We start from the raw sequence: 60948 nt of genomic DNA, 5'->3' as shown, positions 1-60948 counted from the left end.
GGCTAACTTTCGTTAAGCTGGCGAGAATCGTCGCGATTTGGGTTTCTTGAAAACTGGCCTAGCACGTTTGCTGAAATTTGACATGTATATGGACAAGAATGCGATCTACCTGTTGGCGTAGGCGTTATACCTGGGAAAAATATAGTTTTTGATTAAATCACGAAAAAGTTTCGCAAGTTTTACATAACCGGATTTACAAAATGCGGTATATGGATATACCGAAGTCCTACCGAAATCCCCGAAATCAAACTTTGATAAAACAATGTTTCATTAGTGATTTCAGTGTATTTCGCAACGATCTATATTAAAATACGCAGTTTTTCAATACACAATCAATATTAATGGGGATTTCGTGGGATCTCGTGGATTTCTGGGGATTTTGGTAATTACGGGAAATTCGGTATTTCTTCACACCCGTCAAAATGGTCGACTTCGTCAGAATGAACGCTTAGAAAGTATTTACAAAAAACATCATCTCAAACGATGTAAAGTGAACGCTACTTATCTGTTTTGTAGATAAGTATACGATCCATTGGAAAACACTAACATTTGACATAAAAAAACGCCAGTGGATATGGAAATCTTCATCGTTTGAAATAGCAGACGGCGTCGACCAAAGGCGAAAAGACCGCGAGAAAGTATTCACAAAATAACATAATTAAAAATGATGTCAAGTGAACGCTAATTCGCTGTTTTGTAGATAAGTATACGATCTATTGAAAAACCATAACATTTGACATAAAACACCCGTGGATATGCAAATCTTCTGCGTACCAAATAGCAGACATCATGCGGCGTCTAATCTGAGTCTACGCTGTTTGCCAAGGCCGATAGTATAATGAATGGAAATGCACAAACTCAGCAACTGGCAAGCATATATGCATTAGTAGATTGTTTCGTGATTATTTAGAAACGACTACATAATTCTTTTGGTTCAGCCAGTGCAACTTAACAGAAATAAGTATAATAGTTTCTACACCTGACAACAATGTGCCAACTTTATACAAGGTAAGTTGTTTACATTATTTAAAATATTTCAAGCTTACAGTATACAACAATAAACAGCTGGTACAATGTAATGTCATCGTTTTAATTTTAATAAGCCCGTGGTTAATTACCCTTTTTAATCTTATGGTTCAATGCATCTCTAACACCTTCAATTGACATTCTCGGCTCGGGTACTACTTACCGGTACATGTACCCCGGGTACTCTTAACTTTACTTACATGTAGCCCGGGTACGGTAAAGAAACTTAAACATACCCGCAAATATTAGATTGTATCCGAGTTGTATATCTGCCAAAAATCCGATGTCGTTAAACATGCTAGCGATTAAAGTAAAACAATATTGTTTACCTTAAAGAAACTTCTCTTTAAAAAAAATCTGCATCAACATCCTTTTTAGTATGAGTGTTGAGAGGACGCCGTAGGAATAATCAAGTAATCAAGAATACGTCTCTGTTTCTGCTTTTATTTCCTTCATGTATAATGACGATAAGGATTGACGACTAACATTGACGGCAATGATAACAAGCATTGAAAACTAACACTAACGACAAGGATTGGCGACTAGATGTAACATTGACGATTCTCTACAATAAATGAAATTAACAATAAAGAATGAATAATACGATTATAGTACAACAGATCTGCTATTCGAAGTATAATATGATAGCATACACTCATTAGAATAAAAGGTTTCATAAATAACAATTTGAAACATTTTCAATAAATATCGAAATATCTTATACAATATTTATTACACAGCATGAATTATTTGTTAAAACATAATATAAATACCAAATATGGTGTTCCCCATTTAACGGACCTCGCAAACCAAAAAATGTTTCTTTAACAAAATCTATGATGGTAAAAAGTGAACGTGCGACATCGCGGAAAATATACTTGACAACGTCATACAATGATGCGACTTTAAACAATTTAAGATTTTAAATTGAATCACATTAATGATTGTAAAAATGAGTTTTGATAATACATTGTATAAATGCCATTTAACAGAAAATTGACATAAATGTAAACATAATTAATTTTTACAAAATAGCCGACAACAACCGATTTAGTGTTTAAATTCCCGGGTATGTTTTAGTATATTTACCGTTCCCAGGGTACGAGCCTTACTAACTGTATTATTATTATATCTCACCGACTACCTTTACCTTGTTGTGTTTCAACCTGAAATTTATGTAAAATCCGGCTTTCTTCACTTTTATTTTTCATTCATTTGATTACGCAATTGTTGACATATCTCGTGGAAAATTATTTGAATCTTTGGATTTTAGTGACGACAAGCTGGAAGTGTCAATTTATTTTTTACAATGAATCTAAGATGTATTTAATTTTTTTGTGTTTGTCATGCATAGTTCAGTGTTTTCCAGAAAAATTTGAGTAGCCAGTTATATGGCCGGCAACTATGCAGTAAAACCAAAGCATTTGTGACATTTACTTGATATATTTGGGAAAAGTAGCCGGCATCAAGAGTTAATGTAACCGGCAAGATCGCTAGCAGCCGGTATTTAAAGAGAACACTGATAATAGTAAACTAAATCTCTACGACGGGATTACAGCTTTGTAAAATTGTTTTTTGGGTGATAATGGTTAGTAATTCATACTAATGTTATTAAAAAATATCGGCTTTAAGTTTAATTTTGAGAATGCGATGGAAGAACAGAAAATGAAGAGCATACAGGGATGGAAATAATTGGTTTACCGTGAACCCGGGGCAAGTAGATTTTGGCCTGGGCAACTCAATTTCAAAAGTTGGTAAACTTCTTTTTTTTAAAGCTTAAAACAATTCACTGCAATAAAAATTGAAAAACAATTGATCACCATGGATCAATACTAGTTAAATAACATTCATTATTTAGGAATAGGACATGATTCAATTCAGGCTCATAATAAAACATCATGCATTGAACATGTGTTGTCAGCAAATGTTTTTAATTATCTATTATTTTATTAAAAGAATGTATAATATTCACATGTTCATATTTCTGGGCTCGTTATTCTTTATCTGGGCAACCAAAATACTAAAGATGGTTGCCCACAATAGTAAACAGTTAGTTTCAATCCCTGGCATATCATTGTATCTCTATTGTTATAAGCATTGCATTAAAGTTGTGATTGAGGTTAGCCTGTTGTTTATGGTATATTTACATTTTAGCTTGACTGTTATATATGAAATATATATAGTCGAGCTATCCTACTCAACCCGGCGTCGGCTTGCGCATTGGAATGTTTGCGTACCACCTCAAATATATTTCCTATGTCCATTGACATATTGCTTTTATATTTTGCATACTTCATTACCGACATAAACCCAATCTATAAACAAGAGCAGACAACTCATTTACTGTATCAAGCATTTTAACAGAATTAGGCCCTTTTTCACTTAGAATAATATGCATATTATTGATAAATCTATGTTAAAGTTTGCATATGACCTCAAATATTTTTTATGTCCCTTGACATATTGCGTTCATACACCATGTATTTTGCTTATTAACCAACATGACCCCAATGTATAAACAAGAGCAGATAACTGTATCAAGCATTTTGTAACAATTATGGCCTTTTTAACCAGGTTTTCCGAAGGAAAAAACTGGTTATTAGATTGGCGAATGCGGGCGGGCTGGCTGGCGGGCTGGCGGAATAAGCATGTCCGGGCCATAACTATGTCGTTCATTGTCAGATTTTAAAATCATTTGGCACATTTGTTCACCATCATTGGACGGTGTGTCGCGCGAAATAATTACGTCGATATCTCCAAGGTCAAGGTCACACTTTGAGTTCAAAGGTCAAAAATGGCCATAAATGAGCTTGTCCGAGCCATAACTATGTCGTTCATCGTCAGATTTTAAAATCATTTGGCACATTTGTTCACCATCATTGGAGGGTGTGTCGCGCGAAATAATTACGTCGATATCTCCAAGGTCAAGGTCACACTTTGAGTTCAAAGTTCAAAAATGGCCATAAATGAGCTTGTCCTGGCCATAACTATGTCATTCATTGTGAGATTTTAAAATCATTTGGCACATTTGTTCACCATCATGGGACGGTGTGTCCCACGAAAGAATCACGTCAATATCTCCAATGTCAAGGCCGCCACGACTAAAAATAGATTTAAAAAGAAAAAAAACTTTCAAAGGGGGTTAATTTTTTTTGGTCATTTCAAAAGTTCAGTTTGAGTTTTCTCCCTTTATCAGATTTTTTTTTCACAATGAAAACCTGGTTTTGTGACAATTTTGTCCCTTGTTTTCACTTACAATAAGCATATAATTGATAAATCTATTATTAAGTTTGCGTACCACCTTTAAATTGCCATAACTTGTTTATTATGCTCCCCCCCAAATTTTTTAGGGGGAGCATATAGTCGCCGCTTCGTCTGTCCGTCGGTGCACAAATTTGTTTTGTACCCTAATTTTTTCGTTCCCTATAGGTTTTCATAACCAAATTTTTTTTCGTACCCAATTTTTTTTTTACACAAATTTGTTCGAACCCAAATTTCTTTGAACCCATTTGTTCGTACTCAAATTTTTTTCGTACCCAAATTCGTTTTGTTCCCAATTTTTTTTGTACCCAAATTTTTATTTGAACCTTTTTTTCGTACCCAAATAGTTTTTCGTACCCTAATTTTTTTTCATAACCAATTTTTTTTTCGTACCCACATTTTTTTGTACCCAATTTTTTCGTACACAAATTTGTTCGTACCCAAATTTCTTCGTACCCATTTGTTCGTACTCATTTTTTTTTCGTACACAAATTTTTTCGTACCTTATTTTTTATTTGTACCCATTTTTTTCGTACCAAAATAGTTTTTTCGTTCCCTTATTTTGTTTGTACCCATTTTATCGTACTCAAATTTGTTTTCGTACCCAAATTTGTTTTTTTTTCCTACCCGCATATTTTTTCGTACCATTTTTTTTTTGAAATAATCGATTTTCAATTTGATTTCATCTCTCCACTCATTCCATCCCGCGAAACCCTTAAGGTGTCGCAAGTCTAGTATAAAGTCATTTTCAATAGTGGGGCCGAATCCAATTCGCCACAAAAAGTTGTATTTTGTGTTAAAGTCTATATGGAATGAGTGATGTATTGGACGTCATCATTGATGACGTTCAATCGAACGAATGATAAAGGGGGCTAAGTTTCGTTAAGTTGGTGCAAATCACTGCGATTTGAGCGCCTTGAAAACTGGCTTAGCACGTTTGCTGAAATTTGACATGTATATGGACAAGAATGCGATCTACCTGTTGGCGTAGGCGTTATACCTGGGAAAAATCTAGTTTTTGATGAAATCACGAAAAAATTTCGCAAGTTTTACATAACCGGAATTACAAAATGCGTTATGTGGATATACCGATACCCTACCGAAATATCCGAAATCAAACTTTCATAAAAACAATGTTTCATTAGTTATTTCAGTGTATTTCGCAACAATCTATATTAAAATACGCAGTTTTTCGATAAATAATCAATATTAATGGGGATTTCGTGGGATCTCGGGGATTCCTGGGGATTTTGGTAATTGCAGGAACGTCGGTATTTCTTCACACACGTCAAAATGGCCGACTTCGACAGAAAGAACGCTTAAAAGTATTTACAAAATAACATCATCACAAACGATGTAAAGTGAACGCTACTTATCCGTTTTGTATACAAGTATACGATCCATTGGAAAACACTAACATTTGACATACAAAAACGCCAGTGGATATGGAAATCTTCATCGTTGGAAATAGCAGACGGCGTCGACCAATGGCGAAAACAACGCGAGAAAGTATTAACAAAATAACATAATTAAAAATGATGTTAAGTGAACGCTAATTCGCTGTTTTGTAGATAAGTATACGATCTATTGAAAACCATAACATTTGACATAAAACACCCGTGGATATGCAAATCTTCTGCGTACCAAATAGCAGACATCATGCGGCGTCTAATCTGAGTCTACGCTGTTTGCCAAGGCCGATAGTATAATGAATGGAAATGCACAAACTCAGCAACTGGCAAGCATATATGCATTAGTAGATTGTTTCGTGATTATTTAGAAACGACTACATAATTCTTTTGGTTCAGCCAGTGCAACTTAACAGAAATAAGTATAATAGTTTCTACACCTGACAACAATGTGCCAACTTTATACAAGGTAAGTTGTTTACATTATTTAAAATATTTCAAGCTTACAGTATACAACAATAAACAGCTGGTACAATGTAATGTCATCGTTTTAATTTTAATAAGCCCGTGGTTTATTACCCTTTTTAATCTTATGGTTCAATGCATCTCTAACACCTTCAATTGACATTCTCGGCTCGGGTACTACTTACCGGTACATGTACCCCGGGTACTCTTAACTTTACTTACATGTAGCCCGGGTACGGTAAAGAAACTTAAACATACCCGCAAATAGTAGATTGTATCCGAGTTGTATATCTGCCAAAAATCCGATGTCGTTAAACATGCTAGCGATTAAAGTAAAACAATATTGTTTACCTTAAAGAAACTTCTCTTTAAAAAAAATCTGCATCAACATGCTTTTTAGTATGAGTGTTGAGAGGACGCCGTAGGAATAATCAAGTAATCAAGAATACGTCTCTGTTTCTGCTTTTATTTCCTTCATGTATAATGACGATAAGGATTGACGACTAACATTGACGGCAATGATAACAAGCATTGAAAACTAACACTAACGACAAGGATTGGCGTCTAGATGTAACATTGACGATTCTCTACAATAAATGAAATTAACAATAAAGAATGAATAATACGATTATAGTACAACAGATCTGCTATTCGAAGTATAATATGATAGCATACACTCATTAGAATAAAAGGTTTCATAAATAACAATTTGAAACATTTTCAATAAATATCGAAATATCTTATACAATATTTATTACACAGCATGAATTATTTGTTAAAACATAATATAAATACCAAATATGGTGTTCCCCATTTAACGGACCTCGCAAACCAAAAAATGTTTCTTTAAAAAAATCTATGACGGTAAAAAGTGAACGTGCGACATCGCGGAAAATATACTTGACAACGTCATACAATGACGCGACTTTAAACAATTTAAGATTTTAAATTGAATCACATTAATGATTGTAAAAATGAGTTTTGATAATACATTGTATAAATGCCATTTAACAGAAAATTGACATAAATGTAAACATAATTAATTTTTACAAAATAGCCGACAACAACCGATTTAGTGTTAAAATTCCCGGGTATGTTTTAGTATATTTACCGTACCCAGGGTACGAGCCTTACTAACTGTATTATTATTATATCTCACCGACTACCTTTACCTTGTTGTGTTTCAACCTGAAATTTATGTAAAATCCGGCTTTCTTTACTTTTATTTTTCATTCATTTGATTACGCAATTGTTGACGTATCTCGTGGAAAATTATTTGAATCTTTGGATTTTAGTGACGACAAGCTGGAAGTGTCAATTTATTTTTTACAATGAATCTAAGATGTATTTAATTTTTGTGTGTTTGTCATGCATAGTTCAGTGTTTTCCAGAAAAATTTGAGTAGCCAGTTATATGGCCGGCAACTATGCAGTAAAACCAAAGCATTTGTGACATTTACTTGATATATTTGGGAAAAGTAGCCGGCATCAAGAGTTAATGTAACCGGCAAGATCGCTAGCAGCCGGTATTTAAAGAGAACACTGATAATAGTAAACTAAATCTCTACGACGGGATTACAGCTTTGTAAAATTGTTTTTTGGGTGATAATGGTTAGTAATTCATACTAATGTTATTAAAAAATATCGGCTTTAAATTTAATTTGGAGAATGGGATGGAAGAACAGGAAATGAAGAGCATACAGGGATGGAAATAAGTGGTTTACCGTGAACCCGGGGCAAGTAGATTTTGGCCTGGGCAACTCAATTTCAAAAGTTGGTAAACTTCTTTTTTTTAAAGCTTAAAACAATTCACTGCAATAAAAATTGAAAAACAATTGATCACCATGGATCAATACTAGTTAAATAACATTCATTATTTAGGAATAGGACATGATTCAATTCAGGCTCATAATAAAACATCATGCATTGAACATGTGTTGTCACCAAATGTATTTAATTATCTATTATTTTATTAAAAGAATGTATAATATTCACATGTTCATATTTCTGGGCTCGTTATTCTTTATCTGGGCAACCAAAATACTAAAGATGGTTGCCCACAATAGTAAACAGTTAGTTTCAATCCCTGGCATATCATTGTATCTCTATTGTTATAAGCATTGCATTAAAGTTGTGATTGAGGTTAGCCTGTTGTTTATGGTATATTTACATTTTAGCTTGACTGTTATATATGAAATATATATAGTCGAGCTATCCTACTCAACCCGGCGTCGGCGTGCGCATTGGAATGTTTGCGTACCACCTCAAATATATTTCCTATGTCCATTGACATATTGCTTTTATATTTTGCATACTTCATTACCGACATAACCCCAATCTATAAACAAGAGCAGACAACTCATTTACTGTATCAAGCATTTTAACAGAATTAGGCCCTTTTTCACTAAGAATAATATGCATATTATTGATAAATCTATGTTAAAGTTTGCATATGACCTCAAATATTTTTTATGTCACTTGACATATTGCGTTCATACACCATGTATTTTGCTTATTAACCAACATGACCCCAATGTATAAACAAGAGCAGATAACTGTATCAAGCATTTTGTAACAATTATGGCCTTTTTTTCACTTAGAATAAGCATATAATTGATAAATGTATTATTAAGTTTGCGTACCACCTTTAAATTGCCATAACTTGTTTATTATGCTCCCCCCCCAAATTTTTTAGGGGGAGCATATAGTCGCCGCTTCGTCTGTCCGTCGGTGCAAAAATTTGTTTCGTACCCAATTTTTTTTGTACCCAAATTTATATATGTACCCTTTTTTTTTCGTACCCAAATAGTTTTTTGTACCCTAATTTTTTCGTTCCCTATAGGTTTTCATAACCAAATTTTTTTTCGTACCCAATTTTTTTTTACACAAATTTGTTAGAACCCAAATTTCTTTGAACCCATTTGTTCGTACTCAAATTTTTTTCGTACCCAAATTCGTTTTGTTCCCAATTTTTTTTGTACCCAAATTTTTATTTGAACCTTTTTTTTCGTACCCAAATAGTTTTTAGTACCCTAATTTTTTTTATAACCAATTTTTTTTCGTACCCACATTTTTTTGTACCCAATTTTTTCGTACACAAATTTGTTCGTACCCAAATTTCTTCGTACCCATTTGTTCGTACTCATTTTTTTTTCGTACACAAATTTTTTCGTACCTTATTTTTTATTTGTACCCATTTTTTTCGTACCAAAATAGTTTTTTCGTTCCCTTATTTTGTTTGTACCCTTTTTATCGTACTCAAATTTGTTTTCGTACCCAAATTTGTTTTTTTTTCCTACCCACATATTTTTTCGTACCATTTTTTTATAGAAATAATCGATTTTCAATTTGATTTCATCTCTCCACTCATTCCATCACGCGAAACCCTTAAGGTGTCGCAACTCTAGTAAAATTGGTGGAGATTGTTACTTTTGTGGTGATTGTTTTCTTTTGTTGATTCTTTAACTTTTGTGGAGACGATGACTCTAGAGTTTAGGTGTTATTTCTTGTTAGTTCTTGTTATTATTGTTATTTCTTGTTATTCTTGTTATTTCTTATTATTTCTTGTTAGTTCTTGTTAGTTCTTGTTATTTCTTGTTATTCTTGTTATTCTTGTTATTTCTTGTTATTTTTGTTATTCTTGTTATTTCTTGTTATTTCTTGTTATTCTGGTTATACTTGTTATTTCTTGTTATTCTTGTTAGTTCTTGTTATAATTTCTTGTTATTCTTTTTATTCTTGTTATTCTTATTAGTTCTTGTTATTCTTGTTATTTCTTGTTATTCTTGTTATTTCTTGTTATTTCTTGTTATTCTTGTAAGTTCTTGTTATTCTTGTTATTTCTTGTTATTTCTTGTTATTTCTTGTTGTTTCTTGCTATAATTTCTTGTTATTTCTTGTTATTCTTGTTATTTCTGTGTATTTCTTGTTATTTCTTGTTATTTTTGTAAGTTCTTGTTATTCTTGTTATTTCTTGTTATTTCTTATTATTCGTGTTTGTTCTTGTTATTCTTGTTATTTCTTGTTATTCTTGTTAGTTCTTGTTATTCTTGTTATTCTTGTTATTTTTTGTTATTCTTGTTATTTTTGTTATTTCTTGTTATTCTTGTTATTTCTTGTTATTTCTTGTTATTTCTTGTTAGTTCTTGTTTTTCTTGTTATTTCTTGTTATTTCTTGTTATTCTTGTTATTCTTGTTAGTTCGTGTTATTTCTTGTTATTCTTGTTAGTTCTTGTTAGTTCTTGTTATTTCTTGTTATTCTTGTAAGCTCTTGTTATTCTTGTTATTCTTGTTATTCTTGTAAGTTCTTGTTATTTCTTGTTATTCTTGTTAGTTCTTGTTATTCTTGTTATACGTGTTAGTTCTTGTTATTTCTTGTTATTGCTTGTTATTCTTGTTAGTTCTTGTTATTCTTGTTAGTTCTTGTTAGTTCTTGTTATTTCTTGTTATTCTTGTTAGTTCTTGTTATTCTTGTTAGTTCTTGTTATTTCTTGTTATTCTTGTTAGTTCTTGTTATTCTTGTTAGTTCTTGTTATTCTTGTTATTTCTTGTTATTTCTTGTTATTTTTTGTTTTTCTTGTTATTCTTGTTAGTTCTTGTTATTCTTGTTATACTTGTTAGTTCTTGTTATTTCTTGTTATTGCTTGTTATTCTTGTTAGTTCTTGTTATTCTTGTTAGTTCTTGTTAGTTCTTGTTATTTCTTGTTATTCTTGTTAGTTCTTGTTATTCTTGTTAGTTCTTGTTATTTCTTGTTATTCTTGTTAGTTCTTGTTATTCTTGTTAGTTCTTGTTATTCTTGTTATTTCTTGTTATTTTTTGTTTTTCTTGTTATTCTTGTTAGTTCTTGTTAGTTCTTTTAATTCTTGTTAGTTCTTGTAATTTCTTGTTATTTCTTGTTTTTCTTGTTATACTTGTTATTTCTTGTTATTCTTGTTATTTATTGTTATTTCTTGTTACTCTTGTTATTTTTTTTATTTACTGTTATTTCGTGTTATTCTTGTTATTTCTTGTTATTCTTGTAATTCTTATTATTTCTTGTTATTCTTGTTATTCTTGTTATTTCTTGTTATTCTTGTAATTCTTATTATTTCTTGTTATTCTTGTTATTTCTTGTTATTTCTAGAAAAGAAATGGCTAATAAGAAATACTTTGCGTTCAAATATAGTGGGCTCAAGTTACATGTGTGTTCCCTTTAAATAAACTTGTGTTTAGTTTGTGTTTAGAATTTTTGATAACAAAAAGTTCAAATACATTTTGTTTAAAAAACAAGTTCAATATATAACTCGCACGATATACAATTACATGTAGATTGTCCAATTGACGGATGTTTGCCATGGATTGAAAGACGAAACGTGAGATATTTATACAATTTCTATATACATGGGAATGTCATAAGGGTATTAAATGCATTAAAATCTAGTTATCCTTTATCATGAATACCGGTTTATAAGAGTAAAGCAAATCCATATTAAGCTTTTAATTCATTATTCGATTTACAGTGAATAATCTTTTCAACTTTTTTTTCGTTCAGTGTGTTTAAGCGCTTACGGAAAGTAAGAATTCCTAAAGTTGAAAGATAAGTGTTTCAGTGTGAACTGTTTCGGACTAGGCTTGGCATGAATGCACGAACGGTCCGCATGGTTGATGCAAATATGAAGTGGACAAGTTTTCTTTGCGCTCTCTTAGTACATATTAGGACAGGTATGTACATGTGCACGCATACTTATTTATTATGTTTAAAGCATTACCTCGGTTAAACCCGAATAAGTGGAATGAACTTGTTAATAATAAATAGTTATTGAGCTGCGATTTAACTTTTGAAATGGTGCTTAGACAGAATAATGCCTACAGAAAAGGCAACTCAACTCGAAATTCTCTACCAGAACCATACAGCAATTCGTTTCTTTGATGTAATAGTTATATAAATAATATATATATATTTGTTTCTTTGACATAATATTATGTATATTACTAAAACTAATCAAGTTTCTATGGCTGATGCTGAAAATGTTATACTTTTAATGGCTGCCTCCGGAACTAACAACACGTTACTAAAGCAGAAGTAGTTTGGTAAAACAATTGTTTTAATATCTCTTTCGCGTTCACGTCAGGCGTAAAAATGTATTTGTCAGAAAATCCGTCGTTCATATTCAAATCAATGTAAAATGTTGTTATCGACATACATTTTTTCATTGTTTGTTTTAAATGGCAAAATTTGCATTTGTAATAAACATATACAAATCCCTGAATATCTACCCTGCTTTTTATCTTTGATATGGAATAAATTTTTATTTGCACACACGTTTCACCCCCATTCTCTCCATAGGTCTTGCATCTACAGACCCGTCCAATTTAAAATGCACGGCGCTTAACTCAACGTCACTTCGCGTCACATGGACGATGGCCAGTGACATAAGCGTCCTTGGTTACCACGTGGACGGCGTCAGGACGGACGGCATACGGATCGAGCCGCTAATACCGGTATGCATACAGAGTGAAGTCATCGAAATTTGTGTAAAACACACGGTGGTATGTCGTGATTATGAATTCATTTTTATGGAAAATATAAATCGATTGTACAAATCCATTCACAATCGCAGTAATGACCTTCTCTGTGTGTTTATTTGTTTATATTAGGACGAATTAAAGGTTCTTGAGATAAGTTTTGCATTTTCGTGTATGTAAAATGAATCATGCTTTTACGTAACAACTTATTATTAGTAAGCTATACTACAATACCTATCACGAAATATATATTTATTTGTGTCAGATGAGTAATAGTCGCCATTTAACTGTAATCCACACACAAATCTTTCGCGTATATTCACGTAAGCATTTTTAAAAATAAAAAGTTAGTCGTTAGAGAACCCCCCGAGTATGTTTGAGCAAATAGAACGGGTGAGAAAATCGAATGTGTGTTGTTGTTTTCGTGTGTGTGTGTGTGTGTGTGTGTGTGTGTGTGTGTGTGTGTGTGTGTGTGTGCGTGCGTGCGTGCGTGCGTGCGTGCGTGCATGCGTGTGTGTGTGTGTGTGTGTGAGGGTGTGTGTGTGTGTGTGTGTTTGTGTGTGTGTGTGAGCGCGCGCGCGTGTGTGTGTGTGTGTGTGTGCGTGCGTGCGTGCGTGCGTGCGTGCGTGCGTGTGTGTGTGTGTGTGTGTGTGTGTGTGTGTGTGTGTGTGTGTGTGTGTGTGTGTTGGTATAATTATGTTGACTGATGTGTGTGGTGTTTTTTAGGCTCTTTTGGAGATCTTTTCTAGTGTTGGCTGATGTTTGTAGTGTGGCTATGTTTCAAGTGCATGTGTCCTTATATTTCCTATGCCGCTAAGTGAAGTATTGCACTTTGTACCCGGTAATTACCTGATAAGGCCAGTGTTAAGATCCGATTTAATTTTAATCCTTTTAAAGTAAGATTAAAGATTAAAAATTAATCATTAAATCTCACGCCATAAAATGTACTTGTTTTCGGATGCATTGCCAAAACATTGGGGGTAAGTAGGGATTTATTTAGTAAGTGCCAATTGAAGTACACTCTTAAATCAAATATTAAACGAATAGCTATTTCCGTCGTATATATCTGTCTGATATATAGAGAATAACAGGTTACTGTCTGATCTTTTTGTAATATATCAGGCAAGGCTTAGAATAATATAACGGCGAGGCTTTTCAAAAAGATCAGGCAGTAACCTGGTTTTCTGTTTATCATACCTCTACGTCCCCGATTTTAAAGAAATAATGAACAAAAAATCGCAAAAAGCTGCATTTTTAGCGGGAAAGTTTATAGTTTATTCCGAGTAATATGACCATCCTCCACACATGACTTCCTATTGACCATGATATTAAAAAAAATCAGGCAACGTTATATCAGGCAGATATCAATGCGGTGTATGATAAAACGTTGCCTGATTTTGTTTAATTTATTTTATAACTGCAGCTTTTTAACGATTTTTTTCATTATTTCTTTAAAATTGGGGACGTAGAGGTATGGTGAACAGAAAAACAGGTTTGTGCCTGATCTTTTTGAAATATATCAGGCTCGGCACGAATAAAATAACGGCTCGGCAAACCTCGCTGATATATTATTCTAAGCCTTGCCTGATATATTACAAAAAGATCAGGCAGTAACCTGTTCTTCTCTATGTAGCAGGTGCCCGTAATACAAAACATTTTTTTAAATATCGACAATGCATCCGACGTATTTATTTATTTTATACCAAGATGGTCACGTATTTGAGAAATTTTCATTCATTTTCTCTTACAAACTCAAAACTATTTGCCATACACAATTTAATTTTATTTTTCTATACGCCGTACACGTCAGGTTTTATTCGCCGTACGCAACGGAGTTTATATTTTAGCCAAATATTTGCATACTAACTTGATTTTTGGGCTGAAGCTTGCAAAAACCGATAGTTTCTATAATTCTATTTGCACACCATTGACAAATTCGGCAAAATTATTATATTTTCCTCGGACAAAAGGAAAAAAAATGTCCCAATTAACTTAATTTTCGATACCAGGTAGCTGATGATTGATCTATTTCAACACTCGAATGTACTAATAAAGAACTCCAACCACTTACGATATGAGTTTGATATGTCCACTATTAGTTTGTCACACATTTTTTTGAAAACGTTCCTGATAATAATGGTAAAACTTATTCTTTTCACGAGCACTACCTCTTCCGTGATGCTTACTTTCGCTTCGCTGGTAATCTATTTCCGGTGGTGATGATTGACAGTGATAAAGATGGTTATTGATAGATCTTTCCTTCAACTAACTTTAACTGCTTGCTGCAACTTTAGTAATGGTATCGAGAGTGCGCATGCGTCTATCGGCTGGTTAAGTACACTTCATTAATAAAGATTTCAATACAACAACTGATTTTTTCCGCCTTTAAAAGTGTTCCGAGGACACCTTTTTACACGCCTATTTACGGGACATATTAAGGGACCACCCTCGGATGATGGATGGACGGGCGGGCAGCCGGCATATTCATGGTTGCCGCTCTTAAAGGAACCTTTTAACAGATTTTGGCATGTTTTAAAGTTGACGTTAAATGCTTTAAATTTATAAATTTAAACGTCGGAACTAAAGAAATCAAGTATAAAACAAAAAATAAATAAAGAAAAACGTAATCCGCACCTGGTCTCGAACCACTGACATTAAGAATAAAAGTACAGCACTTAAACAACTGGTACTAACACATGGTTATAATGGTTTTTAATACTTTATGTAAGCAGGTCCCTGATGGGAGCAATCCTCGTAATGTCACAAAATATAACTATTAACAACATACAGTTCCAATTTATTCAATCGATCGATCAAACGTTCTGGAAATTTGTATTCACATAAAATGGAAACCAAGTTCGATTATGAGGCACACCAGACACTTCAGAGTTATAAATCTTTATTTAGACTGAAAAAAAAAGAAATTCGCTGTTTCCGCTCTGCAAGTCGCATTGTAGTTCTCTTATCTTCGCCAGACTGTCTTTAAATGAGTCGCTGTCTGAGAAAACTGGGCATAATTCATGTGCGTAAAATGTCATTCCAGATTAGCCTGTGCAGACTGCACATGCTAATCAGGTACGACACTTTCTGCCTCAACTTGATGTTCGTTGAGGAGGGACATCCTTGAAACTAAAAATACCATAAAAGGGGAAAATGTCGTTCCTGATTAGCCTGTGAGGACGGCACAGTCTAATCTGTGATGACACTACGCACATGCATTAAGCTTAGTTTTCTCAGAACGCGGCTCAAATATTTGTTGACATAAAAAACATACAGTGTTCGCTAGCGAGCCGATTCGCACGACGGACTTAAGAATTACCGTATTGCACTTTATTTGAAAATAATGCAATATTGGCTGTTCCCGCTTTTGAATTCGTACGGTGTTCATCAAATCTTCATAAAAAATCTGGGAATGTTTGTTAACATCAATTGGCGACCTCGTTTGATAACCAGCGAAATTCGCACCTGCCACTTCAGAGTTATTGCCCATGGTTTATACAAAACGACTAAATTCGCCACGTCTGCTCTCTCGCTCATTTAGTTTTCATCGAATTTTCACAAAAACATTCCAGATATGTTGTTTTACCTTGAAATGAAAGTCAAGGTCGATAACCAAGAAAAAATATTGCATTACGGACATACCTACTTTGCCAGTTGTATCAATACCAAGGTAACTGTTACGGGAAATAGAAAAAAAACATGTTCGGTTTATAATTTAAATTTGGATGAAGGCGTTGGTTTCGTATATGTACAACTATATTTTATAGCTTTGGATTGCATTTCGGACCAGTTGGATAAATTTTAAGGTCACTTGAAGGTAGCTTACCAGTACACTCAGATTGGGATAGCACAGTTATAAAAGTATTTTTTACGTTAACGTTGACAACTGGATCTGGATCTGGATGAGTATGTCGAAGATGCCACTCGACGTTGGTGGAGTGCGCGACTACATTGATGTTTTAAAGTTTATTCCAAACAAGCACAGTTTAAACAAAGAATTTTTTAAAGATGACAGTTTGTGCTGAAATTGTTTCGAAGCACTTGGATTTTTTCACTAGGTTACACACTATGTTTTGATAGATATATACCTCGTATTGCTTTGCCCTATTGATACGTTTAAGCCTTAGTGGCTTAATGTAACGTTCAATGGAAATGGTCGGTACGTGCCCTTACACCGCCTTGTTCGAGAGCGTCAACCTGTGGGCATGTCTTGGAGTGGTGGGAGTTCCAACTTGTGTAGCATTTCTATGACTTAACCAGGCTGTCTGGAGCGGTAGTCTCTGGTGATGACCCTTGCGGCTGATCGCTGGACATCCTCTCGGCGGTCAGTATCTGTTTGGTGGAATGGGTTCCATACATCACGGGCATATAGAAAGGCATTTATGCGGCAGTCTAACGGGCAGTAACTGAGGTTTCTTCTTAGAAATCCAAAAGTAGAGTTAGCTCGCTTTGTTATATACTAGTAGGTGATGCAGGTTTTCCGTTCCATGTCTTCTAATAAAGTAACAGGTTTGGGGTTTCTTGTTCTTTTCTTACGATTTTTTCGTTGCGTTGTCGTGTGTATCGTAAATTGTTAGTGGAACACAGATTTTCCAAAAAGGTGTTATCCGGATCTCCCAACTTTAAAATAGAAATGTACTAACTACTTGCTGCGCTTAGCTATTTTAATAATAAACGATTGCTTCATCAAGTAATAAAGGTTGATCCGATAAGTGCAATGACTATAATATGTCAGTTTGGTTTCTACCCACAGATGGGTGTTTTTTTTTTCTAAATCCGGTGAAAGTCTTTTGTCGATTAAAGCAAATTTTCAACTCTACCTCGAACCAAGGACCTATATTAATAATGTTTTTATAGGTCCCTGCTCGAACTTATTGCAAAATAATTATTATTGGCCTGCAACGATTACTTAACTTTGTATTTAGTATTGTAAAAAATCGTTGCAACTTTAGAAAGTTGGGTTAAAGGAAAAATAAGCGATTATATTTACTGAAAATCTTTAAAAAAAACAACAACAATGTATGACCTTATAAGTATTTCACCATAGCCTAGGAACAATCTCTTACACGACGGTTACATTACAATTGTGTATGTGAGAGCAAGGAACGACAACTCGGCAAGGAGATTGCGTAGGAAGACTCTTCAATCTCCAATACAGTTTTCACGCGCCACATATTAGGTTATTTATCACATATTAGGTTATTTATAGGTCTATCGCAACCGTTGTTTATTTTTGGTGTTTTCACTTCATATACACTTATAAATATAAAATTAATGCAGAATCAACATACTAAAACAATATCCCGAGAAGAGAAAAATAATGCATTTTAATATCAACCGTACTTTCGTTTGACGACTGATCATGCATGTACGATGTGAACCTAAATTTAGTTTTAGTGCAGATTCGTTCATACGACATAAAGACACAGTTTTGCTTTACGAATCATTTCGGCATACAGGACTGGGTGAGGCACGTAAGATATCGAATATAAAATATATTTTTATAAACAACTGGTAGCAAGATGAGTTGCAGCTAAAAGGTCAGGAACCACATTTTAACTTACTCCTTTGATCTGTTAATTCTTTTCAGCTCAATTTAACACTACAACAGTGAAAATTGCTCAACGGTTGCGATAAACACCTATAAACCATTAGACGCCCATAATATCACTTTAACCTAAACTTAATTCTTAATTTACATGTTGCAATGGACATACAATTGAATCCTTATGATTACAATTTATTTTGACCATTTAAACAATAAATATGAACTACACTCTATAGTTCATGTATGTAAAGGCAAAATATAAACATTATTATATATAACAACAGCATTTAATCTGTTTATCTACTTTTGCATAGGACCTCTCATTTTAAATAGAATCACTCTCTTCAAATATGATCTCTTTTCACGCTAAATATTCCCCTTCACATTAAATCTTCCTTCCAATGAGTCTTTCTATTGAAAAGGAATCTCTTTCACAAAGAGTTATCTTCTTTGACATATAATCTCTTTAATTACATATGATATCTCCTTTCTCTATGAATATATTTTCACATAGAATTGCTACTTTCACACAGATTCTTTATGATCAATGATGATCTCTCCTTTAAAATACACTTTGTTTGGTACTTTATTTGATGCATATAACAATGTTTAATATTTGGCCTAATGCTAATTTCAAAAGTCCTATTGGCAGATGTGTGTAGTATCATGGTGTTTCCACTGTATTATGATGTCTGTGGTGTATCCTGATGTTTGTGTTGTGTTATGATGTTTGCAGTGTGCCTTGATGTTTGCTGATGTTTGTGTTGTGGTCTGATGTTTATTCTGTGTTCTAATGTTTTGGTGTGACCTGAATTTGACCGATGTCTGTAGCGTTCCATGATATTGGCTAATGTGAGTCCTTGGGTTGAATTGCTGTTTGTTTTGAGTCCATGTTTCTAATTTCTCCTGATGTTTTGCTATGTGTGTAGTGTGTCCTGGTGTGTTGGCTGATTTTTGCAGTTTGCCATATGTTGACTGGTGTTTGTGGTGTGTTCTGTCTGGTGTTAACTTATGTTTTTGGTGTGCCCTGATGTTGACGTATGTTAATAACGTTTCCTGATGTTGACTGATGTTTTTGGTGTGTCATGATGTTGACTAATGTTTATGACGTTTCCTGATGTTGACTGGTGTTATTTGTGTTCTGGTGTTGACTAATGTTTATGGTTTGTCCTGATGTTGACTTCTGTAAATGACGTTTCCTGATGTTGACTGAGTTTTTGTGTGTGTGTTCTGGTGTTGACTGATGTTTATGACGGTTCCTGGTGTTGACTGATGTTTATGGTGTGTCCTGATGTTGACTGATGTTTATGACATTTCCTGGTGTTGACTGATGTTTATGAAGTTTCCTGATGTTGACTGATATTTATGACGTTTCCTGATATGACTGGTGCTTGGTGTGTGTCGATAATCGTGATGTGTCCTGCCGTTTGTATTGAATTTGATCCCTAATGCATTGACTGGTGTGTGTGCGTGTGTGTGTGTTTGTGTGTGTGTGTGCGGGTGTGTTTGCGTGCATGTGTGTGTGTGTTTGTGGGAGTGGGATATATGGGTATAGTATCCCGTAAAGATTGTGTGATATATTAAACATATTATTCAAAATGTAGGCTTTTCAAGTTCATCTTTAATCCCTACTCAACAACGCTCAGGGCCCTCAATCTATCAAATCTGCCGCCGAATTTTAAAATCTGCCGCCGAAATTCGGCGGCAGTACCCCGCCTGAAAAGCATACTTTATTTCCCTTTTTTGGGGAAAAAATTCCCCCTAAAAAAAAAAGAAAAAAAAAACTTTTTTTTTAATAGAAAGACGTGTCTCATGATTATTATATCCCAATTCTATTTCAATTTAATCTTTGCAAACATACTAAATTATGAAAAATGCAATGAATAAAGTGCAAACATGTACAAATGTTATAATGAGAGAGTAAGTAAAAAATTCCCCCAAAAGGGAAACGCCGCGAAAATTCCCCCTCCTAAGGGCTGCGGACCCCTTCCCCCAAAGTAGTGTGAGGGCGCTGACGCTATGCAACGTTGGACGATACCCATAAGGTAGCCTCATATAAAATTTTATACATTCAGACCATTACACTGGAAGACACGACGTTTGATCATTATGACATCTTCGGTCTGGGCATGTACGCTTCGTATGACATCACGATCCACTCATATACGTCATCAGGAAATCTCACCGAATATAACGTGTCCTGTATGACGTCAGAAGACGGTAATTTTTATTTACAAGTATTATTTATACCATATATAATAGCAATGATGATGATATAGAAGAAAATAGTTTTTTCGGGGTTCTTAGGGAAAACAGGGAAGACATTTCGTTTATATAGGGAGACAAAACAATACTTAAACAATAATTATTGCTTTCTTACTCGATCGAGCGTCAATGCAATGGATAACGTCATGCATCAGTTGACATTAGCTGAAATAATTCGCGTTCAGAAAAATCTGAAGAGTCTGCCAAAGCAAAAATCATCAAAAGACTCTATGGCGGCAATTTATATTGACTACTGTTGACATGTACTATAAAAACAAAACATTTAGTGTATTATCTATTTATACGGTTATTTAATATGAATACATTAAGATTTATTATTATGCTAAGCTGGCATATGCGATTCAGCAAATGCTTATTAGGTGTTATAGTTACTTAATTCTTAATTTTAGAGAAATAAACACGAAGACGATGCCGGGTTTGTGGTGACCCGGGAGTTATTGAACCATTAAATAGGGAAATAAAACATACGACTTAAACATGAAACAAAAAGGATTTTTAATTTTATATCATTCGCTGTAAAGATAATACTTGTATTAACAAGAAATTGTTTGTGATTAAAAAGTTCTTTCATTTTAGTGCCCAATGGTTCGCCTGATGGATTGGTGTGTAAGGGAAAGACAATCAAGGCCGTCACGTGTTCATGGAACAACCTTACCCAGGTGTACTGGAACGGGGTGCCACTGGGTGAGCAATAAGAGTTTTATTGTTCATAACAATCGTGGGGGTTTGTATTACTCATATAAGGCGTTAGTTTCAACGGCCAACCTACATAAAATATCAGTACAATAGCAATAGCTTTCCCTTGTATGGCTCATGTCCCAGTCTGCTCCCCAGGTTTCCGCCTGCAGTATGCGGTGATGTCTGACCGTTCCGAGCTCAAGGAAGTGACATTGGGTGCGGACGCCCTCTCAGCCGACGTGTTATCGCTCACATTTGCCACCAAGTACGTATTTCTCCTGAACGCCTTCACAGCCAAGGGGCAAGGGACGGTGTATTCCACGGCATTGGGGAGCACACTTGGTAAGCCTCTTTTTTACACAGAGCAAGTTTTATTTGTGATAAACTTATTTTGCCAGATTTATATCTTCACATCACGTTTGTACTATGCAATACTGCAAAACATATTAATAAACAAGTGGTTGCAAGATGGTTTGAAGATAATTGGTCAGTTACCACATTTTAACTAACTGTTTTGACCTGTTAATTCTTTTCAGCTCAATTCAACAGTAAAAATATGCCCATAATTTCACTTTAATATTCACGTAACACGTATTTTTTGTGGTTATCGTAAATGGAACAAAACCACACGTCCTCTAGTACCTAATCATGAGTTATATCAGAAAATCTTTTGTGCTACACGACACTGATCTAATATCATATAGTTGCCAAGAGGACATGTCTAAAGTGCTTGAAATGTACACAAACTAACGTCCCGTAATGCATCTTTAATGTGATTGTATAACGTTTATATTTTAAAATCTTATTATGTGAAAAATGATTGAACATAATCGTATCAATAACATTGTGAAAATAAAAATAAATCATATCCGCAATTTTTTTTTCAACCTTTATATGTATTGTACATTAATAAGCAAGACTATTTATTGTAATGTGCGTTCATACTTGTATTTCAGGTATTGAGAATGACACGACTGCAGGTAGATATGATAGCTACAAGCGATATGATGAAGTTGGTTCCTAGTTCTTATTCGAATAAGGAATAAGGAACAGTTCCTAATTCATTATTTAAGCTTAACATATTTGATTTATGGTTTTAAAGAAAACTTATGCATGTAATTCTTAGGTAAATCAAAAAAAAATTAACTCGAATACATTTACGTTATGTATTACGTTACATTTGTTTTATTTTCGCGCTTGCATAAAATGTCTCGTTTAAACCGAATTGGGATTTTCTACTTCAAATACTTACTTCAGATCAACAAAACCTATAGCATATACCATTACTTTACATTTATAAAGTCGAATAAGGAAGTGGAATGCTTTTTCTATTCGAATACGGAATAAGGAACAAAAGAAAGGAACCACCAACTTACTCTCCATTACATTAAGAGGCACTTAGTGCGCCAGGCTAATATGCGAGTTAGTTGCTGGGTATGACAGTTATTACCGTTATTTTACTCCATCATGGTTCAATTAATCGTATGTATTTTTAGGGTTAGGGTGTTTGTTCTTTGATATATGCATTTGTATTGCAATTTTATTGATCGAACAACTAATGATGATGTCAATGAATTAAGGATTAGTTAGGGATGTAGGGAATATATTGTTGTCTTGGCAAGTGACCAATCGCAAAAAATACGTGGTATTAATTTAAATTGTTGAATAAAGCACTACTCAGTTGGAATTAATAATTATTCCGTAATTTGTAAACACGATCGTTTTTTGACATATTAAGACATGTTAATATGTCACCGTTCACAAATATCCATTTTATATAAAAATGCTTAAGCTCATGTGATAGAGCTAACTTTTCAAACATTTCACATTAAAATAAAAGCGGTAATGAGATCAGTGTGTCATATGGTTGAGGGCATCAAGTACTTTGTAGTGTTGTGTGTAAATGAATAGTTGAATGTAACCTGTGGTGTTTTGTACGACTAAGGAGTTGGGTAATGAACGCTTTCTGAGTAGCATGGTCTTGTTGTCTTTAAACCCGTAATTGGCCATTTATAACGTGCTTGTACGAGCTACAACACTAAACTGGCGACGAGGATGGCCAACCTTCCTCCATTTCCTTCGTTCAACATCCATGACAGCGGCGACACGTCAAATTCTTCGTCAAATTCAGCCGGCGTACGGTGGCGTAAGTGGACGGAAAAATTAGACAATTTAATCTGTGCACTGGACATTGATATTGACAAGCGCAAAAAGGCTCTCCTTCTGCATTACTGTGGCGAAGAGTGTTTCGACATATATGACTCGTTCACTGATGAACAAAAAGGGGTAGGTTCTACTAAAACTGTACAGAATGAAAACGGTGATAACATAGAAACCCCTGACGAATATGGAAAATTGTGTTCCTCATTCAAAAACTATTTCACTCCGAAACAGAATCTTACCTACGAAATCTATAAGTTTAGGCAGTCGAAACAAGAATCTGGTGAGTCGATCGACACCTTTTACACAAGGCTAAGAACCCTTGCAGCGACATGTGAATTTCACAACAAGGACACTGAGATCCTTAACCAAGTTATACAAGGATGCACGTCTACACGCATCAGACGTCGAGCTCTGCGAGATAACTTTACTCTTGACAGACTTATTGAAGAGGCTCGCGCATTGGAGGTTTCCGAGGTTAGAGCGTCTGACATGGAGGGACGGCAAACAGCTAACGCTAACGCTATCCACACTATCCCTGGTGGTTCGCGTGGTCGTGGTGTATCTTCGCGTGGTCGTGGTGTATCTTCGCGTGGTCGTGGTGTGTCTTCGAGTGGTCGTAGTATATCTTCACGAGGTCGTGGTTCCTACAACAACCCATCCCAGGCATCAAGAACTGGCACTGACTGTCGTAACTGTGGTGGCAAACATGTAGACCGGAAGTGTCCGGCATTTGGGAAGAAGTGTCATCATTGCGGCAAATTAAATCATTTTCAAACAGTTTGCAGATCAAGATTACAACATGTGAACTATACAGAAGCCAGTACTTCAGAAGCTACACAAAATAGTTCTAGTGATGAATCTGTATCTAACCTTTGTTGTACAAATTCTAGCATACCCTCTGTTTGTGTTAATATTCTTAACAGTGATGTTAAATTTTTGATTGATACTGGTTCTAGTGTAAATATAATGAATGAAAATATTTACAATAACATGGGCAGCAAACCTTCTCTTCAACAGCCTGTACCATTGATTTTTGCATACGGTGCATCTCAACCTTTAGATGTTAAGGGTTATTTTAGAACAACCATCAATTATAAGGGTAAAACAGTTACTGCTGACATGTATGTTGTAGGTAACACTGACTCTAGGCAGTCCAGCTGTCTCCTTGGGGCCAAAACTGCTCAAGCTCTGGATATTGTTCAGTTTGCATTTTCTTCGTTTGCAGCTTCAAGTTCTATTCCAGATCAGTACCCTTCTCTGTTTGATGGCAAGATGGGCAAGATAGAGGGCATCTCTGTGAAACTGCACATTGATCATGATGTTCCCCCAGTGACACAGCGTCATAGGCGAATTCCATTCCATGTACGCAAAGATGTTGAGGCTGAACTCAAGCGTCTTGAAGACCTTGATGTTATTGAGCCTATTTCAGGTCCCACACCCTGGGTAAGCCCCGTTGTAGTTGTCCCCAAAAAGTCAAAAGGTGTTCGTGTTTGCATTGACATGCGTGAGGCTAACAAGGCTATCTCTAGGGAGAAACACCCTATGCCAACTGTGGAAGAACTTATGTCAGATTTGAATAGTTCTACAGTATTCAGCAAACTTGATCTGTCCAACGCATATCACCAACTTGAACTTGATGAGTCCAGCAGGTACATCACTACTTTTGTCACTCATGTTGGTTTACGGCGCTACAAACGTCTATTGTTTGGTGTGAATGCTGCATCTGAAATTTTCCAGAAGACGGTTGCAGACCTCCTTGCTGACATCCCTGGTGCAAAGAACTTGGCAGACGACATCATTATTCATGGTAAATCTCAGTCAGATCATGATCGAGCACTTAGCCTTACATTGGAGCGACTGAACAGATGTGGTGCCAAACTCAACAGAGATAAATGTGTCTTTTCTGTAAACAAAATCTCTTTCTTTGGCCATGTTTTCAGCGATACAGGTGTTTCGGCTGATCCAGAAAAAATTAAGGCTATTGTAGGTCACTCAGCTCCTCAAAACCCAGCTGAAGTAAGATCTTTCCTTGGCATGACGCAGTATGTTTCTCGATACATACCTCACTATGCAACCATGACTGAGCCACTCAGACGTCTCACTAGGCAAGATGTTCCTTGGGATTGGTCAAGTGATGCCCAAAATGCTTTTGATAGTTTGCGATCTGCTCTGTCTAGTACTAAGGTGATGGCTTACTTTGACCAGAACAAGTCAACTGAGGTTCTTGTTGATGCATCCCCTGTTGGAGTCGGAGCGATTCTCACTCAGGAAGGTAGAGTTATATGTTACGGAAGCCGTGCACTCACAGACGTGGAACAGCGATATTCACAAACAGATCGTGAGATGTTAGCTGTTGTTTATGGTGTTGAGCACTTCCATCTGTATCTCTTTGCTTCTGAATTCAAGGTGATCACAGATCACAAACCCCTTCTAGGTCTTGTGAACAGTCGTAAACCTGCTTCTGCGCGCATTGAGAGATGGCGTCTTCGGTTGATGCCGTATCAGTTCACACTCGAGTATCGTCCAGGTAAAGATGACCTGAATCCTGCTGACTATATGAGCAGGCACCCATTCACGAAGCCAAAACGTGATAATGCAGCTGAGGCTCATGTTGCTTTCATTGTCCAGAAGGCAGTACCGAAAGCTATGTCCTTACAGGAGATTCAAACCGCAACCAGAGAGGATGCTACACTGCAGAAAGATATGACAGCCATTCAGTCCGGCAACTGGTCTCACTCCGATTGTACGTCCTTTGTCAGGTTTCGAGATGAGTTTTCGATAGTAGATGGTGTTATTTTGCGTGACCACCGCATTGTTGTTCCCACTTCCTTGCAGCAGCATGTTGTCGAAATTGCTCACCATACCCACCAAGGCATGGTTAAGACAAAGCAACTAGTTAGGGAGAAGGTGTGGTTCCCCGGCATTGATAAGATGGTTGAGGATGCGGTTAGATCTTGTATCCCATGTCAGGCTTCATATCCCGGTCCAAACAAACGAGAACCTATCTGTCCTACAAAGCTTCCTTCTAAGCCATGGGAAGAAGTTGCTGTTGACTTTGCAGGTCCTTTCCCATCTGGCCAATACTTGCTTGTTGTAATGGATGAACACAGCCGGTTCCCAGAAGTGGAGATTGTTTATTCGACAGCTGCCAGAGTTGTTATACCTAGATTGAAGTCTATCTTTGCTCGACAAGGATTTCCCTCTGTCCTGAAGTCAGACAATGGTCCTCCATTTCAGGGACAGGAATTTGCAGAGTTTGCTTCTACCTGTGGGTTCAAACACCGAAGAATTACTCCTCTTTGGCCTGAGGCCAACGGAACTGTAGAAAGGTTTATGGCCACACTTAACAAGTTTGTTAGGGCTGCAGTTGCTGCGAACCGTGATTGGAGAGATGAACTTCATGATTTTCTCATGCACTATAGAGCAACTCCCCATGCATCCACTCAGATATCCCCCTTTGAAGCCCTTGTTGGGAGAAAGATGAGTATGGGACTACCTGAAATCTCAAAGCCTGTCTATCCTGTTTCTGTCTCTACTCGTTTGGCGATAAATGATGCAAACAGTAAGCAAAAGATGAAACAGTATGCAGACAGCAGACGTCACACAAGTCCGTGTACATTGATAGCAGGTGACCAGGTGCTGGTCAAACAGCGTAAGGTTGACAAACTTACACCTCCATATAACCCTGACCCTTACACAGTCAAAGAGAGACGTGGAAGCATGGTTATCGCTGATAGGAATGGTCATACCATTACTCGCAATTCCTCACATTTCAGACCTGTTAATGCTAGTATTCCTGATCCTGATCCTGATCCTGAGGGTGAACCTGAAAGCATTGTTGAATGTCCAGTCCCTCAGTTACCTGACCTTGGTTCGAGTCAATCTGATTTGTCTCCTACAATGACTCCTGTTCCCTTGCGCAGAAATCCACCTAGAGCAGCGGGAATGCCTAAGAGACTCTGTGATTTTGAACTGACATAGGTTAGCAGTGTCTGTTTTATTCAAGATCATGGTATTTGAAAAACCATTGGAAGTTTTGATATAAGTTTAATTTTTGTTTAAATTGTTAACATTGTTAAATGATTGTTTTATCAATGTAAAATAATAATCATTTTACGCCATGATCATTTATAGGCAATGACAAGCTATTAAACTTAAGACATTAGGATTAAGTTAATAACATTATATTGTTGTATAATAATTAAACAAAGTATCAAAAGGATTTCCCATTAAGCATATGGCTGCTAATGTTTATTGTCTAGTCAAGTAATCTTTGATTATATGCCTGAACCATGAGTGTATGTTGAATGTGAGTTGTTTATTATTACCATTATGACTTACCTCCCACATAAATACTTATGCTTTGAACAATTGTGTGAAACTTTAGCTTTCCTTGATATGTTTAAGTAAAGAAACTTTTATCAGAGTTATTATGAGAGTGGAGATTTGATTAATCTATAAGGACTGTGAAGTTTTGTGTTTTATTTACATGGACATTGAAACAAATTACTTTGATTACTTATTCCTTTAAAATGTTGCTCAGTAATTTGTTTAATTTAACTTAATGCAAGTTTTCTTTAAAGGTGGGGAGGAATGTAGTGTTGTGTGTAAATGAATAGTTGAATGTAACCTGTGGTGTTTTGTACGACTAAGGAGTTGGGTAATGAACGCTTTCTGAGTAGCATGGTCTTGTTGTCTTTAAACCCGTAATTGGCCATTTATAACGTGCTTGTACGAGCTACAACACTAAATACTTGTTCTACCAGGAAAGCGGACTCGAGCTTGTCTTAATAATGAGATCAGTGTGTCATGTGGTTAAGGGCATCAAGTACTTGTTCTACCAGGAAAGCGGACTCGAGTATTGTCTTAGTAAGCCTAACGCATTTAATTCAGTAGAGCTTCAATAAATGAAATTTAACTGAATAAATGTTGGCTACATACAAAGATAGGTTGTCTACATACACATCATCTCACAAAGTACATGTTCTGCATGTCAGGCGGGTCGTAACGAAACAAATGTGTGAAACTAAACTTCACCAACATCATTTTTAAACTCAACAACCGCTGTCCAAAACAGAAAGGTCTCATTTTCATTTACATAACCAATGCCATTTTCTAATTCAACCATTTCTGGTCGATAGGGAATGCTTTAATTTTCACACGTATTTCAATAATTCAACAAGTTATATCCATTCAATAAATATCCGGTTTTTCGTACGCAGAACCTCCCACGAAGTACTACTGCTACGAGGCCGTCCCGGGCATGATCGTGTTTGACTGGGACGAAATGCCTTGCACGGTGTACTCGGGCATCATTGGCGGCCTCTTCCTCCTCCTCCTGGTTTTCATCCTCATCCTATCGTGCCAGGCCTGTTGCCAGAAAGGAGGCGCGACCAATATACAACTGAACATGTACGTATAGCAGAGAATGCGAAATCCATGGACCATGCTGACCATTGTAGTCATTCAAAACGCTAGACCTTAAATTTAGTACTGATTGATTTATTATCAAAAGATTGACCCAGTGCTTCCACGGAGTTTATATTATTCATTACTTAAGTTATTATTTTACAGCAGCGTTTGTTTATTATGTGATTTAAAATGGTTTAATCTATTTTTGTTATTAAATCGTTGTTTGTCTGTTTTTTAGCACAATTTTAATATTCAAGAAAATGAAAATATTCATCTTTTTTCATCTTAAACCAATAATTGTTTGCTTAATTCGGCCATATATTTATCTTTGTCAAGGTAACGCGTCTCAATTATACTTCCCAACGAAGATGACATTAATTGTATTGGCTGGTTCCATATAAACCTCGTACATAGCTTTAATGAAATCATGATATACCGTTAGTCGATTTGCCTGGATGACTTTCTATTAACCAGTGGTTATCAAAATAAGAAACCAAATCGCTTACAAAAGGCATTACGTTTGCCATTTTACTAAAATTTTATTTAAAAAAATTAGACAGCTCTCAAAGCAAACATACCTGCCATCAACTCATCAGTGGTTACTAATTTTAACTCTGGTTGCAAGGGCAACGGATACGGCACCTCCTAGCAGAGGTCCAAAATATCCCGGGTGGAAAGAAGATGACTACAACGGGAATCGGCATGACAACAATACTTACAGTGATAGTGACCAAGATACATCATCTGACGATGAATATGATGATGAGGACGTGGAGGATATTGAAGCAGATCGTGATAACGTAACAAAGTCATCATCGCTCAATAACGATTGTGATACTGGAAAAAATCTACCAAGACCCACTTCCAAAAAGGCAGGCAAGACAATTTATTGAGTTCGTTTATTGCTTCATTCAAATGATAAACCTTAAACAAAAAACAGATGGTGTAATGAAGCAAAACATTATATTTGATCATCTATTTGAAAACTGAAAACAAATGATATTCATAATGAATGTGTGTAATTCAGATCAATTAAAAGTTGACTAAAACGAAAATGCCCTTTATATACATGCATAGAATAGAAGGTTGGTGACTTTGATAGCATGTGCTATCAGACGAGTCTGATATGGCATAGGAAAGCGAGGCGTGTTTGCTTTTGCGTATTTCCTCACCAACACTGTTGAAATCATCCATCATTAATCTACACTTTCGTCACCCTTGTTATTGTGCTCATATGGCATAAAACAATTAATGATGATTAATTAATCTAATCATTGCATATGTTATATGTTCACATTTAGCAATAAAAAATTTAGTTCCGAAACGACAAACAGAAAGTGCAAATATACTTTATAACTTAAAATATTATGATTTTTATGATATTGTCATAATTCTAGTCATTCAAAGACGGGAACGAAGCGGAGTAAGCCTCGCGAGTGTCCTCTCTTCTAGACAAGTTCAACTTGAGGAAAACGAAGAATCTGCTGATAGTGATTACGACTCTCAAAATGAAAGTTTTGATGAAGGAGCCTATACAAATAAACATTCCGAAGACATAGCAGATGCCAACACTTTACAAGGCTTATATTCTGTAATAAGTAATAAAAAAGTTAGGTCACAGATAAAAAGTAAAGAAAACAAACCACCAGACGACTTCGGTTTAAAACCTATGAAAATAATGAGTTCTCATGAAAAAAATATCTCATTAAATATCTCGTTAGATGAAAGCAGAAGTGTTTCGAAATCGAACATTTCGAAAACGAAAATGGTCACTTTCATCGAAGGTGTAAACAATATTGAAACAATCAATGAAATTTCGGAGGGTGAAACTATGGCTCCGACAAACAAATCGCATGAAGAAAAATCCTGTTTCAAAACGGTTCCCAAGGCAAAACATGTCATCTTTAGCAGTAAAAACGCAAAAGAGACAGACGATATTTTTGTGCAAGAAATTGAAGAAACAAATGTAAATGACTTGGCTTGTGTCAAGGCAGAATCATCTAAAGATCAAAACGGGATTGTTGCATGGAAGAAAACAAGCGTTCCAACCCAAACAATGAATGCTGACCGGGATGAAGAGGTGGATACGGAGACTTTTGTTGCAGAAACTGAAAGTTGCCCTAAAATGGACAAAACAAACCAAGTCACGCCAGATACAAGGCCTACAAGTGGTGAAATTTGGAAGAAGCAAGTAGCTACATTGAAACAACTCGACGACAATATGGACAACAGTCTCCACAAAAAGAAAAGCAGTATTAGAACATCTGAAGTGACACAGTCGATAAAACATTCCGACTGGATGGATGACAACGACTATGTGCCCATACCAGCAGTTAATAAAATACATAATGCAAAACAAAGTACAACAAATGATCATGTTTATGGGAACAAACCTGAATATAATTTTGCGCCATCGAATGCTTGGTCTCAAAAGAAGGAAGAAAAAACAAAGCGGAGAAAGCAAACCCCTGTGCGGCAGTTTTCGGAGCCAATTTCTTTAACTCATGATCACGTTTTACAAGCCAAAAGAAAACTTAGTGAAGGAGATAATCATCAAGCAGTTAACCTATATAAGATAAATAGCGAGGCAATTCTTCCGGAACAGGCAGGAATTGAATCAATACAACTGGTTGACATAGAAAGCGATGATAGCCATCCGTTGCGAGGATTTCCTTCAAATGATACGACAACAAAGCTTAACCATATGGCACACAATCATTTAGGAACAACGATGGGAAAGATCACCGGACGAAATGCGCATGCATCACAACAGCCTCGAGTATCAAGTGGAAGGAAATCAACTAAAGAGTCTAACAGTTACAGGAGGCGGTCACCAATAGAAGCTGAACCGGTATTTGAGAGCAACAGATTAGCGAAAAAATTTCCATTCTTGGCTGATCTAACAGCTAAGAATAAAATTAACCATAAAGAGACAATGAATGAAAGCTTTTCAAAGCAAGCGAATACGACCTCCATCGACAGATCTATGTCATATGGATTTGGGGTTGGAAAATGGCGCAAAGTTGCCGTCTCGTGGTTAAACAAAAGTAAAATACAGAACAACGCAACTCAAACTTTAAATTCTGAATGGACATAAAGTTCTTTATTGATATCTTGTTGTTCATGTATGGAATGTTTTCTTTCTTTTTTTTTCTTTTTTAAATACGGAAGGTACAGAAAAGTTGAACGGAAATTGATTGTTTGTAAATAAACAAATATCACTGTTAATTCTTGAAAGTGGTTTCCATTACATTCCGCACATTTCCTACGAGTTTGGTTTTAAAAGACGGCTTGCACACATCATTTGTACAGAATACATGTACACGGGAAACCGGAATATACATTTAAGTTACTTAAGTTGCGCTGTTGTTGTTCTCTTAATGCGAAAAAGTTGTCCTATTGGAATGAACCAAATTAGAATTTCAATAATTACTTGCAAAGTTAATACATTATTTAATTACATTTCTAGAGATACCATTGTCTTAAAGAATACAAAACGTTAAGTTTCTATAACGAAGTTCTTGTCTGACAAAAGTTCGAATTATTTAAATACATTATTGGAATCTGGAAACGCTTTATTTGCTCGACATCTTCTTTTGTTTAGAAGGTGCTTTTTAATGACATATTTTATTGGAATCTGAAAAGGAACACACAAATCAAGTTGCTGTCTTGGTATCCGACCGATGTGCATCATTAAACTATTCAAATGGAATATGATAAATTGTCCGCTACATTATTTTTTCCCAATACTTACATTACTATTGAATTAATATTATGTGAGAAGTATTCGATTAATGCGCCACGTGTTTGCATTCATTTTCTGTCTGCATACAATCGATTGACATCGCTTAAGACGCGCGATTCTTTGTGATAACTTCTTGGTATGAGCTTCGGCTAGCCCTCAAACCGGTGTTGGCTGACACTGCTTTGAGTTGACGGTTCACAGGTGGTTATCCCAATTGTAATCATTTATGTTTATGTGGGTGGTCTGATGAAACATTAGTGGAAATGAGCAAGCATTTCTTATTAAAAAAAATAATCGCCAGTTTCATTGTTTGTGTATTCCAGCATGTGAATCAAATAAAAAGGCGCACAACATAAACGTGTTTCCTTTGCATGTGATAAAAATGTAAACTGAAAAAAGGTTCGCGTTCAAGACTTGTTTCATTGGAATCTGATAAAAGGTGCATGCCGTTAAATTGTTTTATTGGCATCTGAAAAAGATGAGCATCATTAATTAGTTTCATTGTCATCTGATAAAAAAAGCACGTATCATTAACATGTTTGCATCTGATAACACTAGCTGCCTCAAGACTATTATATGCTTTTCAAATGTGTAAACAGTCTCCTAAATTAATGACCATACGGAAGTCCAATAATGGCATAGTTATATAGTTCAGGTAAACTTAAAACAGTGACCTTGACCCCGCGGGCCAAAATTGCAACTTCTCGCTAAAGCAGAATGTAACTCACCTTCACACGAGTTTAGCACGATATCGCCAACCATGGGGTATTTAGCGTAAAGTAGCAGTAACTTTGACCATAACCTGTCGTACATGCAACCGTAGGATTGCCTGTACATCAGCTAGCCATTGGAGTTGAAGCACAAATACGTTAAAATAAATTTCATAGTACAAAACAAGCATAACAATGTGCATTAGTCAGAGTTGTGGACCTAGGTCAGTGACATCTTATGATCTCATCACTAAGACATGTACGATGTTTCAATTAAATATCTGTAATTGTTACATAAACATGTCACATGCAAATTTTAATCAGACTTGCATGCAACCCTTAACCTGACTTTTCTACGCATAAAAGGGGGCATAATCATATAAAAGGCTGTTAACGTTATAGATCTAAATCAGTGAACATTTATGAAAATCTTGAACATATTTGGTAAGCTTAAGTCAACTGTGATATAAATAGAGATAAGGAGTTTTTGCGCGCAAACGTTTACCTGAGTTTCTAATAACTAAAAGGGGCATAATTCTGACTAATTGCTCTCCAGAGTTATGGGCATTGGTAATTAAGTAACCTCTCAAAGTGATTCAAAAGACATTAAAAGTTTCCGTTGCAAGCAAACCTTTCCATAAAGTTCATCTTGCAATTAAACCTTAATCAGACTTAAAAGTACAAAGAATAATATACTCCTCCTAAATGGCTTATTAAGTTATATTTCTTACTAAGTGGACATTAAACAAGAGGGCCTGAAAGGCCCAAAGTCGCTTAACTTAGATTACAAGATATTATTGGGACAAATCTTCTGACCAAGTTTCATGAAGATCGAAAAATAAATGTGGCCTCTAGAGTTTTAACAAGGTTTTACTATAGCAAAATATGGAAAAATGCCACGCCCCCTGGCAGCCATGTTTTTCAACCAATCGGCATCATTTTTAAACTCTTACAAAATATTATCGGGATGAATCTTCTGACCAAGTTTCATGAAGATCGGACAGTAAATGTGGCCTCAAGAGTGTTAACAAGATTTTACCATAGCCATATAAGGAAAATGTCCCGCCCCTTGGAAGCCATGTTTTTCAAGCAAACATAATTATTTTCGAACTCATCCAAGATATCATTGAGAGAACAATCTTCTGACCAAATTTCATGAAGATTGGACAATAAATGTGGCCTTTAGAGTGTAAACAAGGTTTTACTAAAGCCATTTATAGCCATATAAGGAAAAATGCCCCGCCCCATTGGCAGCCATGTTTTTCAAGCAAACGTATTCATTTTCGAACTCATCCGAGATACCATTGAGACGAATCTTCTGACCAAATTTCATGAAGATTGGACAGTAAATGTGGCCTCTAGAGAATTAACAAGGCAAATGTTGACGGCTCACGACGCACGACGGACAAAAAGCGATCACAAAAGCTCACCATGAGCACGTTGTGCTCAGGTGAGCTAAAAAAAACACTAAAACATGTTTAAAGTGTTTATTTCAATATTTATATACGTTAAAGATTAGTAAACAGTATCCACTGTTATTATGCTTTATAAAACTTCCAACAAAAAGTGGTATACGAAGAAAAATTGCAATAAAGAAACACTTAAACAAGTATTAAAATCGGTTTAAAAACGTTAAAATACAAACATTCTGCTACTATTTAGTATTTAAAAGTCGTTTCACTTTGTCATGTTGTTGCATTTTACGGATAATCCCGATTAAGGATAGAATTCATTCGGTTTGCGTTGATTTGTATAATTTATACAAGCTATGCCCTCATCAAATTCCGAAATTCATCTGTGTTGAAAATAAAAACGAGCATTTTGTATCTCGTTCAATCCATTTAACCAGACCAGATATAGCGTTTAAAATGTGGCTATTGCTTTAAGTAACACGGATTTGTGTACGAGTTAACTTTATTTTACGAAGCATTCGATGATTTTGAGTATTAGTGGATCTTTAATCAGAGAATTAGACAGACGCCGACTTTTGGTTACGTAGTTTAGGACTGAATTTTTTGGGGGAACGGTCGAGCTTAAAAGTATTTTTCTTTTTCTTGTTGTTGTGCTACAAATTAAAGATTGCCATCAGTTTCTTTATTCAGTCAGTGTACTCTGATAAAATGCATTTTCTTTACTTGTTTCATTTGAATCTAATTAAAAGCATTTTATTTACTTACTTAATTTTAGTTATAAGAAGCTATATTGAACTGTCAGTATTTTATACTAAGTACACAGTTTATTAATTACGGTATACGGTATGCTGTACCAAGCGAAGGCTTTATTGTTGTGAGAAACAAGAAATATCTTTAAAAAAGATATACGGCGTAGCCGTTAATTGTGGTCAGTGTTTATGAACGATCAAAAGTAATATCTATGAGATCAAAAATATCGAATGCCTTTTTTCTGCACAGTTATTAGCTGCATCACACGCAAATCAATTCTGTGGTGTTGCGCCACATTTCGTGGCTTATTTCGCTTTATTAGATATTACAAGACAAGAGGGCCTGAAAGGCCCAAAGTCGCTCACCTGAGATAACAAGATATTATTGGGACAAATCTTCTGACCAAGTTTCACGAGGATCGGAAAATAAATGTGGCCTCTACAGTGTTAACAAGGTTTTACTATAAAGCAATATAAGGAAAAATGCCCCGCCCCCTGGCAGCCATGCTTTTCAACCAAGATATTATCGGGATAATTTTCTGACCAAGTTTCATGAAGATCGGACAGTAAATGTGGCCTCTAGAGTATTAACAAGATTTTATAATAGCCATATAAGGAAAAATGCCCCGCGCCTTGGCAGCCATGTTTTTCAAGGCGCAGCCATGTTTTTCAAGCAAACGTAACCATTTTCGAACTCATTCAAGCTATCATTGAACCAATTATCTGACCAAATTTCATGAAGATCTGGAAATAAATGTGGCCTCTAGAGTGTTAACACGGATTTTCTATAGCCATATGAGGAACAAGACTATTGTCAAGCAATATAAGTCCCCTACCGGCTCCACCATCGTCAGAAATTCCAGATTTTTATATATATATTTGTTGCCATAGCAACCAATTTTTTTTATTAAACAAAATGAAATGACGTGCATAATGTCCATATTGCCATCTATCCATGTTTCAAGTTTCATGAAAAAATATTAAGAACTTTAAAAGTTATTGCAGGATCCTGACAACCACCATTTTCAGCAGTATTTCTAGTCTATTTGTTGCCATAGCAACCAGAATTTTTGACGTCGGAACGAAATGAAATGACGTGCATAATGTCCATATTGCCATCTATTCATGTTTCAAGTTACATGAAAAAATATTAAGAACTTTAAAAGTTATCGCAGGATCCAGAAAATCACCATTTTCAGCAGTATGTCTAGTCTATTTGTTGCCACAGCAACCAAATCTTTTTTATTTAGGAACAAAATGAAATGACGTGCATAATATCCATATTGCCATCTATCCATTTTTTAAGTTTCATGAAAAAATATTTTAAACTTTTAAAGTTATCGCAAGTTATCGCAGGATCCAGAAAAGTGTGACGGACGGACGGAGACAAAACCAGAAGTCCCCTCCGTTGAAACCGGTAGGGACAAAAAATGCCCCGCCCCCTGGCGGCCATGTTTTTCAACCAACCGGCATCATTTTTGAACTCGTACAAGATATTATTGGATGAATCTTCTGACAAAGTTTCATGAAGATCACACAATAAATATGGCCTCTAGAGTGTTAACAAGATTTTACTATAGCCATATATAGCCATATAAGGAAAAAGGCCCCTCCCCTTGGCAGCCATGTTTTTCAAGCAAACGTAACCATTTTCGAACTCATCCAAGATATCATTGAAACCAATCTTCTGACCAAATTTCATGAAGATTAAAAAATCAATGTGGCCTCTAGAGAGTGAACAAGGCAAATGTTGACGTCGCACAACGGACAACGCACGACGGACAAAAGGCGATCACAAAAGCTAAAAAACACAGGAAGCAGGAAAATTAATGAAATCATATAAGTCAGCCGGCAACACTCAAATCTTATTTGATTCCATTATTAATAGAATCGTGCATCATCGCGCTCATGCTTAATAAATTCGTCTAAATGGATAAATATTTCTAATTAAATTAAACAAAATTGGTCCGTTTCATGCAATTATTGAAAACATATTAAAAATCTGTTCTTGGCATACCATAATAATATCACCGAACATCTTTATTTAGTATCTTTCTGATAAAAATAAACTTAAAGTGCGCATAGTTCACGCGATAGCGCTGATATAACTTTTTCTGTAACTGGCTGCAAACTGACCTTGATACATTGCGGGTTGGAATGCCATACATTAAAGTGAGCTAACAATTCAACTGCTGGAACGACGGCTTGTTTACGGTCAATTTCGAAAACAATTTTAAATATTTTCGTCAAAGCGTTTATCACGTTACTGAACAACAATACTTAAATTATCTAAAATGTATGAGTGCACAGAATGCAAGATCGTAGTAATTATCAAATATGAGAACACAGCCTTTAAGTACAAACGCCATCATTCTTCTAAATATAAAGGCGCACACACTCTGTATTGATGTCGAGAATTGAGTGTGAAACTGCTCTATCTCTTAAACCTTATCATTAGAGATACAATTGTTTCATGCTGATTACACATTTAACATCGTTGCTAAACGAACTGTTTTATCCCGTTTCATACCCTATACTTCCCAAAAACAGAAAATCGATTGAATAACATATAAATGATAATGTGAAATCTGTTTGTATATTGCACGTTTTTTACTGCGAAAAGTTTCAGGCCTACCAGCGGGAAATTTATATTCAAATTGATTGGTCGCTTATTGGTCAGGCTAAGGTGAAAAGCTGACGTACAGCTACGCCGAAAAAGTAAACTTTCTATTGCATATTGTTATTTTCTTGTGACAATATGGTCGAAACAAGAGGGCCTAACAGTCCCAAAGTCGCTCACCTGATTTACAAACGAACTGACCTGCTCAGTGCAGCCACAGGATATCATTAGAACATTGACCAAGTCTCATGAACAATGAACTATAAATGTAACTTTTACAGAGCTAACAAGGTTTTATTATAGCTATATATTCCCTGATCCATGGCGGCCATGTTTTAAGCAGACCGGAACTATTTTCGAACGGATCCAAGATATCATTAAAACGAATGTTCTGACCAAGTGTTATGAAGATTGTACGATAAATGTGACAATTAGAGCATTAACAAGTTTTTACTATAGCCATATAAGGAACAAGAGGGCCTGAAAGGCCCAAGTCGCCCACTTGAGATAACAAGATATTATTGGTGGCCATGTTTTTGAAGCAACCAAAACCATTTTCGAACTTATCCAAGTTATCATTAAGACAAATCTTCTGACCAAGTTTTATGATGATCGGAAATAAATGTGACCTCAAGAGTGTTAAAAAAGTTTTACTTAAGCCATATAAGGAAAAATGCCCCGCCCCCCAAGGTGGTCATGTTTTTCAACCAACCGGCATCATTTTTTAACTCGTCCAAGATATTATTGGGATGAATCTTCTGACCAAGTTTCATGAAGATCGGACTATAAATGTGGCATCTAGAGTGTTAACAAGATTTTACTATAGCCATATAAGGAAAAATGCCCCGCCCCTTGGCAGCCATGTTTTTCAAGCAAACGTAACCATTTTCGAACTCATCCAAGGTATTATTGGGACAAATCTTCTAACCAAGTTTTATGATGATCGGAAAAATAAACGTGACCTCTAGTGTTAAAAAAGTTTTACAAAAGCCATAAAGGAAAAATGCCCCGCCCCTGTGGTGGCCATGTTTTTCAACCAACCGGCATCATTTTTTAACTCGTCCAAGATATTATTGGGATGAATCTTCTGACCGAGTTTCATGAAGATCGGACTATTAATGTGGCATCTAGAGTGTTAACAAGATTTTACTATAACCATATAAGGAAAAATGCCCCGCCCCTTGGCAGCAATGTTTTTCAAGCAAACATAACCATTTTCGAACTCATCCATAATATCAATAAGACAAATCTTTTGACAATATTTCATGAAGATTGGACAATAAATGTGGCCTCTAGAGTGTTAACAAAGTTTTACTATAGCCATATAAGGAAAAATGCCCCGCCCAATGGCGGCCATGTTTTTCAACCAAAGTGCATCATTTCTGAACTCGTCCAAGATATTATTGGGATGAATCTTCTGACCATGTTTCATGAAGATTGGAAATAAATGTGGCCTCTAGAGTGTTAACAAGATTTTACTATAGCTATATATAGCCATATTAGGAAAAATGCCCCGCCCCTTGGCAGCCATGTTTTTTAAGCAAAAGTTACCATTTTCGAACTCATCCAAGATATCATTGGGACAAATGGTCTGACCAAGTTTCATGAAGATCGGAAAATAAATGTGGCCTCTAGAGTGTTGTAACGTAATGTACATATAATATATATAATAATAGAATTTATCTCATAGAACCTTCGGGTAGGGTATACACATAATATATATAATAATAGAAAAAAATCATTTGAAAGAGTGAGTTGTGTAACGTCATAGAACTTTCGGGTAGGGTATACATATAATATATATAATCATAGAATTTATCTCATTGTACATTATTGTGTTGTTATTGTCGTGTTATTGTTGTATAAACAAACTAATTTAGGAAATAGAACCTTCGGGTAGGGTGTAATGAAATTTGAAATTGATTATGTAGATGTGTAATGTAATGGGTTATAATGAATATGTTACTTTATGAAAAGTCAATAGAAATATTTCAGCGAGATGTAACTAACAGAAAACATGGGGGTCGTGACTCGCAAAATGCATATAGGCAATTAGTAAATCCATTAAGCAAGATTCGTGACTCGTAAAATGCATATAAATGGTTGGTAAATACGTTAAGCGAGAGGACTGACGTTCCGATGCGTGTTCCAGGTGTGAATACACCTGTGAACACAAATTGGCTTGTCAAATTACATAGGGGCCCGCGATTACAGGCGGTGTAAAATCTGTAGGGATCATACATCATCTGTCTATATACGTCAAGATACACACATTGACGTCCATTACTTGTTGACAGGCGTGGGTCACGAATTAAGCGAATACACAACGGGATCAGTATAAATAATCCTCAAAATAGGCAGACGGGGCCTCGCTTTCTCTTAGGAATTATTCACGTTATGTTATTTACTTTGACTTTGAAATTATTATAGTACAATATCGGTGTTAGGGAATAGAGTAAAATAAAAGAAATATTTTAGACATCAGAGACTTGTTTTATCTTCACTAAAGTACATCCGATTACGTGACAGTGTTAACAAGGTTTTACTAAAGCCATTTAAGGAAAAATGCCCCTCCTCCTGGCGGTCATGTTTGTTAACAAACCGGCATCATTTTCGAACTCTTCCAATATATTATTGGGATGAATCTTCTGACCAAGTTTCATGAAGATTGGACAATAAATGTGGCCTCTAAAGTGTTAACAAGATTATAGCCATTTATAACCATGTTAGGAAAAATGCCCCGCCCTTGGAAGCCATGTTTTTCAAGCAAAGGTTACCATTTTAAAACTCATCCAAGATATCATTGGGACAAATCTTCTGAGCAAGTTTCATGAAGATCGGAAAATAAATGTGGCCTCAAGAGTGTTAACAATGCTTTACTATAGCCATATAAGGAAAAATGCCTCGCCCCCTGGCAGCCATGTTTTTCATCCAACCGGCATCATTTTCGAACTCGTCCAATATATTATTGGGATAATCTTCTTATCAAGTTTCATGAAGATCAGACAATAAATGTGGCTTCTAGAGTGTTAACAAGATTTTAATATAGCCATATAAGGAAAAATGCCCCGCCCCTTGGCAGCAATGTTTTTCAAGCAAGCGTAACCTTTTTCGAACTCGTCCAAGATATCATTGAGACCAATCTTCTGACCAAATTTCATGTAGATTGGACAATGAATGTGGCCTCTATAGAGTTAACAAGGCAAATGTTGACGGCGCACGAAGGACAAAAAGCGATCACAAAAGCTCACCATGAGCACATTGTGCTCAGGTGAGCTGAAAATGCACCGTCAATTGCGGCCATGTTTTTTTTTCAAGCAAACGGAGCCATTTTCAAACGTGTTCAAGATATCATTAGAACAAATATTCTGACAAAGTTTCATGGAGATTGGACAATAAATGTGACTTTGAGAGTTTTAACAAGTTTTTAATTATCCATATTAGGCAAAATGCCCCAATCCTGGCGGAAATGGTTTTCAACAAACCATAAATATTTTCGCACTCGCCAAAGTATCATTGGGACGTATATTCTGACCAACTTTCAGGAAGAACAATAAATGGGGCCTCCAGAGTGTTAACAAGGTTTTACTATAGCCATATTAGAAAAAATGCCCGCAGCCTGGTGGCACTTGTTTCAATCAACTGGAACCATTTTCCAAATCGTCTAAGATATCATTGAGACAAATCTTCTGACAAAGTTTCATGATGATCGAACAATAAATGTGGTCTCTTCAGTTTAAACAAGGTTTTACTATAGCCATATTATGAAAAATGCCCGGCTCAATGGCGGCCATGTTTTGTAACCAACCGGAATCATTTTCGAACTCGTCCAAGATATCATTGGGACGAATCTTCTGACCAGGTTTCATGCAGATCGGACAATAAATGTGGCCTCTAGAGAGTTAACAATGTTTTACTGAGGCCTTGCATTGCGATATAAAATATGTGCCGCCCCCTTCTTTCGACCAAATTTTATGAAGATCGGAAAATAAATGTGGCCTCTATAGTGTTAACAAGGCAAATGATGACACCGCACGACGGACAATGGCAATCACAAAAGCTCGATATGTACACACTGTTCTCAGGTGAGCTAAAACATGTGTTCTAATATTTAATAACACCGCGTTTGTTAGGACTGGTTGATATTAAAAGCAGTCATGAAGTTGAACACAAGCTTGTATCGACACGCAACACAATTTTCTTATCACACATTCAAACTTTTGCTATGCAATAACAATTATCCCATCCAAAAATTGTTAAACATTGGTATGACGATTTGAACATTGATTTTAGACACTACCTTGGAAGCAAACGGGAACATGCATATACCAGTATTTGAGTATGGACCGTATAATTGTGTTACTATTTTAATGTGATATTGCTTGTTAAATGAAACTTAATTTAATCATAGATCGATTCGAATAAAATGTCTAAGATATAATTATTTAAATATTGTTTATCAGTTCACATTTGACTATAAATGTTGATAAATAATCGAGATATTAGGAAACATGCAAGTCTTGAATGAGGCGTTGTTTTGGTTGTCTCGGTATTCAATTTTGTCTTCCACTTTGGGCTCCAGTTCTTCAACAGGTATATCAATTCGTGCTTAACAGTTCTGCTTCGTTATTTGAAAATCCTTTAGTGGTGGACAAATTTAAGTCCTTTAGTGGTGGACAAATTTACTTCCCAAAATGGTCCTTACAATTTATGCACACACCATGAAATATGCTCCCCTGAAATTGACGGTGAGCAACAACATAAACAAATACTTATGCGAATGTGCAACTTTTTGACTGATTCAAAATATGTGGTGGCTATGAATTATGAATTATCCGAGAACAAACACCTGTGTCTGATTTATTTATTTTGGCTTCTGTTCTGATCCGCATTTCAAGCAAGCAAATGACCCTAATTATCTCTGGTAGATCCTATAAAACAATAGGGCCATGTGCCCAAAGGCGCTCACCTGAGACCCGAAGGAACTAGCTAAAATGTGACTAGAGTGTTCACAAGCCTTTTTACTATATAAATATAAGGAAAAAGACCCCCCCCCCGGCGGCCATGTTTTTTTTACCGATCCGAACTATTTTCGAAATCAAGTGTCGTATTCAGGAAACAAATGTTCTGACCAAATGTCATGAAAATTGGGCATAAATGTGTCTTCTGGACTGTTCACATGTTTTCACTATATACATATTGAGAAAACTGCCCCACCCCCTGGCGGACATGTTTTTCAAATGATCACGACCATTTTTGAACTCGTCCGAGATATCCACAAAACCAATAATTTGACAAAATTCCATGATGAGTAGGCAAAAAATGTGACTTCTAGTGTTCACAAGCTTTTTTTACTATGAAAATATAAGGAAAATGACCCCCCCCCCGGCGGCGATATTTTTTTATGGATCCGAACCATTTTGGAACTTAACCATCGTATCCAGGAAACATATGTTCTGACCAAATTTCATGAAGATTGGGCAAAAAATGTGTCTTCTAGACTGTTCACATGTTTTCATTATAGTTATATACATATAGAGAAAACTGCTCCAACCCCTGGCGGCCATGTTTTTCCACCGATCAAGACCATTTTCGAACTCGTCCGAGATATCCATAAAATCAATGTTAAGACAACATTTTAAGATGATGAGGCAAAAAAGTGACTTCAATAGTGTTCATAAGCTTTTTTTACTATCTAAATATAAGGAAAATGACCCCCGTGGCGGCCATGTTTTTTCACCGATCCGAACCATTTTCGAACTCAACCGTCGTGTCCAGGAAACAAATGTTCTGAACAAATTTCATAAAGATTGGACCGAAAATGTGACTTCTATAGTATTCACATGTTTTCAATATATACATATAGAGAAAACTGCCCCGCCCCTTAGCGGCCATGTATTTTCATCGATCTGGACCATTTTCGAACTTGTCCGAGATATCAATAAACCAATGTTTTGACAAAGTGTCATGAAGATTGAGCAAACAATTGAGACTTCTAGAGTGTTCATAAGGTTTCTCTATAGCCATATAAGGCATAGTTATTGACCCAACATGACCCAGTTTCGAACTCGGCCGAGGTATCATTGGGACAAATGTTCTGACTAAGTTTCATGACGATCGGACAAGAAATGTGGCCTCTAGAGTACATGTATTCACAAGCCAAAATGTTGACGACGAAAAAAGGACGCACGACAGATGGACGATGGACAAAAGACGATCCCAAAGGAACACCATGAGAACGTTGTGCTTAGGTGAGCTAAAAATACCATTTCTTGTCAAAATGATTTATTTGTAAACAGAACTTACAAATGTATTCTTTTTAGAAACATATACAATATAATAATTATCTAAAAGGGTTTTAACTTGCATCATTTCAATATTGACCGTATATTTAATCAACAATGTAAAAATAGTCTATGTAAATAGAAAAACAATATACAAGTAAATGACAATCAACAATTACAGGTGGGTTTAGAGTAAAACATGCACAATTATAACACGTATAAACCGAATTTGAAAAAGCGATGTGTTGAATGAATCCCTTTCCAAACAAAAATGAGGTCATAGTGAAAAAATTATGTTTAATCTTATTTAATTTCAAACAATTAAATTTGAAATGGCTTAATAATATTTACATGTATATACAGTTACCAATTTTATTTCTGTCAATAAAAAATATTAGCATTATATTTGGCTAATAGAAAACAAATATAATTATTATTTTGCTCATAACCAAATAGTGGTGTTAGGCAAATAGAAAATGTAATACATTTAAATGGTTCTACGCATTTTTTAAAGCATTATTGATTAAACTTTGAACATCAAAATTATCAGCATTCTGACCATCTGCTGCCATGATATTTTCATCGCCTACAGAAATTTTCACCCCACTATCAGCAGGATTCTCTAAGCTTTTCAAAGCCTGTGTAAATGCATCAATGTCTTCAATATTTCCATTGACACAACCACTCTCCTTCATGGTTGACAAATAGGTGTTTGCTTCATCTACAGTCATTTGATGAAGTGAAGTCAAGTGTATCTTCAAGTAGGATTTGGAAGTGAACAGATTGTTACAAACAGGGCATGTTGCACTCACTTTCTTTCTATCTTCCACATCCAAATGCTGCTTCATGTGAACCTTCAAGTTGTAGCTTGTGTTAAAGCTGCGGTCACATATGTGACAAAGGTACTCCTTCATATTAAAGTGCAGAATTCGAACATGCTGACGAAGATTACTCAAATTTGAACACTTCTTACTGCATTGAAGACAAGAAAGTGAGGACTTGTCTATAAACGAGTCTATTTTCTCCTTTTCTGCTGGGGACAGTCCAGGACCTCGACCTTTACGACCTCCAATTCCATGCCAAAAGTTCAGATTGGTATGCTTTTCTGATAAATTGACATTCAAAGATTCATTCAGAGCATTGTCATCTTTGTCAGTAGCCATTTCTTCTGTATTGTCTGTGCAACTTTCAGCACTTTGCTCATCTTGGGAAAGCTTTAACCTCTTTGCACTCTGATTAACCCCATCGTTGCAATTTTGATCATGATCTAAGGTCATGTTTAGGCCAGAGTCAGATGCCAAGGAGACATTCGACTGATCTGGATTATACGACTCCAATCTCTGTCCAGTCTCTTCCATAATCTTCTCCAGCTCCTCACCCAAAATCTTGTGCTCCTTTACAATATGCTTTCGCAGAACAAACTTTCGACTGTATGACTTGCAGCAGATCACGCACAGGTAGGGCTTGTTTCCTGTGTGCGAGAGCTTGTGCATTCCAATCATGTAATATTTCCTTGTACAGGTAAAATTACAAATGTTACACTTGTACGCCGTTTCTTTTGAACCATCCTTACTGACCTCAATCACACTGTAAGAGAAATCCCCTTCAGGGACAAGCTTGTTCTTCCTGTAGCGTTGGTCTTCAGCCAGAAGTGACTCTTCCTCTTCATCATCTTCAGAGGTTTCTGAAGTAATGTCGTTATCAGGCACATTTTCCATGGTGTCATTCAAAGAAGCCAAAGAATCATTTTTATCATTCTGCACTGCATGCAACATCTGGGAAGAATCCTGGTCAACGCTTGTGTCATTACTGGACTCCCAGCCAAAGTCAATCGTGTTGCCATTTGCACCATGATGGAAGCCCATTTGCAAGCCAGCTGATTTTTTCAGGTCTGATGCTTGAATAATTTTGAGCAGTTCCTTGCCCTGGAGTTGATGTTCTTTCATGATGTGATTGCGAAGTACATATTTTCTGGTGTAGGGCTTTGAACATATCACACACATGTAGGGTTTGTTTCCTGAAATAAGCGATTTAAAATTAAAATAATTAAAAACAAACAAGAAAAATATGAAGGATCTTGGTTCTCAAAAGTTTATGGAAATATCAGTAGTTGTTTGTTTAAAGCTTGTTTACGTGTATAAAAGTATTTTTTGGATATTAATATTTTGGAACTTACATTTTCTCACATTCAACTAAATCATCAAATAAACATAATGCACTCTTGGGAGCAATAATCGAGTTTCAGAGACATTTAATAATTCTAAAATTGTAGCCTGCATAACTCATTTACATCCCTATTTGATTATGATATATTGCACTCAAGTTGCTGCAAAATTTCTATACAAAATAAATAAATAAATCTTGTACCTGTATGTTTGAGCATGTGAAGGTGTGTCATGTAATACTTCCTGTCGCATGAGAAGCCACACAACTTGCACCGGTACTGTCGCTCGTCTTTGCTGTCTTTATTGATGATTTCGTACGGCAAATTATCAGGTTCAACATCCTGCCCAGGACTCATCTTAGGTTCTACGAATTTCATGTCTGAAGAATCTTCATCTGGAACTGCATTGTTTATGTCATCCATACTGTGGTTACGGTCAGCATATTCAGAATTGTCCATCTCAGCTTCTAAGGATTCCATGATGAGTTTTCTTTTTGCCGGAGTGTTTGCACTATCATCAACCTCACCATTATACTTGCAGTGCTGCAACACGTTGTCCACACAGTCTGCATCTACATAGTGAACATATCGAAGATGGTGGATCAGATTCTGTTTGCGTGCCAAACTTTTCACACATAGCATGCATTTAAATAGTTTGGCCCCCAAATGAGTCCGTACATGCTGGACCATATTTGATCTACTTGAAGATTCCTTGGAGCAGATTTTACACACAAAAGTGATCCCTTTTTCACATGTGTCAGCAGAGGCACTAGGCACACTTTGAGTTTTCATAAAGAATCCTTCTGAGTCATTTTCTGCAGAAGCATCCTCAATGTCTTTTATCTCATTCTCTTCTTTGACTTTTACCTCAGTGGAAGGAGTAAGCGATGGTACTTTTTGTGGTGAAGGTACTTTTTGTGAAGGGCTTGTCTTTATCTCTGGCAGTTTATTTTCAGTTTTTGACTGAGCCTCTAGTTCTGTTGGTGGTAGTTTCTCAATGAAACTGTCGACCTCATGACGTTTTACATCGTGCATTTTTAAAATATGGCCCCTCAGATTGTTCATTCGTGGAAACAGTCTCTGGCATTTCATGCATCTGTATGGCTTTTGTCCTGAAATATTTTAATTGTTAATGTTGATAAAATGCCAAAATAGGTTTGTGTGTTAATGATTCTTTATGAAATGATTTCAAGGTATTTTAATGCACACAATTGAACAAGGAAACACCTGTGTTTCAAAGCAATACAACTAAGTGTAACACAAATTCAAATCAATCACCTTGCTAGCTAATAATGGCATAATAGCTAATTAGCTTATGAGGCATGACAGCTGTACTAGCCTTCATACATGGACAAATCAAAGTACTGACAGTACTGGTGTGACCGTGCTTTTGAAGAGGATGGATATAATACATCAATTTAAGTTTATCTATATCACCACAATTGTGTATGTTGATACGAACATTTGGGTACGAGAAAAAATTTGGGTACGAAAATTTTGGGTACGAAAAAAAATTTGGTACGAAAAAAATTTGGGTACCAAACTTTTTTGGTACGAAAAAAAGTTTAGGGGTACAGGGAAGTAGTACCCGTGGGTAACTTGACCCATTAAGCGAAACAGGGAGGCGGGTCACATTCTTGTTCATTAAGTATGGCAAAACCTTCATGATGATTCTCGAAAGTAGGTATGAGCACATAGCCGGACCATGTGAGCTCAATCCTAAGAGCACTTGACTATCCGAGTTCGCCCAGGAACATATGGATAAGTTAACTAATCAAAGCGATATGACCTTATACATGTATATGCTGAAATCTAACAATCAAACATAATATCAAACATGGTATGTACACTAAGTTGGTTGTGTAATTTCTGTTAGAATATCGTATTCAATATGTAAATTTTAAATGATTGTGCCCGCACTTGAGTTTGTTGCCTTGTTTGAGTCTATACGCGCCTAGGCTGCACCCAGTGTGTGCATTTGTGTTTTTCCAAGGTAATGAGTTACCTCCGCGCTGAGGCTGCATAATGTTGGGACCCGGAGTGTGTCCAGCACTCCTACCTAATAAGATTAGATTGACGACAGTTGGGACGAATTTTGAATGATAGCTGCAATTTCCAGCTATTTGTTTTGTGCTGAAATACTTTTAATTTTATTATTTGGTCTACTGCTGCTAGGGGGGGGGGGGGGGGATAGGATTATCCGGAAAAAAACACCTGTCCGAATTGTTGACCACAAACAGACAAAATATAACATTCCGCCGGGAGCGAAAATCGAACCGGTGTCGTAAAGGTGAAAAAGCGAACGTCCTTACCACTGCGCTAGCGGGACAGACAATTACGCAAAGAAATGTTGTAATATCTATATATATCATAGCAGTGCAGCGTTTACAATTTGCAGGTTCGAAATTGTTCGCATGCTTTAGTTTTCTGATCATGTAAAAAGTTAGTTTTACATGTTTTCATTCGCAATTTATTTACAAAATCGAGAACAAATATCAAACAAAATAGAGAAAATATATAGTTGTTTCATTGGTCCATAAAAAAAAATGGATGTAAAATTACTAATTTAAAATCAACGTTCTGATACACTTATTGAATCTGTTTCCCCAGGATATGCTGTTCTATTAATATTTACCTTTATCAATGATTATCAGCGAGGTATGCTGATTAGAAAAATCCAGCTATCTCAATCGGACTGGCTCGGTCTTTTACATAGGTCGCCATTGTGAAGATTTTTTCACTGGTATGATAACTTAGACGATGCTTTGCAGCATCGTCAAAAAGCGCACTTAAACTGAATTGTTTTAGACTAACAATTATGTGATAGATAAAATTACAGTCTCTGTAAGGGTAAGCTTCATCTTTGAGGAAAACTCAATTAACAAACTTTTCTGAGAAAATTCAGCCTTTAATTGGCTACAGAAAAACAAAACAAAGCCCCGCCCATTCAATGCATTTTTTATAATAAAATCATACTAATTGTGTATTTATAATAGGTCATTTATTACTTAAGAAAATGTCTTCAAATAGAAATTATTTTATTCTAATAAGCACGTGATTTGTTAACAAGTACATGTACCTGTATGAGTTCTCATGTGTGAGTTCAGGTTGGAGCTGCTGGCAAACATTTTCAAGCAGAAGGTGCAAGAGAAGACGCGATTGCCCTGCTTGTGATGCTCAAGGTGAGCACGAAACTTCCCCTCATGGTTGAATTCAAGGCTGCATTCAGGGCAGGAAAATATTTCATTTCCGTCTGTGTCTTCTCCTTCTAAAGCTTCACTACCAAAGGCCTTTGGATTTCGACCCAAATTGCGTGTTTGTGGACCTTTTTCACTTTCCATTGAGTTTAAATCTGAAACAGGTTCACTTTTGACTGGTTGCACTTTTGATTCTGGTTCAGGACTGGCTGGCTGTAATTCTATTTTTGGTTCAGTTTCCATTGGTTGCAAATCTGGATCAGCTGATACTGGTTCAGTTTTAGGTGTTTGTAACAGTTCGTTACCTGTTTCAAAGCTTTCAGAATCCTCTTCCTGAAACAGGAAAGAATAAAACAATGTTTTGACTAGCAAATAAATATGCATATGAGAATATTGAATGAGTTTGAATGCAACATAAATACAGATTAAGGGGATCATTGTATTTGGCTACTGCAATGTGATTGTCATCTTCCCAGCTGTCTGAAATGTTTAAATTAAGAATGAATTAAGAAACATAAGAGCCTTAAAACATATACTCACTTCACTTTAAATTACACAAAATATTTGATTAATGATTTTAAGATAATTCTTTTTGAGGTTAACGCTTTTGATGTTTAGACGGAAGTTATAGCACTACATTAAAAGGCAAAATCTATTGCCACAAATTGACAGTTTGAATCATCATTCTTTTTAGTATAATTAATCAAGTTCAAATAATAAGGTCAAGGTTATAGTATATTTGTGTTTTTTTTATTGTATCAAGCAAATATTGCTGGTTGAAAAAAGATTTAGTTAATAACGCAATTGCCCCTTGAATTAACTTTACCCAAATAAAGTTGAGATAAAAGAAAGGTTTGTCAATATGGGAATAGAAGACGGTCATTAGCAACAATTGCAAGTTTAAACATTCGTAGCAGAGGAATGTTCAGTTTGTACTGGAAAAAAAGATAAAAATCAATATTACAGTACATTCACTGAAATAAGAAATAAAAGCAAGCATTAATTGTATGCATTTGTACACATGTATATGACAAACTTTAAAGGAAACCAATATGTGCAAGCCTTGTTAATCAAAGTACTGACAGTATACTGGTGTGACGATGCTTTTGAAGAGGATTGATATAAAAGCATCTATTTAAGTTTATCTACATCACCAAAATTGTGTAAGAAATTTTTGGGCAGAAAAAAAATGGGAACGAAAATTTTGGGTACAAAAATTTTGCCAAAAAAAAAATTTGGTACGAAAAAAGATTTGGTTACGAAAAAAAATTAGGTAGGAACAAAAATTGGGTACGAAATTTTTTTTGTGTACGACAAAAAAATTGGGTCAAAAAAATTTAGAGTACAAAAAAAGGGGGGTACGGGGAAGTAGTACCCGTGGGGAACTTGATCCATTCAGCGAAACTGGGTGGCGGGTTACATTCTCGATCAAATATAACAAGAAATATCTTTAAAAAGATATTAGACGTGTATTTTCTGTACCGCTTATCTTAAAAAAACGTTCTGTTACAGTAAAACGTTTGTGGGTTATAACATTACGTTTCAGCATATAAATTCAAAACTTGACATGCTCTTTAATTACACCATGCTCTTTCATTTCACATGTATATCATACCAAACTTAATATTTCGTTGTTTCCTTTCCTAAGTTAATGGTGTTATGTATACGGATGTGATTTCACATGCCCACGTGCATGAACATATAATTTTTCTCTTTTGATTATTGTTTTTTCTCTAATTCAATAAGCTTAAGCATGTTCGTTCGTTAAGTACGGCAATAATTTCATGATGATTCCCGAAAGTAGGTATGAGCACATAGTCGTAAACAGTGCTCCATATAGGATTTAAAAAGGGCGGGGGGGCTTTTTTGTCAAAAGGGCACTTTCGAAGCGCAGTATTTTGTCAAAAGGGCACTTTCGAGCACAGGGCTTTTCCGAAATGCTTCCTGTGGCATGTTAATATATATTTTATTAATACTGCTAGAATACATTATTCCCTTTATTATTGAACCATTTAAATATAATGTGTACAATGAGAAATTATTTAATTACTTGTAATGTGATAAGAGATTAATGAATTATATGTAACTTTTAAGGGCAGGGGGGGCCCTAGGAAGGGCAGGGCGGAGGTTCGGGAGGGCAGGGCGGAGGTTCGGGAGGGCAGGGCGCCCTCAAATTTAAGCCTATACGACAAATGAATGAATTATCAAACTAAGTATGTGCACTGATGTGGCTCTGTAATTTCTGTTTGAGAGGTTTATTAAATATGCAAAATGAGAAAGCATGCATAAGAGCGAGTTTCACAGATGGCATACGGCTATTATGTTGTTTATATACCATAGTCACTACAACGTTAACAAATGGCAGGTTCGAAATAATTCGTTTTCTTTACACTCATGATCACGTTGAAAGTTAATTATACACGTGAAAGTTCGCAATTTATATACTGAATCACGACAAATGTCAAATACAATACAGAAAATACAGAGTTGTTTCATTGATCTATAAACATATAATGGATTGAATATAACTGATTTAAAATTAACATTTTCAAACTATTATTAAATCTTTTTCCCAGAATATGCTGTCCTATTTATAGCTGAGCTTCCTATACCTTTATCAATGATAATCAGCGAGGTATGCCAAATTAGAAAAATCGAGCTATCTCAATCAGACTGGCTCGGTCTTTTACATAGGTCGCCATTGTGAAGATTTGTTTCATGGTATGATAACTTAGGCTGCTTTGCAGCATCGTCAAAAATTTGCAGAAAGATGGTCACACCATAAATTACTAGGCATCATTGTCTTAGGGCCTAAATAAGAACAAGCATCTATGGGAAGGTTAACTAACTTTCAGAATAAACTTGTCCTCACTGGGGCCCTCGGATATTGAAATCAGTGTCCACGGGGTGCTGAAGATTCACCAATTAGTGTATCTTTTCAGTAACTTCAACTAGCCATTTTTAAGATAAAATTGATATTGACTTCAATGAATATTTTGACAGCCCATTTACGAGCCTCTGTCAATTACATGTATCTCTTTACCCAATAAAAAACAGAGTCCTTGTATTTTATCAAAGTACTGGCAGTACTGGTGTGAGGATGCTTTTGAAGAGGATGGATATTAAACATCAATTTAAGTTTATATCACCACTATTGTGTTTATTGATACGAACATTTGGGTACGATAAAAAATTTGGATACGAAAATGTTTGGTACGAAAAAAAAATTGGTACGAAAAAAATTTGCGTACGATACATTTTTGGTAAGAAAAAAAGTTAGGGGTACTGGGAAGTAGTACCCGTGGGTAACTTGACCCATTGAGCGAAACTGGGAGGCGGGTCACATTCTTGTTCATTAAGTATGGCAATACCTTCATGATGATTCTCGAAAGTAGGTATGAGCACATAGCCGGACCATGTGAGCTCAATCGTATGAGCACTTGACTATCCGAGTTCGCCCACGAACATATGGATAAGTTAACTAATAGCGAAATGACCTTATACATGTATATGCTGAAATCTAACGATCGAACGAAAATATCAAACATGGTATGTACACTAAGGTGGTTGTGTAATTTCTGTTAGAATATCGTATTCAATATGTAAATTTTAAATGATTGTGCCCGCACTTGAGTTTGTTGCCTTGTTTGAGTCTATACGCGCCTAGGCTGCACCCAGTGTGTGCATTTGTGTTTTTCCAAGGTAATGAGTTATATCCGCGCTGAGGCTGCATAATGTTGGGACCCGGAGTGTGTCCAGCAGTCCTACCTAATAAGATTAGATTGACAACAGTTGGGACGAATTTTGAATGATAGCTGCAATTTCCAGCTATTTGTTTTGTACTGAAATACTTTTTAATTTTCTATATGGTCAAATGCTGCGGGGGGATGAGATTATCCGGAAAAACACCTGTCCGGAATGGTGACCACAAAACAGACAAATATAACATTGGGCCGGGAGGCGGGAATCGAACCTGTGTCGTATCGGTGAAAAAGCGAACGGCCTTACCACTGCGCTAGCGGGACGGACAATTACGCAACGAAATGTTGTTTTATCTATATATATCATAGCAGTGCAGCGTTTACAATTTGCAGGTTCGAAATTGTTCGCATTCTTTAGTTTTGTGATCATGTTAAAAGTTAATTTTACATGTTTTTATTCGCAATTTATTTACTAAATAGAGAACAAATATCAAACAAAATAGAGAAAATATATAGTTGTTTCATTGGTCCATAAAAATAAAATGGATGTAAAATTACTAATTTGAAATTAACGTTCTGATAAACTTATTGAATCTGTTTCCCCAGGATAATGCTGTTCTATTAATATTTACCTTTATCAACACGAACGACAACTCTGCTTGGAGAATGTTATTAATGAAAATTAACGAGCAGTCTCCTACGCAGTGGCGAATGCCAAGGGAAGTAACTGAAAAATTGAGTTATCTCAATCGGACTGGCTCGGTCTTTTACATAGGTCGCCATTGTAAAGAATTTTTTTTACTGGTTATCAAACCTTAGACGCTGCTGTTCCAGCATCGTAAAAAATCTATATTGGTCAATGAAAGCGCACACTTTGCATGAGCAACAGCACCCATAGGAATTTAATCGCTGCAGCAGAATAATGCAGATGGTGAATGACGTAATTGCCAGAAGTGTGTGGTTTTGTGAAAGTTTATTATCCCCACACTTTTGAAAAGCGTGGGGATATTGTGGTTATCTCCGCCGTCTGTCTGTCCGTCTGTCTGTCCGTCTGTCCTGGCCACTATTATCAGGGTTTTTTTCCCACTTTTGGGAAGATAGCCCATGGCTTTGGAATTGGATATTTTATCTGCATTTTCATGAAATTGGAGAATTAAATTCATTAGCCTTTTTTCCACACGAAAGTCCACTCATTAGGGAAATACTAAATTTGATATAACTCTTTATAATCATTCAAATTAAAAGAACAAAATCATATAATTCTTTATTGGATGTAATTGAATTAAAATTGAGATAAAATACGCATTCGACTTCTTTCTAAAAAAAAATTGTTTTTTTTTTGGAATAGGGAATTTTTTTGCCACATTTTGGGAAAAAAGTATACTTTTTTAGATTGGTACATAGCCGAATTTCGGCTATAAAATCGGGCCAAAAAACCCCCTGATTATCTCCTACACTATTAGCACTAGAACCTTGAAACTTACACACATGGTAGCAAGTGCATATGTGCGACGGTGCACTATACGGAATTTTGATCTGCCACTGGGTCAAAAGTTATGGGGGTTGGGGTGGGGCCGTGTCAGAGATTTTCCTGCAACTGTGATTCGAAAAAGGCTCATAACTACTCCCTTCAGATATTGCTTTCATATTTGGTATGCATGTGTATCTGGACAAGACCTTTCCTTGCGCATACAAATTTTTACCCCTGTGACCTTGACCTTGAACTTTCGGTCAGCTTTCAGGTTTCGAAATCTGCGACCGTGATTTGAAAAAGTCTCATACCTACTGTGTCCCTTCAGATATTGCTTTCATATTTGGTATGCATGTGTATCTAGACAACACCTTTCCATGCGCACACAATTTTTTACCCCTCTGACCTTGACCTTGAACTTAGTGTCAGTTTTCAGGTTTCTAAATCTGCGACCGCGATTCGAAAAAAGGCTCATAACTACTGTGTCCCTTTAGATATTGCTTTATATTTGGTATTTATGTGTAACTGGACAAGACCTTTCCATGTTCATAAAAAAATTTACCCCTGTGACCTTGACCTTAAACTCGGGCCAGTTTTCAGATTTTGAAATTTGCGACTGCGATTCAAAAAAGGCTCAAAACTACTGTGTCCCTTCAGATATTGCTTTCATATTTAGTATGCATGTGTATCTGGACAACACCTTTCCATGTGCATACAATTTTTAACCCCCTGTGACCTTGAACTTGGGGTCAGTTTTCAGGTTTCAAAATCTGCGACCCGCGATTCGAAAAAGGCTCATAACTACAGACAACACTTATCCATGCGCACACAATGTTTTACACTTATGACCTTCACCTTGAACTTGTGGTCAGTTTCAGGTTTCGAAATCTGCGACCGCGATTCGAAAAGAACTCATATCTACTGTGTCCCTTCAGATATTGCTTTCATATTTGGTATGCATGTATATCTGGACAACACTCTATGGGCATAATTTTTTTTACCTCTGTGACCTTGACCTTGAACTTGGGGCCAGTTTTCAGGTTTTGAAATCTGCGACTGTGATTCGAAAAAGGCTCATAACTTCTGTGTCCTTTCAGATATTGCTTTCATATTTGGTATGCATGTGTATCTGGACAACACCTTTTCATGCGCATAAAATGTTTGACCCCTGTGACCTTGACCTTGAACTTGAGGTCAGCGTTCAGGTTTCGAAATCTGCGACTGCGATAAGAAAAAGGCTCATACCTGCTGTGTCCATTCAGATATTGCTTTCATATTTTGTACGCATGTGTATCTGGACAAGACCTTTCCATGCGCATGAAATTTTTATTCCCCACGCTTTTTGAAAAAAAGGTGGGGATATTGTGGTTATCTCCGCCGTCCGTCCGTCTGTCCGTCCTGGCCACTATCTCCTCCTACACTAAAAGCACTAGAACCTTGAAACTTACACACATGGTAGCTATGAGCATATGTGCGACCCTGCACTATTTGGAATTTTGATCTGACCCCTGGGTCAAAAGTTATAGCGGTTGGGGTGGGGCTGCGTCAGAAATTATCACTCATTTTTTAGGTTATTTTACATTTACTTCTTTATTTCTACACCGATTCACTTCAAATCGATACTGGACCTCTCTTATGACAATACGGTCCAATCTCAACCATGCATGGCCCCATTCCGAACCCTGGGGCGCCCCGCCCACATAGGCCACACCCACCAAAAATTTCCATTTACTATAATTTTTTCATTTCTACACGGATTCACTTCAAATTGATACTGAACTTTTGTTATGACATTAGGGTCAATCTCAACTATGCATGGCCCCAATCCCAACCCTGGGGCCCCCTGCCCACATAGGCCACACCCACCAAAATTCCATACTATAATTTTTCATTTCTACCGGATTCACTTCAAAGTGATACTGAACATTCTCTAGGAACATTAGGGTCAATCTCAAACTATGCATGGCCCATAACCACCACCTGGGGCCCCGACCCACATAGACAAACACCCACCCAAAATTGCCTTTACGATTTTCTTCTTTCTTCTTTCTCTACTTCTACCTACACCGAATTTCACGGTCAAATTGATATTGAACTTTCTCTTATGACATACAGTCCAATCTCAACTATGCATGGCCCCATTACCAAACCCTGGGGGCGCCCCGCCCACATAGACCACACCCCGCCCAAAATTGCCTTTACTATAATTTCTTCCTTCATTCTACACCGATTCACTTCAAATTGATACTGAACCTCTCTTATTGACAATACGGTCAATCTCAACTATGTCATGGCCCCATTACCACCCTGGTGGCCTGCCGCCCACATAGACCACACCCGCCCAATTGCCTTTTACTATGAATTTCTTCATTTCTACACCGATTCACTTCAAATTGATACTGAACTTCTCTTATGACAATACGGTCAATCTCAACTATGCATGGCACAATTACCAACCCTTGGGCGCCTGCCCACATATGTCACCACCCACCCAACATTGCCTTTACTATAACTTCTTCTTCTCATTCTACACCAATTCACTTCTAATTGATGATGAACTTCTCTTATGACAATACGGTCAATCTCAGCTATGCATGGCCCCATTACCAACCCTGGGGCACACCTAGGTCAAACATTCGGCGTGGGGATACGCGTCGGCCTCTGCCGCGCCATTTCTAGTTTACCACTGTGACCTTGTGACCTTGAACTTAGGGTCCGCATTTAGATTTTGAAATCTATTATGTGGTTATCTACCCAATCAGAAGAAGTGCAAGCATTTTTATCAGACAAAGGAATTTTCAACAATGAAGCTTGTGTATGAAACACATATAGAGTTACACAGTAGTGGCGCAGTGATGTATTTTGAAGTCAATTGTTTGTGTTAACTCATCTGTGAAATGGTTTAGCTCATCCATCTAATGTTTATACATGTACAAGGGATTATAAAATGTTGGCGCAAAGGGACACCTGTATATGAGAGAAGAGATAGAATGCAGTCAAGCATAAAAACATGAGAAACTCATGAAATAGAGCCTCAAGAATCTATAAAAGGGCTGAAACTTTCAATTTGTTCAATTACACTTTTAGACTCATTACTGAAAATCTGTCAAAATGTTCAAGTGGGAAAAATGTGAGAAACATCAAAGACAGACATGAAATTCAACATTTTCATTGTTGTCTACAAGATTGCTATAGAAAATTTCTGAGACGCTACTATTTAGTCAACTATTTAACCTCAAAACATAACTTTTCCAAAACAGAAGCAAGAAGATCGGCTATAGGAGAGCATGTTCAGCCATCTCATAAGTCATTCCAGAGGATGACATGTACATAATGGACGTCAGTGAGGTTGATTCAGTATTAGATTTGTTAGGAGAGCAGGATGAGGAGGAGAAATTAGGGTATAGATTTTCACTCATTTTTTAGGTTATTTTATATTAACTTCTTCATTTCTACATCGAATTACTTCAAATTCATACTGAACATCTCTTATGACAATATGGTCAATCTCAATTATGCATGGCCCCATTACCAACCCTGGGCGCCCCTGGGTCAAACATGCCGCATGGGGATACGCGTCGGCCTCTGCTGCAACATTTCTAGTTTGCTTTGTAACCTGCCACACAAATTGGTTCATACGCTGTACACTTCAATAATGATATCTCAGCAAGTTACGTAGAAGACTTATGATGGCAGCCAGGTGTAATCCTAGTGGAAATTTTAACATTTGAAGCATTTATTTGACTTGATAAGCTATAAACAATTGTTGTTGAATTAATTAAACACTGTCACAACTATAAATACTTTGTTGAATTCTTAGATAAGCACAATTGAATTTGGAATCCGAAACATGTTTCTGAAATCGCTAAATTTATGCAAACATGTTAAACATCATGTGGAAAGTGTGGGTCTATTTATTGTTGTATAAAACCAACAGCATGTCAGGAAATTTTGTCATGTTCAGTGGAAAAACCACAATTATACAATTGGTCTCATATTTTCTCTTCAGATTGATTGCTAAGATGTGCTACTATGCGCATGTGCTTGTTCTAAAAATAGTTTCTTAATGGAAAAACAAAACCTTTGCTCATGTTGTTCTTTAAATATGTTTTCATTTCATTCAAAAAAGCATTTGATAAGGGGACAATTAATCAATAAACAAACTAACATACTTGTATGTTACATAAGTTAACAAGAGCACCACATAACGTGTGCCACGCTTGGCTGCTAAAGCTTGTCAGAATTATTTTTTTAGAGGTCACAGTCACCTTGACCTTTGACCTAGTGACCCAAAATGGGTGTGGCGTGTAGAACTCATCAAGGTGCATCTACATATGAAGTTTCAAAGTTGTAGGTGGAAGCCCTTTGATTTTAGAGGCAATGTAAAGGTTTTAGCACGACGCCGGCGGACGACGAGCAGGCTATGACAATAGCTCGGGTTTTCTCCGAAAACAGCCTCGTTAAAAATCACAGCATGACCCTGGAATAAACATGACCTTCCAGGCCTTGACATTAACTTTTTTTTCAATTTTTTAAAATGCAGAACCTACCAGCCCTGACCAATCTTTCATGTGCCCTGACCCAAGTATTATCAAAACATTTATATTTATCATTCAACTTGCATTTTATTGTGCGTGGAGATGCCCAATTATGATTCAATCATTTTTATTAGCTTGCCTTACTAATGCTAATGAATTCGATAATGTCAAATCGTAAGTGAATCTTTAATGTCGCAAAATATCATGTTACGGTTGTCGTGAAATTGTACATGGTTAACTCCCTTTACATTTATACTAAAAGCCGGGATCAACCTTTAAAATTAGTTTTGCTTATTGAATTGTGTAAAAAAAGATTGTCAAACATTTTTATCAATCAAACAAAATAAAGTTATTTAAAATTGAATAAAAAACTAATAATTTTATGTAACTTAATGTCGAGTTTGATACCTTCCTCAATCTCAAACGATCCTGGCGATCCCGGCTTTTAGTTTTAAAACGTATTTTTATCGAGAAAACACGTCACTTCTAGGAAACCAATCATAAACCGTATCTAGCGGAATTCTGTTTAGGTACTGACGTGTTTTCTCAATAAAAATATGTTCCAAATCTGTTTCTAGATATGATCCGTTAAAAAGTGTTGTCTCCGACTTCACTCTGGATTTAATTTGTCATCTGATCGTAAAGTATTAAGATTTTTACATCCTTGAAAAGCTTATTTAAAATGCAAATTATTGATATAGAACACATAATCCCGCCCAGAATACACACGACTGGACAGGCATGTTCCTGGGACATTGGCTAGCCTGGACCTAGGTACAGGCAGTGAATGTCGTATGGACGTGTCTTAGTGTCAAGCCCTGCCTTCTTTGGAATGAACACCAGAAGTCATGAGACTGATAGTTGTAATAGTCATGGATAACCATCAAATAAAACTTCTAACAATTTAAAAACATTAACTTTCCAGCACTTCTTGACTTTTTTTTCGTTAAAGTCTAGTTGCAATAATCCAACTCCCAGCTATTAACCCACCGGGTCACTGGGAGTTGCAACTGATTACACGTTTATTTCATGTAAAGATACTGCCTAGAATCTGGGCGGCATTTTAATTGGAAATATTAGGCGACATGAATATTTTCTGGCATAAATAAACACAAATAGATCGTAAATATATTTATAATGCGCAAATTAAAACAACTTACATGCTATGGTATGCTCGCATAATATTGATATTAATCCAAAGTTTAAAACACATCAACTGTTCATTTAAATGTGTATGTTCTTGCAATGGACAAAGCAGAGTATTCCCAATTTGAAAATATGCTATAGACTATCTTGGGAATCCTTGGCGAGATATATTGTGTCTAATCAACCAATCGTAATATACCGACTATCTCTGGAACATCCGTAAGATAGATCGAATAGTCAATTTAAATTTGGCTTTCGATGTGTGTTTTTGTATAAAGTTTTTATTTTGAGTATTTCTCCACAAATCACTAGCAAATTGATGTTGGTAATAACAGGTATTGTGTTTGTTACAATGTATTAGGTTGATTGAAATTTATTTTATAGACATATGTGAGACATAATTTTAGGACATAAAAAATCGTTAAATGAGAAGAACTCTGAGCAGTATGCATGTACTTA

At 36.0% G+C, this 60948-nt stretch overlaps 2 protein-coding genes and 1 long non-coding RNA gene across 7 annotated transcripts in view; 1 reads left to right on the top strand and 2 right to left on the bottom strand.

Annotated features, from left to right (window-relative positions):
- Positions 1 to 1454: 1454 nt before the first annotated feature.
- On the bottom strand, positions 1455 to 9167 carry LOC127862459 (uncharacterized). Its single transcript, XR_008040631.1, has 2 exons — positions 7350 to 9167; positions 1455 to 2192 (listed from the first exon to the last, which is right to left on the bottom strand). It is a non-coding gene; the product is annotated as an uncharacterized LOC127862459 (long non-coding RNA).
- Positions 5110 to 31980, top strand: LOC127861977 (uncharacterized). Of its 4 annotated transcripts, none has more exons than XM_052400824.1 (10): positions 5110 to 6165; positions 11750 to 11861; positions 12487 to 12689; positions 20289 to 20433; positions 21076 to 21183; positions 21334 to 21519; positions 22134 to 22157; positions 28563 to 28752; positions 29309 to 29624; positions 30150 to 30316. In XM_052400824.1, the coding sequence occupies exons 2-10, from the start codon at positions 11777 to 11779 to the stop codon at positions 30177 to 30179; spliced, it is 1287 nt and encodes a 428-aa protein (XP_052256784.1). In that variant the 5' UTR covers positions 5110 to 6165; positions 11750 to 11776; the 3' UTR covers positions 30180 to 30316. The 4 variants fall into 4 exon arrangements, with proteins under 4 accessions (XP_052256784.1, XP_052256758.1, XP_052256776.1 ...); XM_052400798.1 differs by having other exon boundaries at positions 5116 to 6165; positions 29378 to 29628; positions 30150 to 31980; XM_052400816.1 differs by lacking the exons at positions 5110 to 6165; positions 11750 to 11861; positions 12487 to 12689 and adding an exon at positions 17808 to 17844 and having other exon boundaries at positions 29309 to 29628; positions 30150 to 31980.
- A 10858-nt stretch (positions 31981 to 42838) lies between these two features.
- The window catches only part of LOC127861994 (zinc finger protein 236-like), a 35956-nt gene continuing 17846 nt past the window's right edge, over positions 42839 to 60948 (bottom strand). For both annotated transcript variants that reach the window (XM_052400845.1, XM_052400837.1), the window contains exons 2-4: positions 49516 to 49966; positions 46640 to 47548; positions 42839 to 46289 (exon numbers count right to left, since the gene is read on the bottom strand). In XM_052400845.1, coding sequence (XP_052256805.1) covers positions 44770 to 46289; positions 46640 to 47548; positions 49516 to 49966 — 2880 coding nt within the window. In that variant the 3' untranslated portion in view covers positions 42839 to 44769. The remainder of the gene's footprint in view (positions 46290 to 46639; positions 47549 to 49515; positions 49967 to 60948) is intronic.

Source organism: Dreissena polymorpha, chromosome 1 (genome assembly GCF_020536995.1).
Source record: "Dreissena polymorpha isolate Duluth1 chromosome 1, UMN_Dpol_1.0, whole genome shotgun sequence".
NCBI classification, from domain to species: domain Eukaryota; kingdom Metazoa; phylum Mollusca; class Bivalvia; order Myida; family Dreissenidae; genus Dreissena; species Dreissena polymorpha.
The sequence above is the reverse complement of the archived record's forward strand: the minus strand, read 5'-3'. Positions and strand labels throughout refer to the sequence as shown.

Coding starts and splice junctions, on each gene's coding strand:
- LOC127861977 (XM_052400798.1), top strand. CDS start 11,777: ATGAATGCACGAACGGTCCGCATGGTTGATGCAAATATGAAGTGGACA. Junction 12,690..20,288: donor TTTGTGTAAAACACACGGTG/GTATGTCGTGAT, acceptor TTATACATTCAG/ACCATTACACTGGAAGACAC. Junction 21,184..21,333: donor CTGGAACGGGGTGCCACTGG/GTGAGCAATAAG, acceptor TCTGCTCCCCAG/GTTTCCGCCTGCAGTATGCG.